Raw genomic sequence first — 72,089 nt, 5'->3', positions numbered from 1 at the left:
CTTGCCGAGTTTGCTATAATTTTACACTACGAAAAATAGATATTTAATTTGTAATTCTATATCTCCACAGAAGTATGGTGCTAGAGGTGGAATGGACGTTGAAAGTCTCCGAGTTGGACGAAATTATGAGACCAGATATTCGTTAAGTGTAACAGTGCCGAGCTCTTGAATGTTTGATTTCATGCTTGAGGAGATGACGTGGGGAAACTCGTAGTATTTGGACTAGTTGAAGAGTGTGAGGAACAACTTCCTTCAGGTGGATGGCGCAAAACATGGTGCCGAATGATTTTTCCACCGATATTACGTGGCACTGAATGCCAAGCCATGGAGAAAACTACGGCCACTACTGTCCTGGATTCATTCCTATGAGAACATTCTTCGCCCCTGAAAAAAAAATATTTTACACTAATTGTCTAAACTGTTTCGTGTTGTCAACATTGTGTTTATTTAAAAAAAAATCGGTGTGTGTACTTATGTAGGTACGTGTGTAGAAGTTATATTTCTTTGGCGTAACAAAACATAAACAAAACTAGATTCTTCGACTAGCTCTTAACTATCTTGTTGTTTCTCGTTGTTTTTATTTTTAAAGTAACAACTGTCCTCTGACGTTTAATCGTTTTTTTTACGTAAGGAATTGCAGATGGCCGACAATAATAAATTCGTTGCCTAGGCAACGCAACAATTCTTTTATCAAACTTGCGTTTGTATACAGTTGACTGGTTCGCAGCTATTTTCATACTGTTGAAGTGGTGTGCGCGCGCAGCTCTCAATTTCACTATCGCCCCGAAAGAAGTACAACTTCAAAAAATAGTATGTTTTGGATGTTTAATTCTGTTTCATTATGCTTTTGTTGTATTTAATAAAAATATTAGCCACTATAGTGCGAACCCAAGAATTGTGGAAAAATAAAAATTTCTACTCGTGAGATAATTGCATACCGACGTCTTCATTCAAGCAAAACGAAACTTTTCCTTTGTATTTTCTCTTATTACAGGGATCTGAGTAAGTATGAGAATCTCTGCCATTTTATTAAAAGTCTTATCTTGTTGCGGATCAATACAAAGTTAGAGGCAAATTGATACTGTACAAACCTGCAAATTTATCAGAAGAATGGGATGGGGGAGCCACTATCGAAAACTACCCAATCAAGACTCGTAACTGGACTAAATCTGACATTCGAATGAAATTTTCAAAATGGCGTCCATGGCAGTTTGGAGATCCATTTTTGGCCATTATACAGATAAGTTTGTAGGTCTGTAGTGTCATTTGTATCTAATACACCGACATACAAAAGCAAAGAGCTGCCTATAGGAAAGAATAAATTGGCGCCACTTTCTATTTGTGGGTAGGGTCAAATTGTATATAAGTATTTTTATAATTTCCTTCATTTTATTATCTCTGTAAAAAATCCTTTAATATTATGATATAAATACATTCAATGGCGAAGTGTGGAGGTAGGCTGCAGCGTTTGTATTCGTATTCCAATATAAACAAGTTAATAAGTATGACTAACAAAGTGTCATTATTTTAGTCAGATCTCCACAGTTTACCTCTACTATTATGCTTTGCTCTAGGCAGCATTTAATTCAACTAAAAAAACTAACCAATGTCACCCACGATGGCCGAGCGGCTTAAGCGTCATACTATAACGTCATAGATTCCAGGTTCGAACCCTGGGTCTGGAAAATACCCATATCGTTTTTGAATTTGTGTTTGGAATCAGATTATGGACCTAATAGGTTGATTAAGTGGCTAACACCCATTTCTCGTAAAAAGGAAATATGTTAATACAAACCTATCTGTGAAGGCACATAATATGATTTTGGATTCGACATGGTATAAAAAACCAATATCTGCAATATTATTTTATTCTTAGCTAAATGAAAGTAAGTAATTATGACTGATGTGCACCATGTATGCCGAATCTCCACAGCCTACCTGCACTCTTCGCTATTGTTACCTACATATTATCCTAAAATATTCAAAGAATATTAGCCTTTTAATATACCTACTCGTGAATTACCAAAGGATTGAAAATAAATATTCACATACATGCAGAGCAGAAAGAAATAAGGGTAGATTTTTAAAATGATTTATTTTCCAGCCTTCAAGGCAACAGCAAATCTACAATTCAATATTATTTTACCGACAACTTTCATTTTAAGTAATACCAAAGCTGGAATCGATATAAAAAAAAAGGATTTTCAGTTACATCCATTTATATTTAAGTACCAAAAAAGATGTTTTTATTAAATTCACTCTCAAAGGCATTAAGGGCACCACTATTTTAAGTTAAATCATTTACGGACATTAAAAACATATTTTCTATTATAATGAATTACAAATATTTAGGTACATGGGTCATTGAGAAATGGGACCAGTGTCAGGAAATAAAAACTAGAATTGAGATCGCAAGGAGTGCCTTTCTCAAAATGAGACGCCTCCTTAGCAATCGAGACCTTAACCTAGGTCTGAGACTGCGTATTGCACATTGTTATGTTCTCTCAATTCTTTTCTATTGTATGGAAGAGTGGATGCTAAACCAAGAGATGTCACGGAGACTTGAAGCTTTCGAGATGTGGCTGTATAGACGCATCCTCAAAATTCCTAGGATTGACCGGGTGCAAATGTTGAAGTTCTCAATCGAATGGGGAAGAACCGAGAAGTTCGGCGTAGTATCAAAACCACGAAATTACAGTAGGTACCTCGGCCACATTATGAGAGGACAAAAGTACAGCATTCCCCAACTTGTCATTCACGGAAAGCTGAATGGTAAGCATAGCAGAGGATGGTGCCGCATTTCGTGGCTTCTCCTCCATGATTGGTACGAGTGCAGCTCCACTGAACTGTTCCGGATAGCAGACGACAAATGAAGGGTATAGAAGCAAAGGCAGCTTTCTACCGAATCAGTGTTTTGGAGAAAAAGCTAAAAAACTAGTTTAAGGCAAAAAAGTTTAATGCAGAACTTTTTGTTTATTTTCAATGTAGAAATAAGATCCAAAAGATAATATTATGTACAGTAAAAATCAGTAATTTCGCTCTTTTATTGCTACATTTGCTTCCAAATTTATAAGTTTGCTGTGTTTGCTCCCAAATTGTAGCGAGCGGCCATTTTGTCACAATGACTTTTTGAATGGGAATAATATTGAATATAGAAAAATGCAGCCTCTGCTTCTCATGTGAATTTTTAAAGTGATTTTTGTATGAAAGAATGCAGGTTTGGGCCTCAAATATTGTGTTACCATGTGCAAAATGAGCATTGAAGTTAATCCCTCCAAACCAAAACCCGCCACGCGTATCACGTGGCCCTACATTGGCGATGCGAAGCATCTAGTTCAGTTTTAGGCTGGGAATGCCCTAGGAGAAGATACTCAGGACTAAGGTTGCTACGCTCAAAGTGAGCTCTGACTGAGTTCTAGAGTTACTTTCTAATGCAAAGTGCCAGGGAGAGAAGAGCACAGTGAAATTATGAAAATAAAAATGATTCTAGTGTATTAAAAACAAAATAATGAAGCTAGTCATACAGACAGCAAAAATTATGTGAAGAGATCTTCACGCCTGCAGTAAGACGCCGCAATTTTTTTTAAATGGAAGATAATTGGCCTTAGTAGCAACCAAGTCGGACGGCCCGATGGGCCCAACAGCTGGTTGGACCGACTTGAGCATCTCCTCCCGTTCGGAGCACATTCTAAGACATTCCCAAAGGATGTGCTTGGCATCCTGAATTTTTCCTCCGCATAGACATGTCGGACGGCTTACAAGTCCAGGCTCAAAGAGCTTGCCTGCAAACCCACCGTATCCAGTCACAAATTGACTGGTGTGATGATCAGAAGTCAGATATTTGGTTATCTCCAATCGACATTTAATGCAAAATGAGCAGCTCTATATTTCTGCATTCATAGGTTATTTTGCCAATTTTTCCAAGATTGCTACCTTTGCTTCTATACCCCTCAAATCTAAGATCGCCTTGATGATGGCCGACCTCTGCTAGGGGATGGCGTAATAAAAACAAGATATATTTGACTGTAGAAAAGCTAAAGGATTTATTATTAACCCTCAGTTTATTCAAAATAATATGATAATAATAATAAAAGGATGTAAGCTGTAAATGACAAATTATTATCTAAATTAAGGTTGTATGTGTTTAAAAAGAATACATTTAAGTTATAAAAAAATTGGTGTGTGTACTTATGTACGCGCGTTAGAACTTATACTTGTTTGACGTAACAAAACAAAAACAAAACTTGTGATAAACTAGATTCTTTGACTAGCTCTTAATTATCTTGTTAAATTACACACTCAAGAAAAAGGACCGCTTATTGGAACGCCGTTGGTTTATTTCTATACACTTTAACTTATATTACTAAAGTATATAATGGTTTCTGGTTGTTTTTATTTTTAAAGCACCAACTGTCACTCTGACGTTTTCAGAACAAATTCAATTAAACCCTGCCTAATCCAAGCCATAGAAGGTAATAACAAAAAATATTAATTTATCTATAAAATATCTAAAATTATGCCATTAAACCATATATATTTTATAGATAAAAGAATATTTTTTATTGATTATGGTTTGGTTGGGCAGGGCTTAGTGAATTTAAAAAAAATCGGTGTCTGTATTTATGTACATGCGTTAGAAGTTATATTTCTTTGGCGTAACAAAACAAAAACAAAACTTGTGATAACGTAGATTCTTCGACTAGCTCTTAATTATTTTTTTAAATTACACACTCAAGAAAAAGGGCCGCTTATTGGAGCGCCGTTGGTTTATTTCTATACACTTTTTTATATTACTGAATTACATAATTATTTTTCGTTGTTTTTATTTTTAAAGTAACAACTGTTACTTTGACGTTTAATCGTTTGTTTACGTAGTTAATTGCAAATGGCCGACAATAATAAATTCGCTGCCTAAAAAAAATAATACTAAAAAATAAACGGAACAATTCTAAGCTATAATATTATACTGTATAATCGTCACGATTGCAGTATCATACTGTGGCGTAAAGGTAGTGCGTTCGGCTGATAACCGAACAATCAGTGGTTTGAATCGTTTTTTTTCATGTGAAAAAATAAATTATGTGTTACATGTCACACGCCAGAAATACACTCTGATCTGATTTCCCAAACGCGTCAAAAGAAGTATAACTTCAAAAAGACTTAACCATCATTCGATATAGTCTGATGGACATATCTACGTGACAAGCTAAGGTTCATCTGTTCACCTTGTCATGGTGATGAGTAATATTTATATTATAGCATCATAAAACTGGCAAAATCAGAATGTCAGATCTATTACGATGACTCCATCAATTTTATAATCATGTTTTAAAAAGTAAAACACCCTTTGGAATATCGTCGCGATTAGGGATTCCAATCCCGGGATCCCGAGCTATTTTCTATACCTATGAATCCCGGGATTGATAAACATAATCCCAAAACTTTCGGGATTGATTTTCTTATCAATTTTTATGGAAAATAAAATAAAAACGAAAATGTAACAGAAAAAATACTTTTAATAACAAATAACTACGTTAGAATTAAACTGAGTTTGAATGAAGCTTGATTTATACCCATATGTAAGTTACCGATTCATTTTATTTTTTCACATAAATTAATAAAAATGAAAACTATTAACAAAGTAATTCCACCATAATCTCATACGTTTTACGGCAGTTTCATATTTGGCTGACTAATTAGATTTATGAAGCGGAAAGGCCATAAGTACACCATGATTTGATTTACTATTTTAAATCTCGCTAACCCATTCATTAAGTCTTTACTATCAGAAACAGCAATCTCATATTAAATTCACATTTTTATTTATAATGCAATATTATTTACTCCATAAAACGTGTGTATTGCCAAGATTGAACGTATACAATATGAACAATAAATATCTTAATTAGTATAAATTATACTAGATTTATTTTTGACCGATTTTATCAATGTTAAATTGTAATCCCGAAATCCCGGGATCAGAATTTCGGTTCTGAAATATATTTTATTAAGTATATGCTTTCCTTTTTTCCAATTTACATAAATTGTTACTTAGTAACTTACTATATTATAATATAATATAGTAATTATAATATGTAAAATAATTATTTACAGAGCTGAAGATTGGATAATGATAGTCAATGTCAGTTTGCGCTTATTAACGAGGAGGTATTGATTTATTTTAATAATCTCCATAATGTCTAGGCCAGGCAGATATTATTGTAGTGAGTTTTCAACGAAAATAATTATTCGAAACATACTATTCATTTATAGTAGGTAATAACAAATCTAATATTAATAATATGTAAGTGAAATTCGTTTGTTTTAATTGCATACCCATTTATACTGAGTCATTAATCACTCAAATTTTAGACAGTACACATTTATATAAGTGATGTATAAATTAGACATTGTTTTCAATTTACATGCAAATTTCCAACGAATTAGTATCAATTATGTATTCATAAATATGTACACATAGAGAAAATTTTATGTACCTACCTGTGGCGAAGGATAAAGGTAGGCTATCAAAATCCGATTTAAATAGTACACCTTAAACTTTGTCTGTCATACGTATTTGTTTTCATTGAACTAAAATTTTAGATAGTATTGTTTAGTTGTTAAAAATTAATTAAACCCTGTGTAAACCAAGCCAAAATAGATAATAGTCAAAAATATTTGTCTATCTATAAATCATACATAATTTTAGATATTTTATAGATAGAAGAATATTTTGTTTAGGCTAGGCTTAAATAATTTTTAAAAACACAATATGCGACTTGTATTCTTAATACAATGAAAACAAATAATTATGACTGACAAAGTGTACATTATGTATGCAAACGATGGCCGAGCAGATTACGTGTCGGCTTATGATATCGTGTGTCCCAGGTTCGAATTCTGGGTCTCACAAATACAGATATTGTTTTTCAATTTGTGTTTGGAGTCAGAGTATGGACCTATTAGGTTGAGAGAGTGGCTAAAGCCTCAATTACATTGAGCTTCTTTGCGAGCTGTTTATTGGCGAATTTAAAAGCGGTCGATTCAGCTACTTCGATTTGATGATTACACACAAAACTTTCCATTCGCTGAGAAGCCACAAGCCAGCGAATATTTTGACGGAACGTAGTTCGTTTTTTTACCGGGAGGTTGGTACTGCGCTCTACTGCGCAAACGCAGTAGGCCCACACGCCGGCGTGTAGCGTGTAAAGTTGGCCGGCTTTCAACTTTTCTCGGTAGAGTGTTTACAACCTGCTTATTAGCTTATTCGATGATTACACTGGGCGTATTTACAGGCAGATTGTAAATTCGCCAATAAACAGCTCGTAAAGAAGCTCAATGTAATTGAGGCTTTACATCCATTTCTCGATGGTCTCTCCCGAATAATTCAAACCTCATCAATGTGGAGGTTCTGGTTATGGAAAAAAACTAAGTCATAATAGATAATAATCAAAAAATATTCGTCTATCTAAAACATAGATATAAAAATTATGCCATTAAATCATACATAATTTTAGATATTTTATAGATAGAAGAATTAATAGTTTGTTTAGGTTGGGCTTAAATGATTTTTAAAAACTAACCATTACAATCCGCAATTTGTATTCTTAACGAAATGAAATGAAAACGAATAAACATGACTGACAAAGTTTACTGTGCACTATTTGTTCAAACGATGGCTTACGCGTCGGATTATAATGTCTTGGGTCCCATGTTTGAATCCTGGGTCTGGCAAATAAACTTATTGTTTTTCAATTTGCGTTTGAGTCAGAGTATGGACCTAATAGGTTAAGGAAGTGGCTAAGATTCATTTCTCGATAAAAACAAAATAGATATCAGCTGTTAATTTAAAACTTCCACTCTGTGGAGGCCAATGACATTAATATGGACGAAGCATCTAGAAAATAAAATGACACTCACTTTGTGTCGGGTCTGCCGGATGGCGAAATTCATATTTTAATATCGGTATCCTACGCTCAAATGAACATTCTGCTTGCAAGCGGTCTGGCGACACCGCTGGGTCTGCCCATACAAAATTTCTGACTGTCAGGTTTCGACTCCACTGTTATTATTGTGTTACAAAATGCCAATGTGCCTAGTTAAAAATTGTAAAAAAATCTACTTAACACTCCAAGAAAGATGGGATATCACTTTTCATGTGTTAGTATTGTTTATTATTTATAAAATGCCATTTTAAGATATTGATGAATGTTTATTCAATGCAATTGAATGACAGGAACCATTGGACAGTCAGTCGCCTGTGATTCGCTGGGCTCACTTGCGTCTAATCTCCGAGAAGTCGTAAGTAACCGAGAATCTGTTTCTAACGCAATGAGTCATGACACTAATACGCCATTACAATAAAGGTTATATTACTATAAATTCTCGAAGCTTGTATCGCATAATGGAAACGGATACATCATATGGTCACGTGACATCTACCTATACATCTGTGAATGACTTTCATGCACAATTTCTCGTGCGCGCCGGGTATGAAGTGAGTTGTCCATTTAATATGTCATTGGTGGAGGCCCACATAATCTTATTATGATCGGATATTGCCAAAAAATGTCAGTTCTTAACAGCCTACTTCCACTCCTCGCCACTGGTACCTATAATAGAGCGGTGAAGAGTGACTTTTGAAAGTAGCTACATGGGATTAAACTATGAGATGTATCTGTATATGTGCCGCGGTTGCCGACAGTGGTGGTATTTCTAGTGAGCTTGAAATCCGCATGGGTATGGCGGGGTGCATTCAACCAACTTGGAGTCTCATGGATTTCAAGGCTGTATTCTGTGAGGACCAAATGTCGTTTGTTCAACATGTGCTCATGTATGGCTGTGAGACGTGGCTTCTTACTAAGCTTCAGAGGTCTCGGCTTTTGAGCTTTGAGAATCGATGTCTCCGCCGAATCTTCGGGGTACATTGGTACGGCCGCATTACAAACACCCGAGTTCGTGAGCGGACACAGCAGCCTTTGGTGATTGAGGTAATCAGGAAGAGACGTTTTACGTGGCTGGGACATGTGTTCCGAATGCCGCCAAAGATCGCGACACTTCGCACCCTTGTGGCACAACCTCAAGGGTTCCGTCGTCTTGGCCGGTCCTTCCTCAACCTACAGCGGTACTACAAAAGCGATATACGCGCTGTAAGTCTGGCATGGCGGGAGGCGCAAGAGTTGGCGATGGATCGAGAGAAGTGGCGCGAACTTGTGCTTGCCCTATACCCCAATGCTGGGACGTGACCAGGTGAAAGAAGAAGAAGAAGGTATTCTACAGGCAGTCATACTTACAAGACTTCATCATCATCAGGAAGCTCTCGTGGTGTAGTGCGTAAGGCGCTAGCCTTCCACCTGAGAGTTCTGGGTTCGATTCCCGGTGAGGACACAATATTAATGTGTTTTTCTCAAAGCCTGGGTGTTTGTGATTATTCAAAATTACTAACAACCACCTTGTACAAAAAATCAAGGACATGGTTATTAATAATTCAAAAAAAAAACCATCATCAGCTGGGGTAGATTCACTGCTAGATAAAGACCTCCTCTATCTCCCTCCACTCTTACTTATTTTACCTCAGTTTTTCAATAAATCAAGTCCTGTCGGGCGTCGTATTAAAAAAAAAGATTTTTCTAAAGTGTTTTATTTTCAATATAAAGAATTTGACAGTCTTAAATCTTGTGAATTATTCGTTGAATAAGAGAACTAAAGTAGGCACCAATGATTTTAATTTGACCTAACCAACATTGTAGGTACGTGCTTACGTAGGTAGGCGATGCGCAAACCATGTCATGTCACTTTATTTCAAGTGAAAACCTGTCAAGGTCTAGGTGCAAACGAAAGCATTACGTAACTTTCCAAATAGCGACTGAAATTTTTGAGAAATTTGACCATTTGGGAATTTTCAAGTAGGTATATTGACACCAGCGAAGTTTCGAAATGAATAATAATTATCGAATATTATAGCCACAAGCGATAATTGATTTATTATAATTTCTGAGGTATACATAATTAAATGCATATGTATATAATACAGAAAATATCTCATGCATATACCGACTAGAAAAATCGGTACTGTTCGGTTATCAGGAATACAGCGGAAAACACATTTTGAAAATAGCCGATAAACTGGATTATTTGTTAGGTTAACCCAATGATACTCAACCCTTTTTTTCTTCGGGCCAAATATTTGTAAAGTAACACGGGCCGCATCACTACTGGTGTGACAAAAAAAATCATGAAACCCCCTTTTTTACAAAACATTTTTGAGATTTTAAAAATTATGCGTGTTTTTTAAATTAATCGTGTGCAATAGCAACACTCTTATGGACCATAATGACAATTCTCTTCGGGTGTCACTATCTATGCGTCAAAGTCGAAACGAATCTCAAGATATACGAAATTCCTGATAATAAATGTGTTTCGGGCCGCACATAAAAGCTTAAAGGGCCGCAGGTTGAGTATCGCTGGGTTAACCTAACCAAACCTAACCTAACCCACCCTAACCTAACCTAAACTAACCCAAACTAACAAATAATCCAGTATATCGGGTATTTTCAAAATGTGTTTTCCGCTGTATTCCTCATAACCGAACTGTACCAAAAAATCTTTTTTAGAAAAAAATACGACACTCGATGGGACTTCAACATGTAACCGCTGGATTCGCGACAGTGTGATTTTTCAATTAAACTACCGGCATCCTACTCAATTACGATAATTTTAATTAGTATTTGTTACATGAAATGCTTATCAAATTGCGTTATGTTTTTAACATAATAAATATATCAATATAACATAACATCACAAAAATAGCGTTAACTTCTTTCTAGGAGAGAAACGACTTTCGTTTATAAGTTTTTTTCTGCAAACACTGGTGAAATAATATGAATTTAAACGTTTTATTAAATAAAAATTAATACACAATATAATATTCAGTACTCAAATCACGTATTTCAAAAAGATCAGGAGCGGTTTCGTCTACCTAATTCATTGCAAACAGCATCAGCTATTTGTACAAATATGGTCTTAAGCATCATAAAAAGTGCCTTATATTTTTCACAGAAAAAAGTGGATGAATAAAAACTATTTTATTATTACAACGTTTTTTTTAGGTCGTATTCTTATTTGTCCGGTGGTTGTTTGTCCGGCAAAAATCTTGCAATCGATTTTTAACTAACTTCCCGACTAGCTAGACATTTGAAACTTTTAGAATATATCAGAACACGATTCCAATGCATTTTTAATACTTTTAGCCATTTTTAAGTAGAATTAAATTCATTTTCAATTAATTCTGTTTTGTAAGAAAAGTTATTTCGGAAGAAATCCGTAATCCAATCCACTATTATTGGTTGCTAGGAAATTATTAATATATACATGTGTTACTATGGAAATCAAAATGACATTTCAGTATTACTTCTATCAAATACATTTTTTTTGATCGTTTAAGCTAGTCAAGTCAAGTTTATATGATTCAACAGAAAATTTAAAAACGTTGTATATAAAAAGTTCTTTTTATCTTGTAATTAATAACTTTCATTCCACAATGGACAGAATTTGAATTAAAGCAATAAGATTTTTAATGTTGACTTTTTAATCTATGGTCGAAGAAGATTGTGTAAAATCATATTAAGACTAGGATGAGTATTTGAGATATATTTCCTTATTACTGAAACCTGATATTCAAAAAACATTACCCCATTTCTAACTTGTAAGGGAAAAAATATTTTCTCGAATCCATGTATTCATATTTATATATTTACAAATCGTAAACTTTTCAAATTATTTAAAAATTTAATATCTAGAATAGTATTAAAAAAAACAGTATAAAAAGAGTAAATACAACAATATTATAAAGTACGTGAAAGTATGCCTAATGAGCTGTATGAATGACTTGTATTTTAAGAATGTTATAAAGCATTGTCTACGTAAACTCATCCTAGCGTAGGTCTAATATGTCAATATCCGCAATTTGGTTGAACTTAGCTATGGCCTGCCCAATTATATTGATATAACCAGTGGCAGGTTAGTTCTGCAGCTTCGGAGAAAGGGACTTCCTCCCTCTTCCATGTCGACCCTGTCGGGAGTCTGTCCCGAGTTAGCTGATGGGTCTCTGTCTGAGATGGTTGGATTATGAAGCAGGCTAGGAGCTAGAGGAATAGAGACACTTCCTCATTGTGGGTAATACCCACTGTAACCATTTTATGTATTCAGATTACCTTGAAACAGAGCCATTCTAACATATAACAACCTTAAAATCAATTTAAAAAAAAGTGATAAATATTATATGTAGTATTGGGGCAGTTAATTATCACGGGACCACTATGACCGCATTAACCATGAGCTGTCAAATGTCGTTGAGTAACATAGTTAACACGTCTTACTTGTTTCTAAATGAATCCTGTTAGAATTCAAGTAAGACGTGTTAACTTACTATTTTAACAATTATTATTGTAGATAATCGCCTTATCTGTGGAACTGCTCCGAGTGATATTCGTGATACCCACGATGGTCCCGCGGCTTAAGCGTTGGACTATAGCATCGTGGGTCCCAGGTTCGAATCCTGGGTGTGGCAAGTACACATATTGTTTTTCAATTTGTATGAGTCTGAGTATGGACCTTATAGGTTTAGCAAGTGGCTGACATCCATTTCTCGTAAAAACAAAAATCTGTTGATACAAACAATTTGATCTTATTAGGATTAGACATGGTCGAAAGAAAAGAAGATATTCGTGTTATTTAATACTAACTTCAACTATAAAAATAACGTGTTATCTACCGTGTTAAATATTTAGAATAGCCCTGCTAATAGGCTTAGGTACATGAGGCAGCCTTTACTCTGTCCTGTTATAAGTAAAATATCGTAAAGAATAGGTCAATTGAGTTAGCATATTTACTTGGTAGAATCCCATTTTAAAAGAAATGAAAATATAATTAATATTAAATTATACAGGTTTTTTAAAAAGGTTGGTCGATAGCTATTTTGGTTGTAACACCATTATCAAGACTAGTCTTGATATTAATTGTATTAATTATAATCTATTAATTATATTTTCATTTCTTGTAAAGAGACTTTGATCACTCAAAAAATGGCTGCATTTTGGAGTTAAGTAGTCAATATCCTCAAGGAAACAAACTATAACAAAGGACAATGTTGTCGAAAATAAATACAAACGATATTTAAAAAGTATTTCAACATGTTTAGTATTTTCTGCTAGAATTTAAAACCTTCTTACCTACCTATTAAGTATTTATTTAACATTCACTCTCCAATCCTCGGCGAAGTATCTTGATGGGTAAATTAAGATAGGGATGGGATAGTGGAAGGTTATTGAAGTATTTTTAATGCAGTTAAAACATTGTTGTGTGCTTTGCGAAAGATGAACGATAGAGGATAATAATTTTAATTTATGTGGTTGCAAGGTAAAAGTTCTCAAGTCGCGTTTTTAGGAAATTAAGATTTTAATGCCAATGTTTTTAAAGAATCGTGCTATTCTTTTGTGTATCATAGATTTTGTCACATGTAACCAAAATAAATCGATATTTTATTTTGAAGAAATAGCTTAAATCGAGATAATTATTTTTAACTCTAAGTAAAAAAACTTATTTAAAACATTGAATATAACACAATATCAAAAGTTTAAATATACATAAATAATGTAAAAGAAATAAAAAAAGATACACCAATTAACTTCTAAGCAAGAATATTTTGAAAACTGTGATTTATTTCAAAACCGATTATCTCCGCTGCAACCAAAATGTCTTAAGCACTTTTACCCCGACATCCACAGGTTTTTAATTGAGATCTTAAGATTCATCATTATCAGCTAACATTCACTCCAAACCAGCCCGCCGCGCACCGCCCTTGGTCGTAATTCAAATTCAATTTTTTTTTTTTTTTACATAAATATAGTGAAAATTACAAATTATTAATTTAAGTCGTTCACAACACGACATTCAGAAACAAATAAATATTATTAAAACAGTATTATATAAAAAAATAGATCAGTATTAAGTTATTAAACAGTACAAAAGTGTAAATACAATTATAAATATTATAAATTAGATCGTAAATTTTCAAGCGTATCAAAATGACCCACGTTTGATGTGATGCATCAGCAGTTGTTTACGCATGTGAATGTCTCAGGAGCAGATGCTCAAGACTGAAGTCACCACGTACTCAAATGTGCTTTGGCTAAGTTTATTGAGACTTAATTTTATAAAAAAGGTGTGAGAGAGGAACGTCGCATTCCGATCAAAAGAGATAGACATAAAATTATATGCGACAAAGAGAGACATACTTAAGTGTGAGAAAGACATATAAGTGAAATCAAGATATTATTATGATTTGTCGGGTGTAAGAATGTATAGAAATACTCGTATGATTAAAATTAAGTTGTTATGGTTTTTTGATCATTTTATAGATAATACAAATAGAAAATTATGATAATGAAACCTTATAAGACTCATTTATGTTTTAAAAAAATAGCCATTTTTCCTATTGTAATATTGTCAACCTCGTACGATAACTCAAGATGACATTATAATCATAGTATGTATAGGGAAGGGAATAAGACCAAGTTAATGGTTGTCGATCGGGATAACCTTCTACCAACAGCAAGTATACTCCAAAACTTGGAAACAGTGGACGAGTTTGTATATCTGGAACCATCAGTGGAAAGGGCGGATGTGAAACGGAAATAAGAAGGCGCACACAGATTGCAAAAACTGCGATGACACGTCTTACCACTATAATATTATGGAAGGATTGGGGAGTTTCGATTGTCACAAAAATGATGTTTGTGCAAACATTAGTGTTCTCTATATTTTTATACGGAGTCGAGTCATGGACCCTGAAGGCAAGGGAGCAGAAGGCAATTGATGCCTTTGAGATGTGCATAGGACGAACCATTCAATCATCCAGAAACTGCAGATAAAGGAACGGGAACGGCTCTCGACAATATGTCTGAGACGAATTCTGCAGTTTATTAAACATATTGTCCGCGTACGTATTGCGCAAACCTGACAACCTGAGAGACTGATGGTTTTGGGTGGCCTCCAGGGAAGGTGAAGCAGAAGAAGATCATCTGCGTGCAGGAGCGAGTGAAAGAGCTGACTGGGGGCACCATTCATTCTGCCATGAGAAGTGGAAGATCGAGAATGATGAAAATCTTGGTCGCTCAAAGGATGGCAAAATTAAAAAGTGGTCACGATCCTCAGCCATGAGTGTACGACCAAAAATAAATAAGAATAATGAAACAACCAGTTTATGCATACGTACACTGCATTTTTAAGGATGCTAGTATCTGCCTTGGAATTTTTGTCTGGGGCGTTTCCAAGTTAAGTAAACTAAGATAATTGAATCAAAGTTTAAGTCATCGCTCAGCTTTTGTGGGGCATTATAAATTTCCCTCAATGTGGCAGTGGGGCGCAAGGTCTGCTATAAATACAAGTGAATCCCCGAACGCACGTCAGTCTAAGTCAAGTGCTCTCACTGTTCGCGTCAGTGTCCGTTGTTCGCTCACTCCCTCATACACACCTATTATCAAAGGTAAGCTTTCTTATTATAAATACAATTAGCAAAACCCTCACCCCAAAATTAGGGTGTGACATCTTTGAAAATTCTATATTCGATTTAACACAGTGATTCTAAAAGATAATAACCAATACTCTTTTACAATAAATATTATATGTTAAGTAATATAATAAGTATAACAAAGATTAAAGCTACAACGTAAGAAATAAATGAGTGGTTCAAAATAATTATGGATCAAGTCCATCAAAATGGATCCTGAGATATTTGGACCTAAAGTTAAAACTCCTTTTGTAAAATTCAGGAATGTTTTCACTGTATATACTTACCATATTTTGATAGTACATGGATCAATTAAAATAAATAGTCGCAACATAAAGTATATTCAAGCTTTATTAATATTAGCAAACTAATGTTAGCAAATACCTCTTTATACTGCTGAAGGAACTGTCAAAATGGACATGATTCACATTTAATTTAATGTCTTATCAATACTAGTATTGCTATTTATGCGGAAAATTGTAAAGCCACGATTGTGATATTAACACACAATTCTGTTTTATCTAGCCACTGAAACAACACAATATAAAAATCTGTTTTATCTAGCCACTGAAATAAAAAAAAAAAGAATTTTATGAAAATTGGACTTGATCCATAATTATTGTAAACCACCCAAATATATCTAAGTACCTAGTTTAGGGATAGGATAATAAATGTGTCTAACTTTAGTTTCATTTCAGTAGATATTTTGTATAATTTATCAATTAACAAAAGTTTTGCCACCCAACCGGAATAATTGCTAAAAATTAGCTTTTAAATGATAATAAATATTTTTTTTCTTTATGTGAATGTACATTGGTCATTATGTAAATTTTAAATTGTTAAAATCGATAAAATGAATTAATGCATTATTAAAATAGAATTAGTTTCATCTTGAGCAAACTAAATTGACTTGTTTTTGTTTTATACATTTCAATTTATTACTTTTAGAATAGAATTTTACATTGCAGAATATATTGTAGGCAAATATTTTTTTTAAATGGTTTTAATTATATATATATATATATATATATCTAGATCTAACCTGTCGTCAGAAATATATATTATAATACTATACTACAGTAGGAATTTCCATATATATATTATGTCAATTGGATTAAGCCGTTGTTACTTTAAATTCTACTCTGTTATACAGCATCTATTTGGATTTGATTTTCAATCTCGATTTACTTAAATACTAGTAATTTGTACTATATATCGTCCCCTTAGAATAGAACAAGCCTAACAGATTTTTTGTGAAAATACTTTTATCGTACTAAAAAAATCCTTTTTTGATTCTCTTATGGGAGTGGGAAAAAAGGTTATCAGCTTAGATCATTCCAAGCTTAACTATATACTCCATACTGTATCTGTTCGGCCTAGTAAATAAAGTGGTCTTAAATTAAAAAAAAAATATCAATGTGGATTTGTATATTTAAATTCTAATGGATTTAAATTGTGTACTATACTATTTGAGACGTTTTTCACGACCCGAGTTTTGCCTTTCGGCATCTTTATTATTTGTAATTACTAATGAACTATTATTAGTTTTTGACAATTTATTATACGCTTATCGAGTGTATTATTATTGATTAGATAGGGGATTTTTTACAAACACTTATCATCATAATTTGTTTGTTATATTTTTTTTATTATTGTGATCTTTGACTTAATAGGTAGGTGATAAAGTTTTACCTACTTTATTGTATTGATTTGTTATATTATAAGTTAGAGTTAATAGTATTCATTGTCAGTGTGTATTTGCATTTTGGTGAGTGTACACAGTGCCTGAAGATGCCGAAAGGCAAAACGTGGGTCGCAAAAAACGACTCAAATGGAATAGTACAAAACTTAATTCCATTAGAATTTAAATTCGAATTCCATCAAGTACCTTCGGTCGATAGTATTAATATGGGCCATAAAAACTTCGAAAGTCTTAAAAGACTATGTATTAATTGGCCTAGTAGATAAAGTGGTATTGAATAAAAAAAAATGTCAATATGGACATATTTCCACGTAAATTATAATGTATGCTTGCTTATGTGTAAAATAAAACGTACAAACAAAATTTGTTTCATAACTTATTTGCAGAAATCAAAATGTCAATAGATACACTCCTTAGTTGGTAGAGCGTACGCCTATTTGAATGTATTTGAATATTGTAACGTCCGGACGTGTGTGCAGTTGGATTCGTCGATGTCAAACTTTTCCAATTATAATACATGTGTGCGCAAAGGTCTTCCATGGAATGTGGAGTACCATGGCCCTCACAAGGGGGAGGCTGACGGGGCTGTAGCCTGGTGGCCCGGCGTGGCGAGTCGACCAGATAGTGAGATTAACAAATTAAATTTTGATTATTAAAAAAAATTAAATTATAAAATTTGCATAATAGCAAAAAAGTCGCCTGCGGCGCTAGTTTCCTTCAATAATGTTATTATTTAAAATTATATGGTTGTTTGATACAATTTTTAATTGTGTATCGATTCCCGACAACTCCATAATTTAATTGGATAGGTAGGTACATGTATTCAAATATACAAAAAAAAAAACATTAAATATACACATTAATTTTATCGCGTACATCATATTATGGCCATCATCATTTTGGCTTTACTACGGACTGTAGAGCGTCACACTGCCTTTATCCTTAACGATAGGTAGGGGGGGCGCCAAAGATCTTAGCCTGGGAGCCCGCTTCAAGATGTGGTGCCCATGTGGAGCACCCTTCGTCAACATCACGTAATTTCGTTCACGTTGATTTTATTCTTATCAAATTCAATTTTATTGAAAATACATAGCAAGTTTCGGAAAGCCCTAAAAAGTATACATATTAGAAAAAATCTTTAAAAAAGATCACAACGAATGGGATTCAAACTGACATCTATTACTCTAAGTAAAACATTTTTTTCTAATATTTCATATAAGTGCTTACTTAGGTGTTATAATTTATAATATATACGTTTCAATAATATTTTTACCACGTTTTTCTTAGCTCGTATTCTTGTTTGTCCGGTGGTTGTTTATCCAGTACAAATCTTGCAATCGATTTTTAACTAACTTCCCGACTAGCTAGACATTTGAAACTTTTAGAATATATCAGAACACGATGCCAATGCATTCTTTTAATACTTTTAGCCATCTTTAAGTAGAATTGAATTCATTTTCAGTTAATTCTGTTTTGTATGAAAAGTTATTTCTGAATAAATCCGTAATCCAATCCACTATTATTGGTTGCTAAGGGGGTCGTCCTAGCAACTAAATCATTAATATATACGTGCGTTACTATGGAAATCAAAATGATATTTCAGTATTCTATATTTGTTTGTTTGTTGCAAAATAGCAAAAAAAAATGATTTGTTGACAATTGCCTTATTTGTCCTAAATTATTAATACATATAATTGTCAAGTTTATATGATTCAACAGAAAATTTAAAATCGTGGTATATAAAAACTTCCTTTTATCTTGTAATTATTTTTATAAATTAAAAAAGAATACATATTTTTATAATGTTATTCATTTCTAAATAATGAATCAGGCCATGCGATCCAATGATAGCAGTGCAGTGAAATAGAGTAATGCGGTAGTAGAAGTGAACATCACATAAACACTAGGAAACACATTATCCATTGCGTGTACGTACGCATATGTAAGTATCATTGAAGAGTTCATTAGCGAAGGATGGAGGTAAGCTATTAAGATCGGCCATAAATAGTGCACATTAAACTTTGTTAGTCATACGTATTTGTTTTTATTGAACGCAGACTACAATTTACAGATGGTGTTGGTTAGTTTTTAAAACTCAATTAAACCCTGCCTAAACCAAACAATTATAGTTTTGGTATACTTTGGGTGATACGACAAAATTGTACACACTTTTTCAGTCATACTTATTTGTTTTCGTTGTATTATGAACACATATTACAGATGCCTATACAAAACTATAATCGATAAAAAAATATTTTTCTATCTATAAAATAACTTAAATTATGTATGGTTTAATCAATCGATGGCATAACTTCAGATATTTTATAAATAAACAGATATTTTGTGGCTATTATTTAGTATGTCTTGGATTATGTAGGTTTTAATTAAATTAAAAAAAAAAACAACATACACTATCTTAGTTCAATGAAAACAAAATAAAATATTTACGACTGTATATCTCATTACTAGGGTCCGGATTTATAATGCTAGTGCATGTTTTGTTAGGGTGTATGCACAGCTATGAGAGTTGCACAGAAATCTGTTTTGAAAGACACAGAATCCAAAAATAAAATTTTTATGTGCATATAAATGCATATTTGAGACGTTAGAGCATATTTGAGACATTAGTGCGTTTTTCATATATAAATGCATATTTTAGAGCTTTTGATTTTATAATTTTAGTTTTTTTAAATTATTTTATCGAAATATAACTAAGTTAGGAAGGTAGATAGTTTAGATGGACTTACATTTTTAATGCCATCTCCGAGTTGTGGGTTTATCAGAAAAAGTGAAGTCAACTCGGGAACTTTTATTTTCAGTTTGTCCAATCACCTCTGTGGACGTTGAGAGGTCGTTTTCCGCATATAAACGAAATACTGACAAGTACCTATGCGGAAAAATTTAATGCCAGAGCAAATTGAAAAAAATATTGTATTTTTTTTTTAACAGAAAATAGAGCTTAGGAATGGTTAAGTGTGTCGTTTTTGTTTTTTAAGTTATGTTTGGTTGACATTGCATTTATTATTCAATTATTTGTACTTGTGAAAAAACTATTTTGAAAATTGTAATTGATTAACTTTATATTCATTATTTGTGTTTTTTTTGTTCTGCTATCGTATTATGTTGAAAATTATTAATTAGTTATTCGTTTTTTTGTAACACTGGGTAAAGTTGGTATTTACAATTTTTTCCCACAAAAATGTCAATTTTAACTGCATAATTCTTCGGTTTTATTGCATATTTCATTGATTTTAAGTGCATGCATATAATCATGTTTTTTGTTGCATATAAATCCGCTCCCTACGCATTACATTACATTTTGTTTCTACGTTCATTATAAGTGGCTAATGATCAAAATCATCTTGTCAAAATGAAACCATTAGTTATTTTATCAACTAATTATTTGTAATACTTAAAAAATCAGCGAAAGCTTTTGATAGAAAAAAATCTATACAATACTCACCTTAACTAACCAAACATATTCACTGCTAACTTGTAATCATAAAAACGATGTCAGTCAAACTATGTCCAAATCACTTGATATTTCTAAGTTGTAATAAATTATAATTAGTACTTGAAAATAAATTTTACAAAACCGGTCATCAGTAAAACTAAAAAGTTTAATGCGATTTGGTTGTTTTTTTCAAGTTTTCTTCCAAACCGTGTATCTTAAAACCAGGATCTAAATAAACTGATAGTATACTATTAATCATTTTATTTATAAAATTATATAATTATTTATCGTTATTTTTATTTTTAAAGTAATAACTGCCACTATGACGTTTAATAGTTTGTTTACGTAACGAATTGCAAATGGCCGACAATAATAAATTCGCTGCCTTGGCAACGGAACAATAATTCTAAACTATAATATTATACTGTATAATCGTCACGATTGGAGTATCATACTGTGGCATAATGGCAGTGAGTTTGGCTGATAACCGAACAATCGGTGGTTCGAATCCAATCGAGTGCGTTTATTGTGTGAAAAAATAAATTATGTGTTACATGTCACACGCCAAAAATACACTCTGATCTGATTTTCCAAACGCACCTAGAGAAGTCTAACTTCAAAAAACCTTATAGATGTGGACTGTAGAAAGGAAAAAGGGTGTATCACTCAGTTTATTCAAAATAGGTTTTATTGCATAATAATGTTGTGCCCAAAGGATATAACCTACAAATGCCAATTTATCATCCAAATGTAGCCAGCAATTTTAAAAACAGTAGGAAGTGACATGGGAAAAATGACTTATTTTTTAATATTAATACTATCGACCGAAGGTAATTTGAATTTAAATTCTAATACATTTAAGTTTTGTACTATTCCATTTTTGTCGTTTTTTGAGACCCGTTTTTTATAAACACTAACCAACAAATTATGAATAGTTGGTTATATTTTTATTGTGATACTTGTCTTAATAGGTGGTCATTAGGTCCTGACGAAGAATAGGAAGAAATAATAGTCCATTTACTTAAATAATAATTAGTGATTTTTTTGTTTCTCGGGGGCGGCCCGGACTCGAAAGCCCACCACTTGTGTACAAACCTGATTTAAAAAGTTTGTTTCCATGATATCTGCGACTGTCATCGGATCCGTGTGACCTATTTCATTTATTTATTTAATGATTCACAGGCCATCAGCAGTTTTGAACGCTCAGTGAGAAAGGGAAAAAAATCATAACATATACTATTTTGCATACAAAATTCATAGCTAAATTACTACTTACAAGTAAATACTATTTTACTTAAATAACATTATATTAAAATGTTTTTCTCAACAAAGCCTTGAAAAACTTTTATTTTTACCATGTTGGGTTAAATGAAAAGGCCCGAAGTATCGAACAAATGTCTTACTTCGTAAACCCACTCCACATTAAGAACTACCACTCTATATTATTACATCTTACTGTCTTTTACCATTGTATGTATAACTATACTTCTGTATTCACTCCTCCGTCGCGCACTCACCTCACCTACGTCAAAATATCTTAAGAATTCTTCGGTAAACCCACATCTCGAACACCTAAATTGTATCGCTCTTCAGTTTATTGAGACTCAATATACATACCATAAAGAAGATGGTTACATGTAAATTGTACGTAAAACATTTCACCGTGGCACAGTTCGCCGTGAGCTTTCTTATCCGAAAGAGATGACGGTATGCTATACGGTCTCCAATTTTATTAGATTTAATATGAACATTAATTCAATTTTCATAGCTGATTTTGCCGAAATTCAAGAAAAAAGACAACCTAATCTAACCTATCAAATAATCCAGTATATCGGCTATCTTCAAAACTTGTTTGCTGCTGGCTTCCTGTAAGTGTAAACTGATAAGAACCGTGTTTTATTTAGACATGAATGTTATGTTAGTACTATATGACTCAAAGAGGTTGGATGGTCTTTAATATACGACCATATATTTCCGATACAACATTTCACGCTGAAGTGTGATACGGCGAACTGCATACGTACAAGTTTCCGGACACGAAAGAAGACTCGTGAACGTAATTCATGTATATTCAATTCGACATTTAGTAATTAAAATAATATGAAATAACATTTTTATTTACCTTTTCGTTTATTGACTATGTCGAAATTGACCGATCATTGTTCAAAGGTCAAATAATCATTATAATGATATTATTACTATGTTCTGTAATCTAGCATTAAATTATACTGCATGTTTTTTTTTGTCCAATAAAATAAATACATTTGATTACAGTTTTTCCATTTTCGCTTTTTTTGTTAAATTAATTCTAGCATAATAATTTAGCGAATACATTTTTTTTTTTTTGTAATTCTGTGATATTAAAATAATCATTCTTGTATCATTATTTTCGCAAATAATCTGCTCAAATTGAGACAAAAAAAAAATGTAGAAAAACACAGTGTTTTAATGTTAAGGGGGAGTCTACGAGTTAAAAACGTGACAAAAAATACTAATCTTTCGAGTAGAGACTGAAAATTTTAAAGTTCCACAGTTACAACTATGTCAACATATTCTCAGATAGTCAATCCAGTCTGTAGCTCTCCAAAACCCATCATAACCTCGGCGCTATAATGACTGATTATTAAAACATAGGTTTGGTGGGTCCTGCCCCTTGCACTTGTGCCAAAAGTCAGGCTGGCCACCATCTTTTGTTGTTTATTTTATACTAGAAGGAAGGTCGGTCTAATGGGGTTCCATTGAGACCGCTGGAAAGAAATGATATCGGTAAAGGGATGGTGGATAGGTTAGCTACAGCTAGGGGGGCATAAGCAGGAGTATCTCCTTCGGTCTGCTAAACTCAGTATCTGTAGTGATGTCGTAGTTCTGTAAGTCTGAAATGGTAGTGTTAAGCTGATAGGTCATGGCGCCAAAGAATGGAGTCTAGTGTTAAGACAACAGATATAATATTACCTTTTTAAATTTACACACTAGTTTACTACATCAGTTACTCGTCCGAACGACTTTTTTCACCATTTTTAATCATTTACGTACTAAGTAGGTTACTAATAACATGTCTTTAACAACACAAAGATTGTCTTTACATTAATTGCAGTATTAATAATATATACATTTATTTTGTTAAAAACAATCTCGGAAATAAAATGTTTTTAACAAGAAATTCTTTAATTTATATCTAATCGAGCTGCAACATTTGGGACGATAATATGTATTTAAAAAAAAACACTGTTTTAACACTCCTTATTTTTATTAAATAAATTTATATAACTTCCCCAAATTTAGGGCTCGAAATGGATAGGAACGCACCGGATCTATAAAATCACCAAAATTATCGCTCCGTCTCGTGGAAATATTAATTTGACCGTCTGAGCTAGATATGTCATATAATGAAAAATCTAAGCCTTATATTTATAAAATACATAAATACAATTACATAACAATGTTAATATTTTCTTAAAATTATCGACCGCTCCGGTTGGTAAAATTTTTCATTTCTAGGTACCTACCAAATATTTTCTTCGTTGAATTATATTTATTTTGTAATTTTGTTACAAGTGTCTATACTTATTTATATCACACTCTCCCTTAATAACGAGAAATTTATGCTATAATCATTAAATGAACATCGTATAACGAAAATATAAAATAAATGAAAAAAAAACAGTCAATGTTTTAATATCATATTTAGTGTATAAATCACAGCTAATCATTTTTAAATGTTAAATCTATATTTCTCACATATTATATACATATAATTAAATGTCAAATTATGTTTTTTTTATAAAAATAACGTAACATCCAATAAAACGCATTCTCGGACCAAACAAATATTTATATTAATATAGGTAAAATCACAAAAATAATCAATTTATTCACCACTTTAAACGAGTTATATAAACATATACTTAGTCAGAAATTTTTATGAATCATTTTAGATAATAACTAAATATTATACAAGCCGAAGAGAAGTGTTACTTTAGTGGTACTAGGGACATCTAGTCAAGTAATTAGGAAATATACAAATAACATTAAATGGTGTGTCCACTGCTACAGTATGAGAGGATAAAAATCAATGATAAATGTAGACGAAGACGACGTACCTGGTAGTAGATGATAGATCACTCTGATGGTGGCTGACTTCCGTTAGGAGTTGGCACTATAAAAATAAGTATTTTAATCAATCAATGCGTCTCCAAAACCATTTTTTTTAATTCAAAGATAAACCTACAATACTGTCATTAGTATAGATCAATTGAAAACAAAGTATCTTTTAGTTGCCATTTTTATTCACTTGCAGAGTCAATAATTATCCGTTATTTTGATCACATATTATTGCTCTCGGAATTGACTTAAAATGTATAATATTCTGTATACAAATACTCCATATATTTATTTAACTTAATCTGAGCTTTACAACATAAAAAAATTGTATAATTATTCAGCTTTATTTGAACCTTTACGCCTTTTTAAGATTATTTTTATCATTAGAATCACAGTAACTATTAGTTGTCTTCAGTAAGGCAATGAGTTAGTTAGTTTGAGTACCTAATACAGTGTTATTTTCGATACGTGGAGGCCCTAGGCGCTGATAGGTTCGGAGATCCCTCGCGAAAATAATTCCACCACCACTGGATGTCACAAAATATATGGCAATAATATGTAGTTTTGGTATCAAAACTTGTTTCTGTAAATGTTTTGTTTAACATTCGCATTGGGAAAAATAAGCCTCTCTTTAAGACTTGCATATGTCATTCTGAAGTAGTTAAAATGGTCACATTGCAGCTGTGGAAGTGTAAATCTAACCGTTGTCCATACCGATATACGTGAATAATGACACCGACTCTATATTCATAACATATGTAAGAAGCCTCTCCTTAGATCCAACCGTATGTATAATATATAATATTTCCATTCAGATGCTAACAGTTTTTTGTTGTTACAAGAAATGAACGTTAACCACTTGCTCAACTTATTAGGTCCATAGTCCATATTATTATGTATTTCCTAGACCCAGAATTTGAACCTGGGACTCACGGGACTCCACATTATTAGCCAACGCGTATGCTGCCCGGCTATCGTGGCCGTAATATCCCATTAATAAAAAAAACAAATCAGTATATTTATTTTCTTCATTGTACAGAACATAATTTTTATTCGGACCAATTTCGCGGGACAAAGTTGCGGACTCAACGCTAGCCAAAATAAAAGTCCAATATTTTTATTACTATAATATTACAACAACAATTGAATTTTTTTTTCATATTTTTAGTCAAATAACTTGTAGAGTATTGCATTATTTAGTTAAAATGTAAATGTATGCTAATTGTCTCAAAAATGCATCACACTTGCATAATTTTATGTTTGTCATTGAGGCGCTATCATTGTTACGTCAAGGATTATATCATTAATAGTTATATTATTATGAAATATTAAGATACTAAAATATGCAAGTATATGTAATAATCACAGATGACTATTTGAATAAAGAAACGGAAATTATCAAAAAAACTGAAGCAGTGAAAATGTCAATATTTTGCTAATGTCATCTTCTTTCGTCTCACTTTTGATACTTGATCACAAATCAGTTCCGTATATTCTTGATAACCGTCGATTGAGACATTCACCATTTTGGGCACGACTCCAGAGAATGATCCAAAGTTACATTTCACAAACGATCAGTAGGGCGATCGGGTAAATTATTGACTTGGGAGTCTTTCAGTGTAATTTTAGCTTTAGTTAATTTGAGATTAGATTAAATAATTAGATTAGATATATATTTTTTTTGAGCCAGGGTCAATCCACTGCTGGATGAAGGCCTCCCCCAGCTCCCTCCACTCTTCTCGGTTCCTTGCTTTTCTCTGCCACGTTCTTTCACCAAACCTGACAAGTCCGCCAATCCAGCGGGTTTTGGGGCACCCCTGTGGCCGCTTAGTGCCCCTCAGGTACCACTGAATGACTGTATTCGTCCAGCGATTGTTCGTTCGCCGTGCGATATGTCCGGCCCACCGCCATTTCATCAATTTGGTGATCTCTATCAGATATAGCATATATAAAAAAAATATTCGGAATAGTTTAAACGAAAATTTCATCCAATTACAAGAATCAGGGCATGACTACAACTTCCAATGATTTCCATACTGCCTCCCATAAAGTGATGTGTAAAATTATATATTTTTGAGGATTAAGGAATGCTGAACTAAAAATAAGCTCTAAAATGATTTTGGAAGTCCATAAGACGAGATATCCAACATGAATATGTAATAATTTAACCGTATGCTGACAATGATATCAAAGAACTGCAGAACTCTCTGGAGATACACTTACATATTATTATATCAATAATATTAGCGAATACAAAGAAAACTTAATGTCACCGAGACTAGCTGAGCCAGTCCAACCCTTTTTTTCTCTCTAAATTATTCCTTTATGTACCACGGTGCATGGTTGTTATATCAGTCTTGTGCGGCTCCATATCGAGATAGCAGAGTGAGACACGTTTTAAGTGTCATAGAAGGCGACACTGCATAGCCACAGCTGTATACACGTGACGGGTAGAGATGGGGAATGGGATCATATTATATTAATGTAATGAGTATTTCCATGTATGTTTTGCATGTGATTTAAATAATAACGATTTAACTATGTACTCAACAGCGTAGAACTAAGCTAAGTTACTCCGACATATAATGACAGTGACGAGGGGTGGACGTAGGCTGTTAAGACTCGACATAAATAGTGAACACTAATTATTTTCACTCATTCTTAATTGTTTTCATTTAACTAAAACTACAATTTGCAGATGGTGCTGATTTTTTTTTTTAATTCAATTAAACCCTGCACGTTTGTGCCATAAACGTTAATAGCCATAAACGTTATAGCCATAATGGTATAGGTATGCTATGGGTGATCCAACAAAATAGTACACACTTTTTCAAGCATACTTATTTACTATTTTCGTTGAATTGGGAATACATATTGGGTACAGATGGTATTGGCTAGTTTTTTTAAATTAATTAAGCCCTGCCTATTCTTCTTCTTCTTCTTCTTCCACGGCGCTACATCCCGGGGTGGAATTTGGCCTCCTCCACAACTGCTCTCCACTCACTCCGGTCCCTCGCCACACTTCTCCAGTTATCGGGTCTTCCTATATTAAGCCAGTCCACTTCTACGGAGTCTGCCCATCTCCTTCTTGGACGGCCTCTGGGTCTCTTCCGTTGGGGTAGCCACTTTGTCATGATCTTTGGCGCTCTAACTTCTGGCATTCTCTCCACATGTCCCGCCCATCGTAGTCTTTGGTACTTACAGTATCTTATGATTGTTTGCTGTTCAATCAGCTCTTCCAACTCGTGGTTCATTTTTATTCTGCAGTTCCCATTTTCCAACGTGGGTCCAAAGATTTTGCGGAAAATTTTGCGCTCGAAGACAGCTAATTTGTTTTCCTCGTTTTGAGTTAAGCACCAAGTCTCACAGCCATAAGTGACCACTGGCCTTATAATTGTTTTATATATTAGAAGTTTACTTCTTCGGCATAGAATTTTCGACCCCACCAGTCGCTTGCAGGCATATAAGCCCTGCCTGTACAAAATCATAATCGATAAAAAATATACTTCTATCTATAAAATATCTAAAAGTATGTATGGTTTAATTGCATTATTTTATATATATTTATAGATAAAAGAATATTTTTAGATATGGCTTAGGTTAGGCAGAGTTTAATTGAATTTTAAAAACTAACAAACATTATCTACACATTGTGGTTTTAGTTCAATGAAAACAAATACATTTGACTGACAAAGTTTAGTGTGCACTTTTTATGTTGGATCTTAACCCTTCGCCACTGGCTGATGATGAAAATTACGACGCTCATTTGTATATATTACGACGTGAATCCATTGACTTATTGTGTAATATATGGAAGATTAACTTTCATAACACATTTAGAGTTATATTGTTATATAAACAACACATTAAAAAGTGGTTTCTTGATACCCAGATGCAACGCATCGTAAATAATTTAGGTGATCTGTGCATCCAATTTACATTTTTATTTGTGTTATCAATACAAAATTTACATTATTTAAAATAATATACTAATACCGGTATATTTCCATAACACAATCTAAACTATTTCTGGTTTTAAATAAATTAAAAACATTGATCTGATAGGTTTCGCGCTTGTCCATGCGTTGATATTTTTTGACTTATAGTCGATAATAATTTAATTTAATATAGATGTACTAGGAAAACTTGTAGTAGGGTTTACATTAAGGCTATACTTCAGCTGGGGCACGGTCTAAAACGATCGTGACTACGTGACGCGAAGATTGTGCAAACGACGCCTGCAGAATAAAAATTAAATGCGTCCATTTAATGTTCTGTTTATTGTTCTATTAGTAACAATAATAATATATTCATTGACATGTTTTCTTTTTCAAGTAAATGGGTAACGTTTTTAGTCATCTTTGTGCGATTTAAGAATTAATACCCCCGTTGCCATCACGAAACAAATTGACGTGTTCACACCTCGACGGTCGCTCTCCGATTGCCGGCGAGTCTAAAATTTCGTCGCACCTATAGTTGAAAATTCGTATGAAGAAGAAGTATCGTCTTAATAATAATTAATACCATCTCAATTTCTTGATCACGGAATTCCGGGAATTAAAAACGTTGAAATCACGAAACTGCGGATTAATTTTGACGTAGAACTACGTCTTTTTAATCGGTAAGATAGGTCGCCAATCGCTCGGTAATGATGTCTAAAAATGTTATTTTTGAAAAAATAAATATGGTGAAACAAAAAGTATACCAATTGAAAATATTTTTTTTCTGACCGTGTCCGATCCTATTAAGATCATTTATGGGTCTTCACAGAGTGGAAGCTTGTATTAACAGATTTTTGTTTTTACGAGAAATGAATTGCTTGCTCAACCTATTACCTCCATGCCCTGACTCAAATATAAATTGAGAACAATAAGTACGTGTATTATTTGTTAGAGTAGTATCAGGATTCCAACCTGGGGCCTACGGCGCTGTAGGCCGACGCTTAAGCCACGCGGCCATCGTTTATAATATCAGGATCAATATCGAGATTGGCGAGACGGGTGGTCATTTTCGTATTTTTAAGATAAAATTTATAAACCATCCATTCATTGAATAGACATAACAAAGTCAAAAAAACATTTCGTTCGCTGATTTCACACTCCGGCTCAGTTTCATGCACTCGTAGCTAGCTATGCTCCTGCTGACAGTGGCGTGCTTAGGGACTTGGAGGTCCGAGGCACTGACTGAAAAAATAAAATAAAAACCGTAAACTCCAACTGCCACCGGTGGCGAAGGGCGGAGGTAGGCTGTTAAGATCCGCCATAAATAGTGCATACTGAACGTTATCAGTCATACGTATTTGTTTTCATTGAAATAATACTACAATTTACAAATGGTGTTAGTTAGTTTTTTTAATTCAATTAAACCCTGCCAAAACCAAGCCATATTAGATAATAATCAAACTATCTATCTGTTAAGTATCAAAAATTATACAATTAAATCATACATAACTGGATATTTTATAGATAGAATAATATTTTTTATCTATTATAGTTTGGTTAAAAAATGAACCAACAATTTATTTATTTGTAGTATGTATTCTTAATCCAACGAAAACAAATAAGTATCAATGAAAAGTTGTGCACAATTTTGTCATATCACCCTAAAATATATCAAAACTATTATGGTTTAGGCAGGGTTTAATTGATTTTTTAAAACTAACGAAAGCCATCTGTAAATAATTGTAGTCTTAGGTTTAATAAAAACAAATGCTTACGACAATAACAATGTTTAATGTGCACTATTTATGGCGGATCTTAACACCCTATCTCCACCCTTCGTTACTGCAACACACTTAGGAAAAAAACAATGTATTTCTTTCTTATCCCAATGTTATTGACGTTGCAATAATGATACCATAATACAATAATATTAATGATTTATTTTTATACGTATCCATTTGTTTAATTACGTTATATAGAGGATTGTTTTAATGTTAGTTGTAGTAATTTTGTTATCTATGCTGTGATAAATACGCATATTTTTAGACTTTAGTATAATTTGAACTATTTCGATGAACTATTAGATGCCTTCTAACAGAAATTATGTCAACAATCTTTCCATGTGCCATAGGAATATGTCGTCTGTACGAATATCAATCAATAACAATCAACTCTATTTAATTTCCAGCAAGGACCGAGGATGAAGTTCCTGGTAGGATTCGCCGTCCTGGCATGCTTCTGCGCAGCCGCCCACGCACAGTTTGCCAATGGAAGAATTCTGGAGCCGCCGGTACCAGAATTGTGCGCACAGAGAACCATCCACGAACGACGAGCTGATGGTAAGTCGACAATTTAAAAAAAATGTTTTATCACTACAACAGACCGCAGGGATACCCACATATAACATGACTTCAAAGTTTAAACGATAACAGAAATACTAATGAGAAAATCACATGCTGGTTGTAATAGGTCAATGTATTCAGTAGTGTTACCTCATCGGGTATCGATCCCTTGGTATGTAAAACCAGTACATTACACATTGGGCTACAAGCGCTTGAGCCATGGGTTAATCATAACGACTATAATATTATGTAGGATTGATTTTTGTCTCGCCATTTACAATATGTAGGGGTATTACTATCTAGCCAGATTCTAGCCTTTTGGAAATACCCAAAACAACCGAATTCATAAATACTCTGCAACAAAAAAAAGAGTCGATAAACGTATATTCTATTACCATATCATCCCCTCTTATAATTGTGATACGATTTATTAATTTTATGACTGGTTTGAACTACTTAGAGCCCCCTTTCAACTCTTCAGACTAACCGAGTGCGTCCTTTGCACCAAAAAATCACCGCTGATGCTGGGTGAAAGCCTCTCCAAGCTGATTTAATTCCTCTCCATCTCGAGCATTGCACGTATGTCCGCAGACGTTAACTATATATCATTAATCCAGTAACCTTTATCCAGATCTACTTTTCAGACTTGTAGTTCTATATGACTAAATTAATAATTGAGGTATGTATTTTTGTAATTTTTGGAAAATTCCAAAAAACTGTTAACAGTGTTGATGTTACATTATTTTTGATATTGGAATAAGTTACTTTTGTAACTAACACCGATTTTGAAGTTGATTTTTCTACTGGATTGAATGCTATTAGGTAATTATATACAAAAAATACTAATTCGCAATTTTATCCTTTGAATTCTGTCATTCAGAACTAATTTTCGTAAAGTAGTGGAATAAGTTCACTTTGAAAATACATACCTCAATTGTCCAGCGATTGTTTCTTCTGTGAGCTGTGTCCAGTCAATTCTCATTTAAAGATTTTAACCAACTTATTTATCTCGTTGTTCCCGAATGAACTTATTTAGTTTTTTGTAAAATAAAAATAATATACCAATCGGTACGGCATCGTCATAGATGGCGTCTTTTCTTTGCCCACTGCATCGCTGTAAAATAATAATATAATATTATTTCGATAAGCATTTCATGTAACAACTACTAGTTAAAATCGTCGTAATTAATTAAGATTCCCGTAGCTTAATTGGCAAAGCATACTGGCGCGAATCCAGCAGATACAGGTTCAAGCCCCGTCGGGTGTCATATTTTTTTTTCTGCGAAATATTTTTTTCTAGTGTGTATATGCATGAGATGTTTTCAAATTATGTATATTCAATATATAAAATATTAAATATGAGATTAAATATCATTTTGAAAAATACGCCCATTAGAAAAATTATCAAAATTACGTCATTACACCTGCAAATAAAGGTTAGAATCCCACTCGGTCCATTTTTCTAATGTAAATATTATATTATTACCACGTTTTTCTTAGCTCGTATTCTTGTTTGTCCGGTGGTTGTTTATCCAGTACAAATCTTGCAATCGATTTTCAACTAACTTCCCGACTAGCAAGACATTTGAAACTTTTAGAATATATCAATGCATTATTTTAATACTTTTATCTTTAAGTAGAATTGAATTGATTTTCAGTTAATTCTGTTTTGTATGAAAAGTTATTTCGAAAGAAATCCGTAATCCAATCCATTATTATTGGTTGCTAAGGGGTGGTCCTAGCAACTAAATTATTAATATATACGTGCGTTACTATGGAAACCAAAATGACATTTCAGTATTCTATATTTGTTTGTTTGTTGCAAAATAGCAAAAAAATAATTTGTTGACAATTGCCTTATTTGTCTTAAATTATTAATACATAGAATTGTCAAGTTTATAATGATTCAACAGAAAATTTAAAAACGTGGTAGGTATATAAAAAGTTCTTTTTATCTTGTAATAATTATATTATGTAGTTGTCACATTCACATTCAAATTAAAAACTATAGATCAATGGTCAATTCATTGTATTAAAACAACAATGGGATAGGCTTTTTGGGAAGATATTGATGTTAATTTATGTTTGGAACTGTTTTTTTCTTTCGTGTTGAATTATTTATGAAAAGGCGGGGCATTTATTGACCACCTCAGAGTGGTCTGTGTTGGTCTAAGAAAGTTCAAGGTCGAAATCGTTTTTGATTTTGAAAACTTACACGTAAGAAACAGGCGCGGATTAGGGGAATATTAAAAAATCAATGTAATCTAATCTCATTATTACAGCTGTATCTTAATTTTTTTAATACTTTCTGAAAAATGCAAATTAAGATTTTTCACGCTATTTTAATATATTTTAACAATTTTGAGTACCTGTTAGTAGCGAGAGGTGGGGGTAGGCTGTTAAGATTCAACATAAATAGTGCACACTAAAATTTGTCTACCATAATCATTTGTTTTAATTTAACTAATAATACAATTCGCAGATAGTGTAGGTCAGGTCAAAATTCAATTAAACCCTGCCGAAACCAAACCATAATAGTTTAGGTATTCTATGAACGATCCGGAAAAAAATGTGCACACTCTTTCAGTCACACTTATTTATTTTTGGTGAATTGAATGGTGTTGGTTAGTTTTATTTTTAAATTCATTAAGCCTTGCCTAACGATAAAAAATATTCTTCTATCTGTAAAATATCCAAAATTATGTGTGGTTTAATGGCATAATTTTAGATATTTTATAGATAAATGAATATTTTTTTACTGTTATCTACTATGGCTTGGATTATGATGGGTTTAATTGAATTTTAAAAAAAACTGACAAACACTATCTACACATTGTAGTCTCAGTTCAATGAAAACAAATACGTTTGACTGACAAAGTTTAGTGTGCACTATTTATGTCGTATCATAGCAGCCTACCTCTATCATTCGCCACTGTGTCATGAATATTTTCTAATTTTCTCATCTCCTACGAGTGGTAGAAAAAATAATTTTAGGATTTATAATATTTATTTAGAAATTTAATAACAAACAAAATATCTTATAAGTTTCTTTAATTGTGTTAACTGTGAATAATTCATAGTGAAAATTCGTTATGTTTTATTAAAATTATTAATATCTTATAAGTGTTAGCTCACAAATTTAATATTCAATTCAACAGATTTTTTTGACGTAAATAACACAATCGATTCATCAGAATATTTTATCGCGGCCTCAAAATCAGACAGTACCTCGGTCTTTCGGGATTTAGAACACGCCACTGCTTTTATGTGGAACATTCCCCGTCAAATCTTTATTCAATTATTCATAATATTATAAAATGTTCCCACAATCCATCCCTGTGTAGAAGCATTAGAAACATCTTTTTATAAATTTTAAATGCTCATTTTTTAGTGGTCGTCCAAATGATTGTCTGTCAACTTTCGAATATAACATCCATAAAACATCTAGCGCTTTGGGACCAAACACCTTTTTATGGGCTTAATATGAATACCAGTTTTTTTTATATATATATTACGTCGAACGTAATACAGAATATCAGTGATATTCTCGACAAAACCTGATGTAACAATTTCCACATTCACTAATAATTAGTATCTATCTATAGAATGATGCGTATTGAACGTCAACTTACGCGTCTTATTTCAATGAAAACAAATACGTATTACTGATAAAGTTTAGTGTGCATTATTTATGGCGGATCTTAACAGCCTACCTCCACCTTTCGCCACTGGTACATGGTAATAATCTTAATTTACAGGTTACATAATTACATTTGAAAATACTTACTTTACTAGCACCACCATCGTATCTCGCAGTGCAGTGCCGCGGCCTGTCTATATTCAGCCTTAGTTTTAATCATGGTTGGTTGATATACATACATTTTCTTTTAACAGTTTTAAGGATCTATATTTCAGATACACACGTTAACACTGGTAGCAGTTGAATATAGACTACGTATTTTTTACAACGTTTTTATTAGGTCGTATTCTTATTTGTCCGGTATAAATCTTGCAACCGATTTTTAACTAACTTCCCGACTAGCTAGACATTTGAAACATTATATCAAAACACGATTCCAATGCATTTCTTTAATACTTTTAGCCATTTTAAGTAGAATTAAATTCATTTTCAGTTAATTCTGTTATTTCGGAAGAAATCCATAATCCAATCCACTATTATTGATTGCTAGGGTCCTAACAACTAAATTATTAATATATTATACGTGCGTTACTATGGTAATCAATATGACATGTCAAGATGACATTTCAGTAATATTTTTATCAAATACAATTTTTTTTGATCGCTTAAGCTAGTCAAGTTAAGTTTATATGATTCAACAGAAAATTGAAAAACGTTGTATATAAAAGTTATTTTTATCTTGTAATAATTAAAAAATTTGTTTATGGTTATTGACAACGCATCCTTTACTTTCAACCTGTGAGCAAAATTTTAAAATGAGCATTATTAAACATTCTATATTAAACAAACCTACTGTTTATTCTTTTCAAGTACCTACCTACCATTGTTGCAAGTTCCAAAAGATAAGTGTTGCAAGATGTAAACTTACTGACACACAACTAACTCTAGAAGAATTTCTTTTGTGTCAACTCTTACGGCCATGATTGGAATGCAAATGGCCGGCCGCGTTTTAGCGTAATTTTCCAAACAAATGTTAGCTTTTAAAAACAAAATAATGGCGTCTTTATATATATATTTATGCGTTTCGTGCTGTTAACAAAAAGAATGTCGACACAATGGACGACAGTTTAAAAGATTGTCCGCGCGATAATGCGTGACATATTATTTTTGTTTGTTGGAACAAAGCAATCGCGGAAGAAAGATGTATTTTGTCAAATACCAGTGTTTAAACTAATCTGCCATAGACAATCGAAGGAAAACGTTCGAAGTGAAAACACATTCATAATTAATCACTATTCACAATAATTATATATCCATGTAGAGACAGCAGTGGCGAAGGGTGGAGGTATGCTGTTAAGATCCGCCATAAATAATGCACACTAAACTTTGTCAGTCATACATATTTGTAATCATTAAACTACGACTACAATTTACAGATTTGAAAAATGATGTATGTTCAATAATTAGAATGGTACATTCTTAAATATTGAGAATTATTCGTTGAATAAAAGAAATAGTTGATGAAATTACGTTTTAAACTTGTCAATATGTTATACAATACGTACTTACCTATATTGCAGTAACTTTTACAAAAAGATCCAACCATCACAAGCATTAAGTCGAAAGCATCAGGATGCATGCCACTAAAATTCATTGGACTCATAACAGTGGTGAAGGGTGGAAGTAGGCTGTTAAGATCCGCCATAAATAAGGCACACTAAACTTTGTCAGTCATACATATTTGTTATCATTGAACTACGACTACAATTTACAGATGGTGTTGGTTAGTTTTTAAAATCCAATTAAACCCTTCGAAACCAAGCCATAACAGATAATGGTTGAGAAATACTCGTCTATCTAAATAACTAAAATTATGCAATTAAATCATACATTACTTTGTATATCTTATTGATAGAATAATATTGTTTATCAAGTATAGTTTGGTTTAGGCAGGGCTTAATGAATTTAAACAAATTAACCAACACTATTTGTAATGTGTATTCCTAAATCAACAAAAACAAATAAGTATGAATGAAAAAATGTGCACAATTTTGTCGGATCGCCCGAAGTGTACCAAAACTATTATGGTTTGGTTTTTTTTTTTAACCATGTCCGATCCTAATAGGATCATATGGGCCTCCACAGAGTAGAGGTTTGTATCAAGAGATTTTGTTTTTACGAGAAATGGATGTCAGCCACTTGCTCAACCTATTAGGTCCATACCCTGACTCACACACAAATTGAAAAACAATATGTGTACTTGCCAGACCCAAGATTCGAACCTGGGACCCACGTCGTGATAGTCTAACGCTTAAGCCGCGTGGCCACCGTGGGTATAGGTTGGTTGTGTTGGTTTAGGCAAGATTTAATTGATTTTTAAAAAGTAACCAATACCATCTATAAATTGTAGTCTTAGTTCAATGAAAACAAATACGTATGGCTAACAAAGTTTAATGTGCACTATTTATGTCAGATCTTAACAGCCTACCTCCACCCTTTGTCGCTGGTAGACAGTAGTTTCCTAGAGGTTCCAAGCATTGACTGATATCGAATGCTCACAACATTTATTAGGCCTATCTTCTTTGTAAAGACTAGCTGAAGTACCCGGCTTTGCACGAGGTCGCTTCGGTGATCAATATATTATATGTATCTCACTTAAAACAACAATAAAAGAACACTAAATTAGATTTTTCAGCCTCAAAATAACTCTGTACAATATTATGTCAGATAAAAATAATATTCTGACAGCAGTAAAAGTCAAACAAAAGAACATCAAATTTAAATCGAATCTAGAATATCGATCACCTAAAATTGACACCTCGTATCTGACATTCAATATTTTTGATAGAGGGTAGTTAAAATGTTATAAGTACAGAAACTATTGAATGATAATAAATAAAGACAAAAATATAGTTATATTAAAAATAAACTAAATTATTTTTGCACTAAGCGTATTTTTGTTTCATTTAATATCATTTAATAGGTTTCGTATAACATTTCAACTACCCCGTGTCAAAAATGTTGATTGTCAGATACGAGGTGTCAATGTTTGAACATCGATATGCAAACTATTCAATTTTATTATCTATGTTTTAAAATTTGATAATTATTATTGGAAGGAACAGATAAACAAAAAAAACATAAGTACAGTGTATTAATAATATTACTATATTATAATATAATAAAAAGGATTATCAAATAAGTACAGACCTACAAACTTATCTGAAGAATGGCCAAAAAAGGAACTACGAATTACCATAGGACGCCATTTTGAAAATGTCAGATTTTGCCCAGTTACGAGTCTTGAATGGGTAGTTTTCGACAGTGGCTCCCCCATCCCATTCTTCAGATAAGTTTGTAGGTCTGTACTATAAATTTTTAAGACGTCATAACAGCCATTATTTTCTGATTCCCGCCAAATTTGGCATTTGTGTTCAGTATTGTTTGTATTATTTTTTCATACAAATTTAGTTACTAAATTACTCGCCACTCAACTATAATACTACTATTATCTGAACCAGACTTTAGTGATTACATGTAAATTTTACGTATAACATTTCACCGTGGCACAGTTTGCCGTGAGCTTTCTATCGGAAAGAGATGACCGTAAATGAACATTAATTCAATTTTCATACCCGACTCCAATGACGTATTAAATGTCATTGCCCGACTCCATCAAAATGTAGTGTATTGGGGAATACCCTATCGGAATCATATTTATTAATCCGTTCTGTGGAAGTATCCATACATAATACATTTATTATAAACTGACTATAACACCTGTGTATAAACGAGCATTAAAAATGGTTATTATAAATGTTTAATATAAGGAAAATAACCATTTTTTTTTAAATAAAATATTAGAATAAATTAAAATGTCACATGCACAGCGCCCACGTAAAATCTAATACGGCGTTATCGACACAACTTTCAAACGCAATTTTACGATTGTATTATCGACAAATAAGTCATAACTTTGCCTCTGTAACATGACATGACACTTTCTTCTATGATACAGAGGTACTGATAATACATTTATAGGTTTTTTAATGATCAAATACTAGTATAATTAAATTAATCTGAATTCCAAGTGTTAAAATTCGTAGTCGTAAGCAAAGTAGAAACTTACGCGTGACGTCCGTATCCAGAAACTTGTACGTATGCAGTTCGCCGTATTACATGCACTTCACAGTGAAATATTGTATCGAAAATATATGGCCGTATATTAAAAACAGCCCAACCTCTTTGGATTGCATAGTATTGACACGGTTCCTGTCGGTTTCCACTTTACAGTAAGCCAGCAGCAAAAGAGTTTGGAAAATAGCCGATATATTGCATTATTTGTTAGATTAGGTTAGGTTTTCATTTTTGAATTCATGAATTATGCCCATAATCGGCTATGACAATTAGCGCGGTTCCCGCCTGGCTTCCCCATAACCGACTTGTATCATCATCTCTTTCCGATAAGAAAGCTTAGCGAACTGTGCTAGGGTGAAATGTACCTAATACATACATTGGAATGTGGATGTGTCTTCAATTGCTAACAGACATATACATGTTCCAATATATGTACTTCCGTGTAGCGGAGGTAATTATCATTATTTTTTATTATTTATATAGCAATTAAGATTTGTGAAGAATTTGTGTATTTAATTTGAATACTACGTGAGAACGTGACTATGGAGTGGCTCTTTATATGAACATCCAGAATATGGTTCTCGTTGACCTCATGTTTGCTCATCCCTGCTCTATACAATATTTATTTCTAAAGAAATTTCTTATTTATTGATTTAAAACATTCCTGGTGAAATAGAGTTGAATAGAGTAACAATAATTCATCGATAATATAGTATTATTATGGGAATATAGGTACGTACAATTTACATCTAACTGTTTGCCGCTGGCTTCAACTAAATGTACAAGGACCCAAACTGCCCTGTTGAGATGTTCATTGAATATTTCGGGCAAAGTGACAACTTTACTGCTCATCAGTGTTGCCACTTTCAATTTCGCGAACCAGTATTAAATAAATGGGTACATATTACACGCACTGGCTTCCATACGGTGCACGTCGAAAAGAAAGTTGATCGTAATTATTTGTTCAGCAAATAATACTTAGCAAGATTCTTGGAAGCTCGATGAGTAAACATAATAATAATAATATGATAACGACTACACCGATGACTTATTGGTGAACTGATGAAATTAAACATACATAATTTTTGAAAGAACACTTCTGAGAAAATATATTATAACCAATGGAAAAAATCTTTTTGAAAAAAGTAAGACCTCCGGCAGGAATCGAACCTGCATCTCTTGAGTTTACGCACCGTCCGCGCATTATCCACTATGCTACGACGTGACATACTAATTACGACAAATTATAACTATTGACAATTAACTATTTCTTTTATTCAACGAATAATTCACAAGAAACACTTTCTGAGAGAATATATTATAACCAATAGAAAAAATCTTTTTTGAAAAAAGGCGTAAACCTGGGAGATACAGGGTTCGATTCCCCGTCGAGTTGGCTTACTTTTTTTCAAAAAAGATTTTTTTCTATTGGTTATAATATATTCTCTCAGAAAGTGTTTTTCAAAATTATATATGTTAATTATTGACTTTTTAATACCTGCTCATCAGCGCTCTTCCAAATCAAACTACTATTGGCAATCGGTTTTTGTTTATTAAATCAAAGTAGGTACCTACTGCTTCAATTACTATTATTAGGTATGCACGTGCCATTGCTGTTCACCAAGAACGTGATGTCCAAGAACAATGGAAGTAAACTAGACATCGCGAATCCCACAAAAAAGTACTATTAAAACTTTTATAGTACCTAGTAAATAAATTTTGTTTCCAATTGATTCAATAAACAAAAACCGATTGCCAATAGTAGCTTGTTTAGAGGAGCGCTGTTTGATTTGATTGAGCGCGGAGCTTTAATTGATTTTTAAAAAGTAACCAATACCATTTGTAAATTGTTGTCTTAGTTCAATAAAAACAATTACGTAAGACTAACAAAGCGTAATGTGCACTATTTAAGTGCAGATCTTAACAGCCTACCTCCACCCTTCGCCACTGATTGATAGCATATCCAGAATAAAACGAGTCGGAAAATTCTTTTCATTATCATTATCATAATATGCCCCTCATTTTCATTTTTACAACGTTTTTCTTAGCTCGTATTCTTCTTTGTCCGGTACAAATCTTGCAATCGATTTTTAACTATCTTCCCGACTAGCTAGACATTTGAATTTTTTAGAATATGTCAGAACACGATGCCAATGCATTTTTAAATATTTTTAGCCATTTTAAGTAGAATTAAATTCATTTTCAGTTAATTCTGTTTTGTATGAAAAGTTATTTCGGAAGAAATCCGTAATCCAATCTACTATTATTTGTTGCTAGGGTCCTGACAACTAAATTATTAATATATACGTGCGTTACTATGGAAATCAATATGAGTGTCAAAATGACATTTCAATATAATTTCTATCAAGTACAAATTTTTTTGATCGTTTAAGCTAGTCAAGTCAAGTTTATATGATTCAACAGAAAATTTAAAAACGTTGTTATATAAAAAAGTTCTTTTTATCCTGTAATTATTAATATGTTCTGGCATTACATATTATTAGTATAAGATAACTTATCATATTATATTTTATTAGGGATATTTATCTCAGATACGTCAATCTTTATTCCATAGACAATAAATAATGCAAGAGTGATGCAGTGCAATGTAAAAAGGAGAATAAAAACGAAAACAGTTTCACGAAATGTCACGACCCACTGTGGGTGTGGCAAGTACTACATTATTATATTAATATTTTCCCCATTTAGTAGACAATAACTCAAATTTTGTAACTGACGCATCGGATTTGTTAAAAAAAATAATAAATTCAATACGTAGGTATCAAATGAGAGAAAGTTGTGTTAGCAATGACAGGTGTGTTTTAAACTTATGACGTTTGGCCTTTCGATGTGCACTTTTTACGTTTTATCGTAATCACTAAAATATCATCTCTCCGCGCTGATGCTTATGGAAATCTGAAGTATGGATTTGAATATAATGTTGTCTACTTCGTTAGGATATCATGACCAGTGACGTCCCGTGGGGGTAGGCAGATTGAGCGTCGCTTGGGGGCGGCAAATCGAGAAGAATCATAAGGTATATCTCTTCTTCTTGATCGTGCACTCATGGCTGAGGATCGTGACCACATTTAAATTTCGCCATCCTTTGAGCGACCAAGACTTTCCATCCTTCTCGATCTTCCGCTTCTCTCAGGGCAGAATGGATGGTGCCCCCAGTCAGCTCTTTCACTTGGTCGCTCCATCGCGCAAACGCTCTTCCTCTGCTTCGCTTTCCCTGGAGGTATATATTAGGTATATAGGTATAGAAATAGAGCCACTTTCTTCAAAGTCATTCACTAAACGATAAATTATGGGTTTTGATGGCCATTTATTTCTACTCAAAATTTTACATAATTTTCTAGTCGTCACAATAGTTATTGATGATTGATTTTTATAAAATGTTTTTACGATTAAAACACATTGGTTTATCGAATATTTTTCCATAATAAATTTGCCACGTCTATACTTTACTATTTCAAAACATGAACTTTTCTTTTCACCAAAATGGCGACCAAACAAAGTAGTAAACCTTTCCGGCGAACACCTGTAGAATCTATCTTTTATTTGAGATACTGTGTTGTTAAATGAACAAAACACGTCGCGATTATTTCCTGTCAATAAACTGGGGCGATAGGTCATCGCGGAGGTGGCATCCTTTTATGAATTTCGAATTACGGCAACAATGGTAACAAAATGGCGCCCATGACCCTGCCGCGAAAATGATGCTAATAATAATAATATTACAAATGTGACGGATGACGAGACAAATTGCCCATTGAATAAGCTGTCAGGACGTGAACTGCCGCAAACCTCTTTTGCATAAATGTAAATCAATGACTCTTCTGTCTGACAAGATGACGATAATGAGCGATTTTGATTCTAATCACTTGCGCGGGAAGAAATGCTTTCTTCTTGTCGCCATTTTGTTGACAACGAGGTCAGGTCACCAGGGCCAGATTGTAATTGCTAAAATGGCGCCTTAACTAACAGTTCTATTGTTATTACACAAAACTTCCGTATTATCTACCTATATAATGTCAGTATTTATCAACCTTTAACAAAAGCGAAACACTTAACCCTTTGCCAAATTCATACTGTGATTCATACACAAATTGAAAAACAATATGTATACTTGCCAGACCCAGGATTCGAGCCTGGGACCCACAAAAAATAAGCTTTTTGGCAAAATTAGTCCTGATCAATATGAAGGTATGTGAGATAATTAAAAATATTGAATTATGTAGAAGTGGATAAAACAGATTAATAAGACAGAAATGTGAGTCAGTCGCTATGTACCAATACTTTGAAGCCAGCTTCAGTTTATTCTCACGCTATAAAAATACACATAAATTACAAAGCCCACCGAGTGTCCTAAAATATTATTAAAAAAATACATATTCTTCAACACTTCACAAGTATAGGTACCTTCTTACAATTTCACCCAGAAGACAACCCAATTTACTTATTTTTGTGTTCCCTGGTTTAATACTTTACCAAGATCTGACTGAATATCTCATGTTTTTATTGCTTAGAATTTTAAAGAGAAAAAAAATATAAAACTAATACAACATTCACGGATCCCAAGTACGGCCCTGTTAGTCACGCATAGCAAATTCATAATATTTAAATAACTTAATTCTATAGACAATAATAAAACAATTGAATTCGCAAGGAGAGAGCGAGAGAGTATGTAGTCGCCGAGCTTTCTATCGACTGTCTTTGATTGTGCGGATTATGTTAATTTTAATTTTTACAAAGGATTATTGATATTGTTTATGGTGTCATGTTCCATTCTTATCGATAATTGAGACGTCAATAAAAAAATAATCAAACAATATAAATCAATTCAAACAAAAAACTTTAAATAATGCAAATTTTTGACACAATATAGACACGGCTTAAGCATCGGCTTATATCGTCGTGGGTCCCAGGTTCGAATCCTGAGTCTGACAAGTACACATATTGTTTTTCAATTTGTGTATGAGTCAGAGTATGGACCTAATAGCTTGAGCAAGTGGCTGACATCCATTTCTAGTAAAAACAAAATCTGTTAATACAAACCTCTACTCTGTGGAGGCCCATATGATCTTATTAGGATCGGGACTTGGTCGAAAGAAAAAAAAACATGATATGTACACTTGAATCAAGAAAGTCTTGTATATTATAATACACTTTTCTTCTTCTTGTTGTGCCATCCCCTAGCGGAGGTCAGCCACCATCAAGGCGATCTTAGCTTTGTCGTCTGCTACCCGGAATAGTTCAGTTGAGCTGCACTCGTACCAATCATGGAGGTTCTTAAGCAACGAAATGCGGCGCCGTCCTCTGCTACGCTTTCCGTTGATCTTTCTTTGAATGACACATTGGGGAATTCTGTACTTTTGTCCTGTCATAATGTGGCCGAGGTACTGTAATTTCCTGGTTTTTATACTATGCAGAATTTCTCGGGCCTTCCCCATTCGATTGAGAACTTCAACATTTGTCACCCGGTCAGTCCAAGGAATTTTGAGGATGCGTCTATACAGCCACATCTCGAAAGCTTCAAGTCTCCGTGACATCTCTTGGTTTAGCGTCCATACTTCCATACCATAGAAAAGAATTGAGAGAATATAACAACGTACCATACGCAGTCTCAAACCTAGGTTAAGGTCTCGATTGCTAAGGAGGCATCTCGTTTTGAGAAAGGCGCTCCTTGCGATCTCAATTCTAGTTTTTATTTCCTGAGACTGGTCCCATTTCTCATTGACCCATGTACCCAAATATTTATAATGGGTCACACGTTCGATTGGTTCGCTGTTAATGACAAAATTTGTGTTGGTGTCTGGTGTCGCTATTTTTGATACTAGTAATAGTTTTGTTTTCTTGAGATTCATTTTTAAACCATAAGAATTACTGACCTCATTAACTTTTCTACCAGTTGATGTAAACTCTTTAAACTATCAGCAATCAGCACAGTATCATCGGCATATCGTATATTGTTAATATGTTTGCCATTGACCAAAATACCCACCGATTCATCTTGTAAGGCTTCCTTGAAAATAGCTTTTGAGTACATGTTAAATAGCAGAGGTGACAATATACACCCCTGTCTTACACCGCGACGAATTTTTACCTCTCCACTGATTACGTTTTCGATCTTAATATTTATACATATTGGCATCAATATTGGTTTAGCGTCCATACTTCCATACCATAGAAAAGAATTGAGAGATCATAACAAAGCACCATACGCAGTCTCAGACCTAGGTTAAGGTCTCGATTGCTAAGGAGGCGTCTCATTTTGAGAAATGCACTCCTTGCTTGGCACTTATTTATATAATTTATTTATCTAAGAATGGAATTCACACGTTTTACAGCCAATGTACGCATTCAATTATCACACGTCTGATTGTTAGTTAGAAGTTAAATTTTCTTTCACCTGTGTATTATTAATATGGCGACAAAAAATCAATGATTCCAAGACGGGAAAGTTGTAAAAAAAAATCGATCACATGTTGAGCGAATGCAAAACGATCACGATTAAAGTATTGTTTGGGTAAATAAAAACTTTAGCCTTATTTCCAGGCATTTATGTTATTTATGAGAAAATATAATACATAGTTAATGTTTTGTTGATTTTCTAATGAAAATTCTCACAAGCATTCGAGCTAATCAAATTGCTTACATGTAAATTGTACGTAAAACAATTCACCGTGCAACAGTTAGCCGTGAGCTTTCTATCGGAAAGAGATGACCGAATGTCGTTCTCCAATTTTATTAGTTTCAATATGAACATTAATAATTCAATTTTCATAGCTGATTTTGGCAAAATTCATAAGAATGAAAACCTAACCTAACCTAACAAATAATTCAGTATATCGGCTATTTTTTAAATTTTTTTTGCTGCTGGCTTCCTGTAAAGTGTACACCGAGAAGAACCGTGTTATATTTAGACATGTATTTTATATCAGTACTATACGACCCAAAGCGGTTGGACAGTCTTTAATATACGGCCATATATTTCCGATACAACATTTCACGGTGAAGTATGATACGGCATACCGCATACGAACAAGTTTCATAAGTTGCATAGGTACAAACCCACGTTTAATACAGATTGCAGAATTTATTATAATTAGGTACCATGTTTTCATTAGCTCGTATTCTTATTTGTCCGGTACAGATGTTTTTCTTGTGTGTCCAAGATTTGTATTGGACGATAGAAGATTTTTAACTAACTTCCCGACTAGCTAGACATTTGAAACTTTTAGAATACATCAGAACACGACGACAATGCATTCATTTAATACCTTTGGCCATCTTTAAGCAGAATTGAATTCATTTTCAGTTAATTCCGTTTTGTATGTTTCGGAAAAAAAATCGTAAAGTGGGTGGTCCTAGCAACTAAATTATTAATATATACGTGCGTTACTATGGAAATCAATATGAAATGTGAAAATGGCATTTCAGTATTCTATAATATTTATTCAGTATTTCTATCAAGCACAAAAAAAGCATTTATTAATACATAGAATTGTCAAGTTTATATGATTCAACAGAAAATTTAAAAACGTGTATATAAAAAGTTCTTTTTATCTTGTAATTATATATATTATCATTATGTGAAATGGAATTATATTAAGAAAATGTTTTCAAATAGTAACATAATTTTCTTTTTTTTTATCTTCCAGGTAAGGGATATTTCTTCTCATGGAGAGACCCAGCCCTGAAGGGCGTCGAAGAGGACTGGTTGGGCGGCAGGAACTACTGTCGTCAAAGGTGCATGGACCTCGTCTCCTTAGAGACTCAGGATGAGAACGAGTGGATCAAGAGCAAGCTGGTCAGAGAAAACGTAAGTAAAATAACACACTGTATCCGTATTTTTCTCCATTTATCATTCCGAGCATGTACGAAAAGCGCCTAGTTTCAAAAGACCCTAAAACGATTTTAGGTAGTTTTGAGAAAAATGAGAAAAATCACATCTTTTAAAACTGTAAACTTTATGTAGGTATTTATTTTTTAATTCGTTACATTCTAAAGAGTATTTAAGCTTAACGGCCCACGTGCTCGTCGTAGGTCAAAATTGAGTTTTTATTGTATTTTCAAACCATGATCCTGGACACTCCTTAAACGTTGTAGATAATCTATTTATATAATTTTGAAGCCTTATTATCCTTTATAGTTATTAACACGCGCATTAACATAACTTTACTCCCTACTTTAATTATAGTTTGTCAATTTATGGCTACGGCCGTATGTTGTAGCTTAACCACTAGGGAATGACAAAAGAAATGGCGTATTTCAAAAAAACACTACCTTATTCTTAGGTCAATAATTATTATAAAGCAATCATTATTCATAAGATGTTTATCACACTTGAATGGTCAAAGACATAGCTTATAATAAGTATCTTTAGAATCATCTTCAAATGTGTTAATCTTGCCGATTTTTTGAATAATAAAATGCCTAATTCTTGTCAAATTTGGGATCACAGAGATTATCAATATAATTTTTTATCGTGAATATTTTACAAAAATTATCTCGTAATAAATTATATTAATGGTTTTATAAATGCGTTTAAAAATTAATAAATGTAAAAAATCTTAACTCTACTGCACAGTTATGTACCGAAATATGACTATATTCTAAAACATTAGAGCGAGAGGTTTAAAAGAATACTATTTTATGTAACAAAAATACTTTATGCAGTCATCAAATGTTTAAAATAACTATAAAGGATAATAAGGCTTCAAAATTATATAAATAGTATATCTACAACGTTTAAGGAGTGTCCAGGATCATGGTTTGAAAATACAATAAAAACTCAATTTTGACCTTCGACGAGCATGTCCCCCCTTAAGTATAAGTGTTTCCAACATTTTTGGTTTTAATACTAACTTTTTTTTCGTACCATGTTGTGAACGTCTTGAATGTGTAATTTATAATGTTCACTATATGTAAATAAATAAATTTTAATTGATTTTTATCTTTTGTAATTTTAAATTATAAATGAGTAACAGGGTGGGAAATTTTAATAGGAATATCGTGAGTGAATACAATAGAGACAAATGTGTACTTATATAAATATATTTACTTCACTATTATACACACAGAATAGATTAATAAAAATAATTCCCATTATATATATATATATATCCCAATACACTAAATTTTGACGCAGGTTTTTGGATGCGTGAGTGTCCTATGAAAATGAACCACACATTATAATAGACGTACAATAGTGTGTTTTGCAACCTTAATACATCAATATTGAATGAGCGTCAGTGCATAAACTGAGAGCAGTTGTCAGAATGAAGGAGAAGTTTATCCCATATTCTTCCACACTCGAGATCGGTTGCCTGTTACTCCACACCCGTTAGATATTTCATTTCCCATTATTTTTGAGTTTCCTGATTATACAATTGAATGAATCATTTCATAACTTTACAAAGTAGGTGTGGAAATCAATAAACTTATTATCAAACAGGTAATCAAAATTCATTGTTATCCGACGCGTTTTAAAACTCCTTTTTTGATTTTGAAAGTCCATTAATGCAAAGAGGAATATTTATTTATTGCTTCGAAAAAAAATCATAACCTTTCAAAAGATGCGGTGGACCCGATTATCTCACGCATAGAGACATTTATTGTATTTCTCAGCTGTCGGCAAACTGCGGTTCACGACCTACGTAATGTTAAAATAAATTAACATACAATATTTACATAACTTGTCAAAATACCGCTGAGAAAACAATGCTTTTTACTTCCTCTCTGGCGCTGTGGATCGGAGCGGATATTTATCGAATCAAATAAACTCCTACACTCTGTCCGGTTTTCCGTCCTAATTATACTTCTTATTCGTCGTTTCGGGTCTTCAATGGCTACAATGTGTCGCTCCAAAAGTTGGCGAAGGATCTTGTCGAAATTGCAGCTTACTGGGCAAACCTTGCATGAAAAAAGGTGCTGCATGCTCTGCATTTCACCGCACTGGCAGGTTTAGTCATCGGAGAACCCCCACTTCAACATGTTGTCTCAAGTGCGCCCTACTATGGTTGTCAGTCTGTTTATGGCTTTCCATGTACGGTACCCGAGACTGGATGCTCTGCTGGCTTAACCCAATCATCGAGACCCTCAGAGGCTAGCTTCTCCCTTACAGATAGTCTATCTTCTTTGTGTGAGAAGGTCAGAGGTGTGGTTGTCGCCGTAAAGCTTCTTCTGGATTTTAGCCTTTTGATACTCATGCATGACGTGTCGTGGGTCCCTCTCTGCCGTTTCAACTCGGGCTGCAGTTTCGCGTTTGATTGGAGGAGGGGCGATTCCTGAAAGCACGCAAACTTTGGTGACATGCGTTGGTTTCAAGCACCCCGTCACGTCCCGGCATGTCTCGTGTTCGCAGACTTGTGCCATACCGGACAGGCGTACCCGGCCACCGAGTTGCATAGTGCAAGGGCTTGAGACCCTGAGTGTAATTGTAGTTGAGCTCCCCTCGTATTGCCGCTTAGCTTTCTCAGGATACTGCTCCTTGCCTCTGTCTTCATTTTAATGTGTGTGTGTCCTACGAAAATGACCCACGCATTATAGACGTGCGATCAGTAGCGAAGGTTGGAGGTAAACTAAAACTACAATTTACAGATGGTGTTGGTTAGTTTTTAAAAATCAATTAAACCCTGCCTAAACCAAACCATAATAGTTTTGGTATACTTTGTATAGTTTTGGTATACGATTCGAAAAAAATATGCACACTTTCTCATTCATACATATTTATTTTCGTTGGATTAAGAATGCATCTTACACATAGGTATTGTTAGTTCATTTATTTAAATTCATTATGCCCTATCTAAACGAAACTATAATAGATTCAAATTATTATTCTATCTATAAAATATAAGGTGTGTATCATTTAATTGAATATTTTTTGATATTTTATAGATATACAAGTATTTTTTTGACTATTATCTACTATAGCTTGGTTTTCGCAGGGTTTAATAATTAAATTTTAAAAACTCACCAACATCATCTGTAAATAATTGTAGCCTTAGTTCAATGAAAACAAATACGTATAACTGACAAAGTTTTGTGTGCACTATTTATGTCGGAGCTTAACAATCTACCTCCACCTTTCGCCGCTGCGTGCGATAGTGTGTGTAATACACTAATATTAAATGAACGTCAATGCAGAAACCGAGAGAAGCATTATTTGTCAGTATTCGACGTATGACGTATTCTTGACACGAGTTTAAATTTATCCCGTATTCTTCCTTACTCGAGATCACTTGCCTGCTTCTCCTTACCCGTTATGTACCTATTTCAGTTCCCATTATTTCTGAGTTCCCTGTCTACGACACTTGAAAACTTGTTAACTCATATTTGGCTGTTTAAAAAGTTTGCCGACCTGTGACTTTATCTATTATGTATAATAGCATTGCGTTATTAGAAATTTTAATACCAATTTAATAAGAAATAAATATTCCATGACGACTTTCACATTTGCGGATATGGAAATCAATGTATTATGCTTATTGCTAATAGATTAGTCTCATATAATTAGTAATAATTAGAGGTCATTGTCTGTATATTAATGAAGGATTATAAAGCATTGTGCACATATTATTATAATATGGTATATTATGCGTGCTACGGTTCCTAGTAATAATCATATAAATCATCTAAGGAAAGTTTGACCTAAAAACCGTGTCCGGAAACTTGTACGTATGCAGTTCACCGTGAAATGTTGTATCGGAAATATATGACCGTATATTAAAGATCGTCCAACCTCTTTGGGTCGTAGAGTACTGACATAAAATTCGTGTCTAAATAAAACACGGTTCTTGGTGGTTTACACTTTACAGGAAGCCAGCAGCAAACAAATTTTGAATAGGTTAGGTTAGGTTTTCATTCTTGGGTTCATGAATTTTGCTAAAATCAGCTATAAAAATTGAATTAATGTTCATATTGAATCTAATAAAATTGGAGACCGTATAGTATATACTAGTCATCTCTGCAGGTGCATCGGTGCAGCAAATAATTTTTGAAAATAGCCGATATAGGTACTGGATTATATTTTGTTAGGTTTTCATTCTTGAAATAATGAATTTTGCCAAAATCAGCTATGAAAATTGAATTAATGTTCATATTGAATCTAATAAAATCGGAGATCGTATAGTATACCCAGAGTGTCTGGTTATGTAGAATGTTCCCGTAAAATGCGGTATTCTGAAATAAAAGCTATAAGTCATAGGGGGGGGGTCAATGTTGAAATCAGTGGCACCTGCTAGATTTTTTAAGCCCAGTCCCTTAAAAATCAATTAAAATTATTGTGAATAAATGCATCCCCCAAACCATTTTCTGTGTGCGCGAGTGGCAGTTTTATTATTGCAGTGTTATTGTTTAATAGGATTAGACCAAACAATGCCAACACACTTGCGAATCGCCTATGTAGCCACTGTAGAATGATTTCCATCTACCTGTCATCGATTTACAATACGGGACAGGTTTTTAACTAAATTTACATAGGTTTAATACAAATGGTACGCTATTACTGATAGTTCTCAAAGCAGTTGGGGTCGTTCATGCATCAGCTGGTTTGTAGATTTTGAGGGGCCCCACAATAAAATTCCAACTACAAACGTGTCTAGTAAAAATATCATCATTTTTTGTTTTTCCCAGAATCACATCCTTTAACTGCAGGATTTTTTGTTATTCTCAGAATAATTATTTTAATATACTCCATGATGTTGTAGTATGACTGGTTTGAGCTGTTTCGAGGCCCCATTTTGAATCTTACAATAAATCGATTGCGTCATCTGCGTCAAAAAAAGTCACAGCTAGGCTTGTTGGTAATTCGGTAGTATGCGACCAATCAGGTTTCGGCTGATTAGTATGGAGCAGTTTTCGGCTAATGACATTATATCGTTATGATGCAGTGAAGCATAAATTGAAATTGGACTTTTATATGATTTTTGTTTATAAGAGCGACTCCAATCAAGGCCTATATCTAATTTTTACATTCTCTTGCTGCATTTCATTTCGTCGTTTGAATATATAAATAGAATCTCAAACTTAATTACTATTCTCAATACACAGGTGAAATACATCTGGACATCAGGCCGCATCTGCGACTTCAAGGGCTGCGATAGGCCAGACCTTCAGCCAATCAACGTTAACGGATGGTTCTGGACTGCTGAACTCCAGAAGCTGGCCGCCACCACCAACAGGCAACAGAATGACTGGTCAGAGAACGGAGGCATCGGCAAACCACAGCCTGACAACAGGGTAAGGCCCCATTTTATAATATCTATTCAGTTATCTCTCATAAATTCTTGTAGTCCACAAAGGTAATTTTAGTATTCAGTGTCACGTTGGTCAGATTTTGAACTTATACTTCTTTTGGGGTGTTTGGTAGAGAGTGAAATTGAGAGCTCCGCGCGTACGCCGTTACGAAAGTGCGCGACAGTATGAGGTTAACTACGAATCAGCTGAATCATCAGAAGTCAGCTGTATACAAACGCAAGTTTGATAGTAGAATTGTTCCGTTGCCTAGGCAGCGAATTGATGATTGTCGGCCATTTGCAATTCCTTACGTAAACAAACGATTAAACGTCAAAGTGACAGTTGTTAATTTAAAAATAAAAACAACGAAAAATAATTATATAATTTAGTAATATAAGTTAAAGTGTACAGAAATAAACCAACGGCGCTTCAATAAGCGGCCCTTATTCTTGAGTGTGTAATTTAACAAGATAATTAAGAGCTAGTCGAAGAATCTAGATTATCACAAATTTTGTTTTTGTTTTGTTACGCCAAAGAAATATAACTTCTAATGCGTGTACATAAGTACACATACCGATTTTTTTAAATTTATTAAGCCCTGCTCAACCAAACCATAATCAATAAAAATATTCTTTTATCTATAAAATATGTATGGTTTAATGGCAAAATTTTAGATATTTTTTGAATTTTAAAAAATTAACCAGCACCATCTGCAAATTGTATTCTTAGTTCAATGAAAGCAAAGAAGATGTATAATAACTGACATGCACTATTTATGTCGAATCTTAACAGTCTACTTCCACCCTTCGCTACCGGTTCAAGCAGAGGAAGTCGCGAGATAAGTATATAAATAACTATCTGGAACTCATATATTATCATTGATTCCCTAGGAACTCCTCCAAGGCGGTGCTCCAGAGAACTGCCTGGCTGTCCTCAACCAGTTCTACAACGACGGAGTCAACTGGCACGACGTAGCCTGCCACCACCGCAAGTCATACGTCTGCGAAGAGAACGATGCCCTCCTCAAATACGTCCGTTACACGAATCCCAACTTGAGAGTTTAACAATTTAAGTGATACAAATAATGTGAGGTCAGGAACACAGTGAAGGAAATCTGAGAATGAAAGTAATACATGCTGAATTTGCAAAGATGCATGTGAATTTATGAGCTTTAAATACTATGACTCGTCCACTAAAGCCTACTGACCATCTTTGCGGTAGCATCAACTACAAATTACACTTGAAAATCGACCAACAAAAGTCCAAAACGTGGTTGTGTAGGTAGTAATAAAAAAAAAAGCAAATTCTGAATTTCTATTTTGAGTGTTGCAGTAAAAAATATTTATCACTGGTGGCGTTTTATCCATTATGAAACTAGAATACAATATTAATCCTTTCCACGCGGATGGCACACCTGTTGTGGCCTCATTAATTGGCCATTCGATATAATTAGCATGTTATTTAAATGTGGTAATTAAATTCCCCGCGGTCAACAAGTTAAATAAAATGAACTTTGTCACTGTCAACGCCAGCAAGCTCAGCCTAACGATACAAGCGAGACCTGAACGGAATCCGCATATCTGCATACTTTTCATATTAGTGGTCGAGCTATAGTTGCATAATTCTTAACACCACAGTTTCCATGGCTATGAAAAAAACAGTTTCGGATTTTCTTCACTATGTTCTTTACTCAACATTGCAATATTGAAAAATATCAAATAAACACAGTGAAATCTAAAATGGTGGCCATTTAACAGCTGGTAGAATTGACATTATGTTACATGAGCTGCAGTATTTTCTGTTAAATACCGCCAAGTTGAATTTCAATACAGTTATCATTTGATGTTTCTCAATATAGTAATGTCAAATTATATAAAACAATAGTTAAAGCATATCTCCAAATATTGTGTCAATTTTATTATTATAAAAGCAGAAAATTATGTAACCATCTTTTATTATGTCATAGGTGCATTATTAATTTATTACTCAGTTACCGCAATAAAAAATTTCTTAATTTCAAAATATATTATTATGTAAATACTTACCTACTAATTTTTATAACTAAAAAAATTCTACAATTATTACTAGGTAAAGTATCATAAAATTAAACAGTGTTTGGTGATATTCTTCAATTATTGAACTATAGGAAAAGAACATGCATTGTTACCACCATTCTATTAATTATTATTTAAATTTTAAACATAAAATAGGTAAGAAAATTACCTATCATTGTGAAAAAAAATATATAAAGTTAAATATTGTCTATTTATTATCTACCATAGACTAAAGATTAATAATACTTTTCCTGAATAAGATGGTGTCGATGATTGTTCTATTCCTGTGTTTAATTATTATTTTATAAAAATGCCAATAATAGAATATTACATAGTTATAGGTAATTTTATTGCAGTTTTTTTTTTAATTATTTTATTTTGGAGTGTCTTGTCATCAAATTAATTTTTATTACACACTCTCGTAAGAAGTTTTCGTAAATTATTATTATATTGTTTGGAAAAAAATACTGTTGTCATCGGCTCGTACCATGTTTTTGTAAAAAAAAATCTTATAAAACAATAAAGACTGTTAAAATATCATAAAAATGTAATGAATTATTTCCCATATCCTTCCACATCCAATATCTAACATATATCACCGTTTGGGCCTTCAAAAATTTATGAATTGTTTGAAATATTGATACATTTTTTCTATATGTCTAGATGGAATACAGTCGAACTTGGTTATTATGAGAAAAATGGGACCAACTGAATTTGCTCTTTATAACATTTTTCGCACCACGTTCTATTTAAGCATAGAACATAAAAAATCTGAAAACCATCGTAAAAATCCCCGAAACAAGCATGGCATTCATATATATTACAAAAGAAGTTGTATATTGTAATGAGCTGCCGTCGTTGGTAGGTACCTGCTGACTTTACAAAGCTAGTGTCATAAACTTAATCCGATCCTGGCAGCATCGGTTTGATTAACTTCCCGGTCAGATTTTATTGCTTAGGGTCGAAAATGTTGTTTTTAAATGATCGACACATTAACAGTTTTGTTCGGTATACCCGAGAAGTAGCTCGAATGTTTCCTCATTACATCCGAGATCTCGCTATTTCCGTGATCGTAATAACTGAGTTTGACTGTATTTAAAAACTAATTTTAATAAATCATTTCTTTTATTCAACGAATAAGACACAAGATTTCAGAATGTAACATTCTATATAAGTACTGAATACATATAATTTGAAAACATCTCATGCATATACACACAAGAAAATATCATTTGTAGAAAAAAATATGACACCCGACCGGACTTGAACCTGTTACTGCTGGATTCGTGCCAATATGCTTTTCCAATTAAGCTACGGCAATCTTAATTGTAACGCAACAACTACTTGTTACATGAAATGCTTATCTAATTGCGTTATAATGTTGGTTATCGGTTTTAGTACATTAAATTAATTATGGTAGGTATCAATTAATTCTTTAATTTCTAAACCGACGTCACGGTTTACTCCATTATTTAGTTTTCATAATGTACTTAGTTTTGCTAATAATTTAATAAACTAGTTCTATAATGTTGGTTATCGGTATATTATACTATAACTGATAGCCAGCATTATAACGCAATTTGAAACCCTAAAAAATGGCTCAAATTGAATAGTACAAAACTCAAATCAATTAGAATTTAAATTCAAATACCATCAACCCTCAGTCGATAGTATTAATTTTCTAAATAAATTTTAATTATAATGGTTTAGGTAAGAAAATAAAAATCTCTTCTAAAAAATACATTATTTATTTACAAAAAACTTAGGTGAGTCATTTCCATCAAACAGTAAAAAATACAATTACACAACGATACCATTAAATTATATTATAGACAGTAGATCAACGATTACCAATGAGAGGGCTGGCAACTACAGCACGTTTCTTCATTTTTTTCCTTCGACCATAATTATATGGTATCCAAACTTTGTCTTGATGGGTGGGTCGGTGTAAATAGGGCTATTGACATTGGATATGGGTAATGCAAACGCAGCATCTTGGAAGGGGCCGACCATGGAACCACGGATCTGCCATCCGAGATCACCGCCCTGCCTCGCCTTGTCTTCGCTGTACTGCGTGGCCACGTCGGGGAACTTCTGCCCGGCTTTGATCTTTTCGAGGGCCTCCATGATCTTGCTTTGTTTCTCGCACAGAATGTGGCGAACCTTCACAGCTGAGCCTCCTTTCTTCTCACCTTTGCCTCCTGAAAATAAATTATAAAAATATTATCTCTTTTTGAAACTTATTTATAAGATTATCTTCGACTAAAAGTAGAAAATTGTTAATGCTATGTGTGTATATATCAGTGGCGATGGGTGGAGCTAGGCTGTGGAGATTCGACATAAATAGTGCACACTATTATATACATATATCAAACATTATAATATACATATAAGTAATACATAATTCGTCACCGTTCAGGCAAAAGTCACCAACCCTGAAAATGGCAGTTTTGACTTGAGTATGTCACCCGAAGCGTAAAATTATGTTCTTTAAGATGCAAAACTCACCACGGTACATTCGTTAGTAAAATTTTGCTTAAATCCGAATTATTTGTTTTTCACTAAATGACTTTTGATAAAATCTTAACAAGCAAAAATCATTATAGGTGAATAGACATTATAGACTATATAAAAAAAAAAAAATCTTTCGTTATAAATATACAAGCAAAAGTCACTATACTATGGATGGTGAGTTTTACTGATCCTTCTTTTGGCTAACATTGTTCAGATTATTAACAAGTAAAAGTCACCAAACCATAATTGAGCTACCTTGCCTCCTTCAAAACCTTCCACATGTTTTAATTAGCATCAAAAAGTAAAATTACCTTAAAGAAATTATTAAGAAGACATGAGAAAATAATTTAATGTAGATAAAACCTTAAAAACAATAAAATCTGATTTTTCCTGCATTTTTAAACTTTCAAATTGCGATATCTCAAAACTATGTTTTTAGGGTTGGTGACTTTTGCCTGAACGGTGACGATATATACTTTTTACCAACTTATGACAGTAAAGTTTTTATTTTAATTGTTGAAATTTAGAACATTTATAAGTGGTGATAACCCTTTGTAGTCCCTCGTAATGCAGTGCGTAAAACACTGGCATTCCATCTGGGGCTCCAGATTAGATTCCCAGTGAGGTCACAACAAATTTATGTGATTTTCTCAATGCCCGGGTGTTTGTGATTCACATTCATGAGTCACATTTATTACTAATTACACTACTGTCATTGGGCCGCGTGGCCTGTTGAAGCTAGGGATTGCAATACCGAATGAATATATCAATACCAGTATTTCAGTATTTCTTATTAAAATACCGGTATTCGTCAAGCAATATTATGGTAAAAAAAAGGAGTACCTATCAATAAATATATAGCTATTAAAATCTATTACAAACACTATTTTATAGCAACCTAAAGAACCTACCTACATTTATTATGTTAACTTTATAAATATGTATAGATCATAATATTTTAGAACTGATAATTTTTACAAATACTTTATGTCCGGGAACAGGAAAATCTCTCTCAAATTCAACGTTTATTGGATGTACTATCAGCGTTAGATCAATAGTTATAGAATAATTGGAAATATTTGCCATGAATATTTTCTATTTCGAAATATATTAATTAATCGCAACCATTATATATGTATATTTGAGGGATTTTGTATTATTATTTGTTTAACTTATTAATTCGTTTTTTTTTTGTTTAAGTGAATATATTTGCATTTTGGCAGCATTAATCTTATACACTAAATTTAATATACAATGGTAGTACTTACCCAAGTAATGAAAAAATAACATTAAATTTGTGTACTTGCCAGACCCAGGATTCGAACCTGGGACCCACGGCGTTATAATCCAACGCTTAAGCCGCGCGGCCACAATAATAAGTATATAAATCGGTCACTCTATTCGCTACCTGAATAGTATGAAAAGCAAAACACCGACTAGTGAGTGACAGGTACATAGTTTGAAATATATATTATGATATGTACGTATAAAGAATTATGTTAATTAAATATTGAAAAAAACCTTTATCGTCATCCGCAGCTCCCTTATCTGCCTTTGCAGCACCTTTAGCGGCTTTCGCCGGTCCCTTCTTAGGTGGCATATTGTGCAAAATAAGTTAGGTTAAGTTTAATTTATATTTTTGACAGATGATGTTAATGTTGCAACTTTTGCAAGAGAAATTATATCTTAAAAAGATTTTTCCCCGAGGATAATAACTCTTTATGGATGTGTTTTTAAATTTTGTACACTGAAAAGTAAAAAAATAAATAACAGTTCTTACGCAATTTAGTGCAATAATAATTTTATTGTAATTCCAGTTTTTATTAGGTACCGCATTTTAATTAATAATCCACTGAAGTATTTAATAATTCATGTTTTAAATATTTCTAAAAATATATTATGGATTAATACTATAGAATTATTATGTATTTTTTTTGGAGTGTGTAGAATCAATTATAATAAAATTATTTTGTAAGCTAAATAATGTCCGTTCTTCAGTGCCATCTGTTAATAACGTTGCAAAATATTATTCAATAAGCTTTTATAATATAAATATAGATGGTAGTGACTACCCCAAAATAATTAAAATATTTTTAATACAATACGATACATAGTTGCAATAATTTTCGTTATTATAATATTGTAGGTATAATATAAAAATTGCATTGATTCCTTACTGTACTTCCCAAGACTTAACTAAGTATTTATAAAAAGGTTATTTCCAGGGAACTCAGAATGAAATATTCATGTTGCTCGCTCTCAAAAGAAATTCAATAAGATTGCAGATAATAATAATTAATAACAACACGAAATAATATTATGACGTTATTATAAATTCTAAGTAAGTAGGCTTAAAGGAGCAATGTCCCCCATGCTATAATAATTGTGTACATATTGGTTGGGTGCCTCACTGAGCCCCAAAACCCATGCATGGCGCTTTACAAGTTTCATAGCCCATCCTTTTTTTTATTTCACGAGCTCGATCGTTATAAAACTAATAAACTTTGTATGTCATATAAAAATAAATTATAATATCCGGATTAAACCCGTTTCTCAATCATTCACAATGAATCAATGAGTCCCTAAGCTCGAAACTCGAAAGAACAGATCACGATTTACGGATCTTTTCAACCCGCCTTCTTAGCTATCAAGGTTTACGAACTCGTTCACTGTGCGATACTAAAATGAAAATTACTCACTTAATTAAAAGCACAAATAAAACGGAAAGATAGAACTGCGAAAGCCAGTCGCCATAAACTGAGACTTCAAAACCAGTTTTGGTGTATTACTCAATGACGGTCAGGTCATAAAATGAAAGAAATAGACTACATTGATTGCGCGTTTCGTTTACGTGGCATAATATTATAATACAGATACCTAACTAAGTACATATTAGAAATAACGGGACAGTTCGGTTATGAGGAATACAGCGGAAAACACATTTTGAAAAAATACCCGATATACTGGATTATTTGTTAGTTTGGGTTAGTTTAGGTTAGGTTGGGTTAGGTTATGTTAGTTTAGTTTAGGTTAACCTAACAAATAATCCAGTATATCGGCTATTTTCAAAATGTGTTTGCCCTTATTAGTTATTCTTTAACACATGTATAAGTTTATTCGATATTTTTCTACTCTCGAGAAGTGTACGTTTTTTACAGCCTCACCCAGATTATAAGCAAAAAATTGAATAAAATAGAACAGATTAATAAGATAGAAATGCCATAGTCGCCATAGGGCATATTACTCATATTAGGCCAAGACTTTAAATGCAGTGTTGGTTTATGACTTAATGACAATCAGGCCATAAAATGCAAGATATCAAATCCTTCGGAATGCCCTCAAATATTACCAATGTAATATTACCGATTGCATTTACGTGATACACACATACATATTCATATCATCATCAGCCTTAATCTATCCACTGCTGGATGAAGGCCTCTACAAGCTGACTCCACTTCTCTCGGTCCTGTGCGTTGCGTTGCTAATACATATATTGCCAATATATATTCAAACATATTCTTTAATAACATAATATGTTTAAGTGTATCCCATATGTCTCCACACTTGAAAATCGTACCTTTTTAGGCCAAACCCAGAACGTAATCCACTTCCCTTGTTTTTGTTTTCTAAAGAAAACCGTATACTGAATAGATGTAGCCTAAATACACGAAATACATTCCACATTGCAGACTCATTTGCACTATTTGCAGCAAACATCACACTGCTGTATTCAAACAAGAATCCCTTGCATTCAATATCTTGGTCTATGCCCTATGGCGACTGGTTTTGCATTTCTGTCTTATCCAGGGAACTGTCTTATCCTACTGGGTGTGGTATAATAACAGGCAACGGATCTCAAGAGTGGAAAAATATGATATAATATTAAACACGTGTTAGGCTATGTTATTTTCAATAGTAACGTCGGTATAATAATAATATGCATTAACATTTGTTACATAAATGCAACGTGCATCCAATATTGAGTCCGAAAACTTGTACGTATGCAGTTCACCGTATCACAATTCACCGTGAAATGTTGTATCGGAAATATATGGCCGTATATTAAAGACCGTCCAACCTCTTTAGGTCTCATTGTACCTACTAACATAAAATTCATGTACTTATAAATAAAACACGGTTCTTGTCGGTTTACACTTTACAGGAAGCCAGCAGCAAACAAATTTTAAAAATAGCCGATATACTGGATAATTTGTTAGGTTAGGTTTTCATTCTTGAAATCATGAATTTTGTCCAAATTAGCTATGAAAATTGAACTAATGTTCATATTGAATCTAATAAAATTTGAGACCGTTAGTATACGGTCGTCTCTTTCCGATAAGAAAGCTCACTTCGAACTGTACATGTCATACTTTGTTATATTTGGGTATTTGACCACCATAAAATAACCTGCTTCAAAATATTGATACACGGCAATGGCTTTTACATGTATAATTATTATTAATCTGTCACAAGACCCAAAAGACCTCCAAGATAGAATGCAAGAACTCGCGGATGTCAGTCAAACGGTCGGTCTAAAAATAAATGTCTCAAAGACAAAAGTGATGAGGAACTGTTTTTCGGACCCTGCGATTATCTGTATTTCTGGCACCCAACTCGAGCAAGTCAGCAGCTACGTCTATCTCGGACAGCAGGTGTTCATAGACGGAAGCATGCACGATGAAATTGCTCGAAGAACAAAGCTGGGATGGAGTGCTTTCGGACGTCTGAATAGTATATTCAAGAGTGACCTACCATTATGTCTTAAGCGTAGGGTGTTCAATAATGTGTGCTACCCGTGCTCACGTATGGCTGCGAGACGTTTACCCTCAACACGAGAGATGTCCAAAGGCTTAGAGTCACACAGCGAGGCATGGAGAGGTGCATGTTGGGCATCACGCGAAAGGACCGTAAGAGAAACGAATGGGTTAGGAAGCAGACAAGAGTACGCGATGTAATAGACGTTGCCAAACAGCTGAAATGGAGATGGAGAGCGGGGCACATTGCTCGCCGAAAGGACGGCCGCTGGACAAATACCGTCATCCAATGGTACCCAAGGGGTACGAAACGGCCACAGGGTCGCCCTAAGAGCCGCTGGATTGACGAACTGGTAAAGTTCGGCGGAAATACGTGGCAGCGAACGACACAGGACCGAGAGAGTTGGAGAAAGCTTGGGGAGGCCTTCATCCAGCAGTGGATTGACCCTGGCTGATGATGATGATGATTAATCTGTGCTGGTGGTTTTAGTACCTACATCAAGTGAACGATCATTGTGCTAACGGGATATACCAATAGGCATGGATCTTTGCGTTGGGAATATGTACCTAAATATTTTTATTATTTGGCAACACCGACATCTTCACGTTGGATCGGTTCTATGTAAATATAAATAAAATGATTGATCGATAAAATTGATTGAAAAAAATGTAATATCTTTTACGTCGGAGCTGATACCTCTTGAATGCTGGGATCTTCTTACGTCATTCATTACAACGTTTTTCTTAGCTCGTATTCTTATTTGTCCAGTGGTTCTTTGTCCGGTACAAATCTTGCAATCGATTTTTAACTAACTTCCCGACTAGCTAGACATTTGAAACTTTTAGAATATATCAGAACACGATGCCAATGCATTTTTTTAAATACTTTTAGCCATATTTAAGTAGAATTGAATTCATTTTCAATTAATTCTGTTTTGTATGAAAAGTTATTTCGACACCATTATTGGTTGGAAGGGGTCTGGAGTCCTAGCAACTAAATTATTAATATACGTGCGTTACTATGGAAATCAATATGACATGTCAAGTACATTTTTTTTGATCGTTTAAGCTAGCCAAGTCAAGTTTATATGGTTCAACCATTGATATACTACGGTTCAACAGAAAATTTAAAACTTATATAAAAAGTTCTTTTTATCTTGTAATTATTTTTAAATTATATTAAGTAGTACTATATTGTAAACTGAATAATGTCTTCAAAAGTGACCTTCCACTGTGCCTAAATCGCAAAGTGTTCAACCAATGGGTGCTTCCAGTAATCAAATATGCGTGTGAAACAAAAAGAGGAATGAGTGGATAAGGAAGCAAACAAGGGTTTGCGATGTGATAGAGTTCATTGAAAGTCTCAAATGGAGATGGGCTTAACACATAGCTTGAAGAAGAGACAATTGTTGGACAAATTTAGTCATCCAGTGGTATCCAAGAAGTACAAAACGTCCGAAAGGTAGACCTAGATGCCGATGGATCGATGGTACGTGGCAACGCAACGCACAGGACCGAGAGAAGTGGAAGCAGATCGAAGAGGCCTTCATCCAGCAGTGGATAGATTCAGGCTGATGATGATTAAGATGATATTGTAAACAAAGTTCAAATACATTCAATACAAAGCAACATACAACCTGTGACGTCCTCTGGGGATACGTGAGCTTATTACGTACTTGACTAGAGCGTTGGCAACTTTTTAAAAAGAAAAATTCAGAGACTTTTCCGAAATTCCGGTCAAAATGAGAATAAAGACTTTTGTTTGCTTTTCCGGGGTTTTGTTTAAGGGATTGCGTCCAGGATTAAAAGTCGAGAGCGTTTTTTAGCTCTACCAACCAACAAAAAAATCGTGTCCGGAAACTTGCACTAATTTATGCAGTTCGCCGTATTACACTTCACCGTGAAATGTTGTATCAGAATTATATTAAAGACCGTTCAACCTCTTTGGGTCATATCTACTGACATAAAATTCATGTCTAAATAAAGCACGGTTCTTGTCGGTGTACACTTTACAGGAAGCCAGCAGCAAACAAATTTTGAAAGTAGCCGATTATTTGTTAGGTTAGGTTAGGTTTTCATTCTTGAATTTATGAATTTTGCCAAAATCGGCTATGAAAATCTGCGCGGTTCCCGCCTGGTTTCCTGTAAATAAACCGACTTTTACCTACAAATTTATTATTTATAGTACATAATGTTGCTAGATCAATAAAAATGGCTATTTATCCAATATTGCGAAGGAACGCATGTTACTTGGCTACCACAAAAGCTGGTCGCGATCAGTACTTCATAATAATTATGACGCCGACAACTTTACTCAATAATTGAAATGGATTTATTTAGAAATACAAAACAATGCTAAAATACACGGACTGTAGAACGTCACACTGCCCTTAACGGTAACCTTAGAGATATGTAGGGGGTATTCCAAACATCCTGGCCTGGGGGCCCGCTTCACGATGTTGGGGCCACGAACATCAGTGACCACTTTCATCTTAAATAGGTAATAATTACGTATTTTAAATTACGTAATTTGATTCTCGGAAAGAGTTACTTAAATTGATATATTTGTGGCGCTACATCAATCAGTGCCTCAGGCCTCCGCGTCCCTAAGCCCACCACCGATTGCATTCCTACTTATCGTTAAATATCATCACCATCATCAGCCTGAATTTATCCACTGCCGGATGAATGCCTCTCCAAGCTGAATCCACTTCTCTCGGTCCTGTCACCCTACTCCCGCAGAACTTAATAATGCCATCGATCCAGCGGCCTCTAGGTCTACCATGCGGACGTTTTTTACCTCTTGGGTACCACTGGACGACTAGATATATCCAACGATTGTCCCTTCTTCGAGCCTTTGGAATACCTACCCATTGTAATACATACAGCAATGGCGGTTTGTCGCACTGGCAACATTTTTATAAGGGTGCCTCCAAACCTGTCAGAGCTACCGACATCTGGTTACCTAAAACCACGGCTGTTAGTACAGTAGGTTTCATGGAATTTCTATAACGATTGTCCCTTATTCGAGATATGTGTCCAGCCCATTTCCATTTGAGGTTTTTAGCGAACTCTTTTTCTTTCGACCATGTCCGATCCTAATAGGATCATATCGTCTCTGTTCTGGCAGAACACACTAACTGGAGAATACTAGTTTTGAGTAATTCGACTTTGAAGTTGTTATAATGTTTAAAATGGTCTATCATGTGAGTTTATTAAGTAATCGTAAAAAGGATGACTTTAAAATAACGATTTTTTATTTATTAAGAAGGTTTCCAGACGGTAAAGTTTGAAAATAAGGAACATTTTGATATAACTAAATCAATATGTCATTTTTTCGAATTAGTGTCTTCTGCCAGAACAGTGACGATATGCGCCTCCACAAAGTGGCGGTTTGTATTAACAGATTTTGTTTTTACGAGAAATGGATGGCAGCCACTTGCTCAACCTATTAGGTCCATACTCTGACTCATACACAAATTGAAAAACAATATGTGTACTTGCCAGACCCAGGATTCGAACCTGTGACCCACGGCATAGCGAACTCTATTACATCGCAAACCCTTGTCTGTTTCCTTATCCGCTCATTCCTCTTTTTGTCCTTTCGCGTTATGCTAAGCATCCACCTCTCCATACCACGCTATGCTACTTTAAGTTTCTGGATTTCTCTTTTACTTAGGGTCAATGTTTCACACGCATATGTGATTGCGGGAAGCAAACAATGATTATACTATATAAAAATATAAAATACAATATTTTGTCGCGTTTTTAATCAAATGATACAAAACCCATTCACGCATTCGATGACGCGCTCTTATGTTATGTTATGTACCTGATTCGTGTACTTCCGTAATCTGCACGTTCGTTGTTCATAGTGTATCGTATTGTTACACTATATATATATATAATTATTTATAATATTAGGTATATAGTGTACCGACGTCACAAGCTATCGACCATCACAAATTATACTCGGAATCTTGAACTCCGAGAGCACTGTGCAGAAACGTAGGAGAGTAGTCCATGGCCCCCACATCTTGAAGCGGGCCTCAAGGTTAAATTCTTCGGCGGGCCCCCCTACCTATCGCTAAGGTCAAAGTCAGTGTGACGATCTACAGTTGTGTAATACAAATAGTGTAATTTAGGGTAGGTATTATATATCGATTTTTTGTATTTTTAATACACCCATTTGAATTGTGGAGTTGTCGAATATTAACAAACAATAATCGAAAATTGCATCGCACAAGTGCATATTTTGAAATGTTAGAATGCTTGAAGTGAAATAGCGCCGCAGGCGACATTTTTTACCAATTTTGTGATGTGTGTTTATCTCACTTGGCTGGTCGGTCCATCACGCCGGGCCCCCAGACTAGAACCCTATCAGTCACCCCTTTTGGGGGCCATGGAGTAGTCCCTAAGATACGCGCTTATTTTTCAGAGGCCAATATCGGCAACTTGGATTGCATCACCTATTGTAGCCATAAATACTAATACCTCATACAGCAGGTAGTAAATCTACCAGTAACGAAGGGTGTAGGTAGGCTGCTAAGATCCGACATAAATAGTGCACACTAACTTATTTCAGTCAGACGTATTTGTTTTCATTGTACTAAGGCTACAATGTTTAGATAGTTTTGGCATGTTTTTAAATTTCAATTAAACCCTGGCTAATCCAAGTCATAGTAGAATAATGACAAGATAAAAAGATCTTTTTATATACTTACAACGTTTTTAAATTTTCTGTTGAATCATAATATAAACTTGACTTGACTAGCTTAAACGATCAAAAAAAAATGTACTTGATAGAAATAATACTGAAATGTCATATTGATTTCCATAGTAATGCACGTATATAATAATATTAATAATTTAGTTGCTAGGACCCACTTCGCAACCAATAATAGTTTTACTTTTTACGGATTTCTTCCGAAATAACTTTTCATACAAAATAGAATTAACTGAAAATGAAATCAATTCTACTTAAAGATGGCTAAAAGATGCATTAGCATCGTGAACTGGTATATTCTAAAAGTTTCAAATGGCTAGCTAGTCGGGAAGTTAGTTAAAAATCGATTGCAGGATTTGTACCGTACAAACAACCACCGGACAAATAAGAATACGAGCTAAGAAAAACGTTGTAATAAAATAGTCAAAAAATGATCGATGGAAGAATATTTTTTATCAATTATGATTTGGCTTAGGCAGGATTTTTAAAATGTATTTTAGATTCTCGGTTGGTAGTGAATCGCAGTATAGTGGTACGAAAATTGCGTCGACCGCAACGTCACTAGATTTATGGACAAATCGCCGAGAGCGAAGCTAACTTCAGTCAGGTAAATTGTTAACAACTTACCTGAGGAAACAGAGGTTGGAAACATTTTATTTAACACTATAACTAAGAAGAATGAACAGACCATTTTATCTTCTCCAAACACATTCTCAATAAGTACGTCATTATACGTCCTGTAGGTAATAGCGCTGGTATACGTGCATGGATTTACTTGGCACCAATGACATTAATATGGACGAAGCATCTGGAAAAAAAAATGACACTCACTTTTTTTGTCGGGTCTGCCGAATGGTATAATCTGTTCTAATGCCATTTACAATAAAGGTGATATTGCTATAAATTCTCGATGCTTTTTGTCGGGTCTGCCGAATGGTTTGGTTCGAACGGGTTCGCCTCAAATTAACATTGACACTAGAAACACTGTTCTAACGCCATTACAATAAAGGTGATAATGCTATAAATTCCCGATGCGTGATATCGCATAATGGAATTTGCGTGACGTCTACCTATACATGTGCGAATGTTGCTATGCGCGAATTTACTTGCTAGCTACTGTACTGAGTGCGTTGTCCATTAATAATGTCATTGCTTGGCACTAATAGCGTGTATTTTAAACTATAGCGATAACAACTGTTTACACTTAAAAGTGTTCTCAATCTCATTCTTCAAGAATTAGCGAGACGCAATGTTGTATGATTTGACAGTCGTTAAAATCGGTTAACCTCAAAATAAGTCTCTACACAGTGTAGTTCGTTTTTTTTATCGGCAGATTCGCTACTATCTTTCTACTGCCAGGCGCAGATATATGCACGGTCCAATTGTCACATGAAAATTCAGAACCTTCTGAACTTTTTTGATTCATGCACGTAATCTTGCAATTTGCACGATAACACGTGCATTCTTTTATGGCCGCGATCAGGGGACTCAGAAATAATGAAAACTGAAATACATAACGGGTAAGGCGGTAGCAGGTAACCGACTCGAATAAGGAAGAATCCGGGATAAACTTACACACGTGTCAAGAATACGTTTTACGTCGACCACTGAAAACTGCTCTCGGTTTATTTATGCTCATTTAATGTTAGTGTATTACACACACTATTGCACGTGCATAATGCGTGCTCTGCGTGCTTCATTTTCGTAGGACACTCACACATTCAAAACCCTGCATCAGGATGCGGCGTATTGAATAATATAGCCTATCGGAATTCTATTTATTATATGTTCTGTCTGCTTCCTAACCCATTCGTTTCTCTTGCGGTCCTTTCGCGTGATGCCCAACATGCACCTCTCCATGCCTCGCTGTGTGACCCTTAGCCTTTGGACATCTCTCGTGTTGAGGGTCCACGTCTCGCAGCCGTATGTGAGCACGGGTAGCACACATTGGTTGAACACCCTACGCTTAAGACATAATGGTAGGTCACTCTTGAAGACACTATTCAGACGTCCGAAAGCACTCCATCCCAGCTTTGTTCTTCGAGCAATTTCATCGTGCATGCTTCCGTCTATGGACACCTGCTGTCCGAGATAGACGTAGCTGCTGACTTGCTCGAGTTGGGTGCCAGAAATACAGATAATCGCAGGGTCCGAAAAACAGTTACTCATCACTTTTGTCTTTGAGACATTTATCTTTAGACCGACCGTTTGACTGACATCCGCGAGTTCTTGCATTCTACCTTGGAGGTCTTTCGGGTCCTGTGAGAGTACAACAATATCATCTGCAAAGCGCAGGTGACTGAGGTGCTCTCCATTAATTGGAACACCTTTTTCCTCCCAATCAAGTCTCCTAAATAAGTCCTCAAGAGTAGCGGTGAATAGTTTAGGTGAAATGGTATCACCTTGCCGGACACCTTTGTTAATGGGGAATTTACACGACCGTTTGTGGAGTTTCACGCATGCTGTGGCATCACTGTATATACTGTTCAATATGTTTATGTAGCGTCTGGAAATTCCTTGGTTGCTAAGGGCGTCTATAATTGAGAATTTTTTGATGGAATCAAACGCCTTTTCATAGTCTATAAAACCAAGATATAATGGCAGTTTGTATTCCTGGTAGCGCTCTATAATTTCCCTGACGACCTGTATATGATCCATAGTACTGTAGCCTCTTCTGAATCCGGCTTGCTCTCTTGGTTGGTTCTCGTCTAGAACTGTTTCGAGACGGTTTGAGAGTATTTTCGTGAAAACCTTATACAGAATTGGCAGTAGACTAATTGGTCGATAGTTTTTCAGATCTTCAGTGTCTCCTTTCTTATGGAGAATAATAATGGAGGCATTTTTCCAGACCAGGCAGACAAGAGTACGCGATGTAATAGACGTTGCCAAACAGCTGAAATGGAGATGGAGAGCGGGGCACATTGCTCGCCGAAAGGACGGCCGCTGGACAAATGCCGTCATCCAATGGTACCCAAGGGGTACAAAACGGCCACAGGGTCGCCCTAAAAGCCGCTGGGTTGATGAACTGGTAAAGTTCGGCGGAAATACGTTGCAGCGAACGACACAGGACCAAGAGAGTTGGAGAAAGCTTGGGGAGGCCTTCATCCAGCAGTGGATTGACCCCGGCTGATGATGATGATGATGATATGTTCTGTGGTCGCGAATCGCGATAATACGTACTGATAGCAGTAAATCCATGCACATGTAAACGGGGTATAAGGGTATATCGAGGCCGTATAAAGTTGGTGGGTCTCAGGTTCGAATCCTGAGTCTGGCAAGTACACATATTGTTTTTCAATTTGTGTGTGAGTCAGGGTATGGAGTAGTATGGACCTAATAGATTGAGCAAGTGGCTAACATCCATTTCTCGAAAAAAACAAAATCTGTTAATACAAACCTCTACGCTGTGGGGGGCCATATGATCCTATTAGGATCGGACATGGACGGAAAATATAGTTAGGCCGCTGCACTAAATGGCTAGATCTGAAGATATTGATAGAGCTAGTAAGTTATTGCTTAACTTGGAATGCAATAATAATGCAATAATTCGCAGTAAATGAAAATTTTAGATTGAATATTTCGTTTATATTAATTGAGTAGGTTAAAAGCAAAAGGAATCGTTTCCATTTTTTGAAATTCACAACTGTCAATTTTTGAAATGTTCAAATTAGTCCAAATAACAATCTAAAGCATTATTAATTTAGAGTCTAGTCTTTTTATATCCAACGCCCACTTTTGTATCTCTGCTAGTAGTAAAATTTTCTAACCGCCCACTGGTTCCACAGTAGTGGTGATTTATAAAGTAAGGAAGTAACTTTACTTTATAAAATTTGTAAAGCAAAATTACAGCAAGTTAAAGCATATAATAATAATTACTTACCAAATACTTTATGTCAGACTTTCACTGAGTTTGGTAGAATAAATCTTTATTAAACAACTTACTGTAGTTAAATCTATATTTTTATTTACACTTGACATGCATAGAAGTATGAAGTCTGATGAAATTACATTTAATTATTTAATTTTTAATGAGAGATTTTAAGACCCCTACCGCCCACCATGAAAGCTGAAACGACCACTAGTGGACGGTAGGGACTAGGTTGACTACCACTGCTTTAGACCATGGTCAAAGTAGCTCAGTACACTGTATTAAGATACTCGTAGTACAATAAAACGTATAGGAATGTCCCTAAAACCTCCTTAAAATGTTGTCATTATTTCTATGCGCATATCTCAATAATGGAGAAACGCTTTTACTTAACGCCCCACATGCTCAGCGTACGTCAAAATGGAGCTTTTATGCTATTTTCAAAGCATGGTCCTGGACATTTCTTAAACGTCGTAGATAATCTATTTACATATTTTTGAAGCCTTATTATCCTTTATATTTATTTTAAACATTTGATGACTGCATAAAGTATTTTTATTACATAAAATAGTATTCTTTTAAACCTCTCGCTCTAATGTTTTAGAATATAGTCATATTTCAGTACGTCCATGTGAAGTGGTGTTAAGATTTTTTATATTTATTAATTTTTAAAAGCATTTATAAAACCATTAGTATAATTTATGTCCACATTATTGTAGTGAAATATTTACAATAAAAATTATATTGATAATCTCTGTGATCCCAAATTTGACAAGAATAAGGCATTTATTATTCAAAAAATGGGCAAGATTTGCACATTGAAAGATAATTCTAAAGATACTGATTATAAGCTATGTCTTTGACCATTCCTCTCCTGACAAATCGATTGTGTCATCTGCGTCAGCAAAAAACGTCACTGTTTAATTGAATTTTGAATTTGAATTAATTGGCAAGATTACTCGTTGTTTTTACTATGGGCGACGCCATGCTCCAACACCACTGGCTAACGACACCTGTATCGCATTGTCAGGTATATCTACTCTCAAATTATATATCTGTCCCTTTTCGTGACTTCTCTTTCTTACACACGCCAAGTAATTATCGTTCTCTTCCTAGTACAGTCGTAACCAAAATTATCAAGAACAAATCAAACCACTGGGTATTCGTAAAGTGATTTTAGTTAAACCTTCTTCGTGTCGGATCTTGAATGACTAGGCATAGCTCCCGGTTACATGTAAATTGTACGTAAAATATTTCACCGTGACACAGTTCGCCGTGAGCTTTCTATCGGAAAGAGATGACCGTATACTATACGGTCTCCAATTTTATTAGATTCAATTTTCAATTAGAAAAATAATTCAATTTTCATAGCTGATTTTGGCAAAATTCATGAATTCAAGAATGAAAACCTAACCAAACCTAACAAATAAACCAGTACATCGGCTATTTTAAAAAATTGTTTGCTGCTGGGTTCCTGTAAACTGTAAAACGACAAGATCCTCGTTTGTCGCCGACCCACATCGGGTATTGCTAATTTGAATTCGGTCAAGGCCTATGAAACCACCTTGCAAAACTCTTGGAAAATTCTTTGTGGCGCAAGGCGGTGGTGATTCTGATGAATAGGTATTTCATCGTATTCGTCGGGAACTTAGAACTGCGATTTATAACCGAGTTTTTCCTATAGAAAAAGAAATATTGCATAGGACTGATATTCTGAGCACATACTTATATGACTGCAATCACTGAGTCTGAAAAGCGTGAATCATTGTTAGATGTCACTATATATTTAATTCAATTCAATTATTTTTTTAACATGTTGTGGACATTATAAATTATAAGTTTAAGACGTTCACAACATGACATGAAACATTATTATAGAGAAAAAGTACTTAATAAAAACGATAAAAATGAAAATATGAATAGAGAACATAATTTAAACATTTAAACTCAGTGAAAATATAATTATACATCTATAGAAGTTTAAAGAAGAACATCGAGTTTGCCAAAGAGACCCTATTTTAAGAATTTATAATATAGCGT

General features: G+C 33.9%; 2 protein-coding genes across 2 annotated transcripts; one reads left to right on the top strand and one right to left on the bottom strand.

Annotated features, from left to right (window-relative positions):
- Positions 1-15,466: 15,466 nt before the first annotated feature.
- LOC147068912 (uncharacterized) lies at positions 15,467-54,726 on the top strand. Its single transcript, XM_085951248.1, has 5 exons — positions 15,467-15,544; positions 30,955-31,105; positions 46,553-46,713; positions 51,945-52,133; positions 53,021-54,726. Exons 2-5 carry the CDS (start codon positions 30,967-30,969, stop codon positions 53,192-53,194), a joined length of 663 nt encoding a protein of 220 aa, XP_085807374.1. The 5' UTR covers positions 15,467-15,544; positions 30,955-30,966; the 3' UTR covers positions 53,195-54,726.
- Positions 54,727-55,913: 1,187 nt separating this feature from the next.
- LOC147068911 (peptidyl-prolyl cis-trans isomerase NIMA-interacting 4) lies at positions 55,914-58,360 on the bottom strand. Its single transcript, XM_085951155.1, has 2 exons — positions 58,220-58,360; positions 55,914-56,385 (listed from the first exon to the last, which is right to left on the bottom strand). Exons 1-2 carry the CDS (start codon positions 58,296-58,298, stop codon positions 56,069-56,071), a joined length of 396 nt encoding a protein of 131 aa, XP_085807281.1. The 5' UTR covers positions 58,299-58,360; the 3' UTR covers positions 55,914-56,068.
- Positions 58,361-72,089: the final 13,729 nt, after the last annotated feature.

This window comes from Rhyacophila brunnea, unplaced genomic scaffold, assembly GCF_057557595.1.
Source record: "Rhyacophila brunnea isolate RB1 unplaced genomic scaffold, BYU_Rbru_1.0 scaffold_24, whole genome shotgun sequence".
Classification (NCBI taxonomy): domain Eukaryota; kingdom Metazoa; phylum Arthropoda; class Insecta; order Trichoptera; family Rhyacophilidae; genus Rhyacophila; species Rhyacophila brunnea.
This window is presented reverse-complemented; position numbering and strand designations above follow the sequence as displayed.

Excerpts from the sequence above, each read along its gene's own strand:
- LOC147068912 (XM_085951248.1), top strand. The coding sequence starts at position 30,967 with ATGAAGTTCCTGGTAGGATTCGCCGTCCTGGCATGCTTCTGCGCAGCC. Across the intron at positions 31,106-46,552 it reads CCACGAACGACGAGCTGATG|GTAAGGGATATTTCTTCTCA; the intron begins GTAAGTCGACAA and ends TTTATCTTCCAG. Across the intron at positions 46,714-51,944 it reads GCAAGCTGGTCAGAGAAAAC|GTGAAATACATCTGGACATC; the intron begins GTAAGTAAAATA and ends CTCAATACACAG.
- LOC147068911 (XM_085951155.1), bottom strand. The coding sequence starts at position 58,298 with ATGCCACCTAAGAAGGGACCGGCGAAAGCCGCTAAAGGTGCTGCAAAG. Across the intron at positions 56,386-58,219 it reads AGCTGCGGATGACGATAAAG|GAGGCAAAGGTGAGAAGAAA; the intron begins GTTTTTTTCAAT and ends ATTTATTTTCAG.